General features: G+C 36.2%; 2 protein-coding genes across 2 annotated transcripts; one reads left to right on the top strand and one right to left on the bottom strand.

The window, feature by feature from the left end:
* Positions 1–8,728: 8,728 nt before the first annotated feature.
* On the bottom strand, positions 8,729–22,589 carry LOC132635255 (tobamovirus multiplication protein 2A). Its single transcript, XM_060351573.1, has 7 exons — positions 22,432–22,589; positions 21,731–22,050; positions 10,661–10,760; positions 10,231–10,311; positions 10,049–10,153; positions 9,736–9,954; positions 8,729–9,025 (listed from the first exon to the last, which is right to left on the bottom strand). The coding sequence occupies exons 2-7, from the start codon at positions 21,973–21,975 to the stop codon at positions 8,918–8,920; spliced, it is 858 nt and encodes a 285-aa protein (XP_060207556.1). The 5' UTR covers positions 21,976–22,050; positions 22,432–22,589; the 3' UTR covers positions 8,729–8,917.
* A 6,741-nt stretch (positions 22,590–29,330) lies between these two features.
* Positions 29,331–29,927, top strand: LOC132637165 (uncharacterized). The gene has a single exon (XM_060354302.1). It carries the CDS (start codon positions 29,331–29,333, stop codon positions 29,925–29,927), a length of 597 nt encoding a protein of 198 aa, XP_060210285.1.
* Positions 29,928–60,948: the final 31,021 nt, after the last annotated feature.

The raw sequence follows: 60,948 nt of genomic DNA, 5'->3' as shown, positions 1-60,948 counted from the left end.
AAGACCGACTGACTTCAGCCCCAGTCTTGACACTTCCAGAGGGATTGGAAGAATATGTTATTTATTGTGATGCTTCAGGCGTCGGGCTAAGCTGTGTATTGATGCAAAGTGGTAAGGTGATTGCGTATGCTTCTAGACAATTACGGAAACATGAGCAGAATTATCCTACCCATGACTTAGAATTGGCCGCGGTGGTCCATGCTTTAAAGATATGGAGACATTACTTATATGGTGTCCACGTGGATATTTATATAGATCATAAGAGTCTCCAGTACATCTTCAAGCAGAAAGAGTTGAATTTGCGGCAACGACGATGGCTAGAGTTGCTAAAAGACTATGATGTTGAAATCCTATACCACCCCGGAAAGGCAAATGTTGTGGCTGATGCTCTTAGCCGTAGGTCGATGGGAAGTCTAAGTGAGGTACGACCAGAAAAGAAAGAGATGGCCCGTGATCTTCAGCAGTTAGCTAGTCTAGGAGTCCGAGTGGTGGACTCAGGTAGCAGCGGAGCTACTATTCAGAATTCAGCAGTTTCATTGTTAGTAGCGGAAGTAAAAGAGCGACAATATGAGGATCCCATGCTAATGCAGTACAGAGATACACTCCCTCAGAAGGAGGGGTCATCATTTGACCTTTCGGAAGACGGAGTTCTCCGATGTCGAGGCAGGTTATGTGTTCCCGATGTGGCAGGTCTACGCCATCAGATTTTGAGAGAATCTCATTGTTCCCGTTACTCCGTTCACCCCGGAGCGACGAAAATGTATCATGATCTTAAGACTATATATTGGTGGAATGGGATGAAGAAAGACGTAGCAGAATTCGTAGCTCAGTGTCCTAATTGCCAACAAGTGAAGATAGAACACCAAAAGTCGGGTGGCTTATTGCAAGCTATAGAAATCCCAACTTGGAAGTGGGAAGTGATTAATATGGATTTCATTACAGGGTTACCCCGTTCTCGACGTAAATATGATTCTATATGGGTGATCGTGGATAGGCTCACAAAGTCAGCTCATTTCTTACCGGTCAGAACGACCTATATGGCAGAAGATTATGCCAAGCTTTATCTTAAAGAGATAGTGAGACTCCATGGCGTTCCGGTATCTATTATCTCCGATAGAGGAACTCAGTTTACAGCCAAGTTTTGGGGGTCTTTCCAAGAAGGTTTAGGGACCCAAGTGCGCCTAAGCACGACATTTCACCCACAGACCGATGGGCAAGCTGAACGTACTATTCAGACTCTTGAAGATATGTTACGGGCATGTATGATAGATTTTGGAGGAAATTGGGATGACCATTTGCCACTCATTGAGTTTGCTTACAATAACAGTTACCATTCTAGCATTCAAATGGCACCGTATGAAGCTCTATATGGGCAAAAGTGTAGATCCCCAATTGGGTGGTTTGAAATCGGAGAAGCCAAGTTGATAGGGCCAGATTTGGTCCAGCAAGCAATAGAGAAAGTCAAGCTTATACAAGATCGATTGTTAGCGGCTCAAAGTCGCCAAAAGTCCTATGCATATAATCGTCGAAGGGACTTAGAGTTCCAAGTTAAGGATTGGGTATTCTTGAAAGTGTCACCAATGAAAGGCGTTATGAGATTTGGCAAAAAGGGGAAGCTCAGTCCCCGGTATATCGGACCCTATGAGATTATACGCAAAATAGGCAAAGTGGCCTATGAGCTAGATCTACCTCCAGATTTGGAGTCAGTCCATCCAGTATTTCATGTCTCGATGCTTCGGAAGTGTGTTGGAGATCCTACGAGGATCGTCCCAGTGAATGATATTCAAGTGATAGAAAAGTTAACTTATGATGAAATGCCCATTGCCATATTAGATAGGCAAGCACGGAGGCTTAGAAACAAAGAAGTGGCCTCAATTAAAGTGCTGTGGAGAAATAACAATCGAGAGGAAATGACATGGGAAGCGGAAGAGAATATGCGATTCAAATACCCACATTTATTTCGGCCCTTGGAAGAGGTCCAAGATGAGACGTCAAAATCATAAAGTATGCATGTTTTCCCTTTTATACATTCAGGTCGTGTGTGGCCAAATTTCTAGTGTTGTTATATTATTGCCCTGTGAGGCACTGTTATTATGGGTTGTTGTGACAGGGTGGTAGTGCCACATTACAGAGGAAACTCTGGCGAAATTTTTATAGAATTCCCCAAGCCTTTAACATTCGAGGACGAATGTTCCTAAGGGGGGTAGAATGTTACACCTCGGAAAATTTCCCGTTGGTACGCAAGTAAATGAACTAATGATGTGTGCGAGGAGTGCGAGTGTATAATGTTTCATGGGAAATGTATGTAAAGGGATGTGGATGATTAGAATGAAAAGTCGAGAAATGAGAAAAATTGAAAGTTGACAAAACTGCCCAGTGGTCGTATAGTGCAAAATACGGACCGTAAAGTGCAATACGGTCCGTAAACTTGACGTCGTAAACTGGCATGTCCAACTTCAACTTTCTGCCAGCTGAGGAAATGGCTAAAATACGACCTGGTGGACGGACCGTAAAGTGATTTACGTCCCGTAAACCATGGTCGTAAATCACCATGCATGCAGGCCAAAGTTTCTGGTTCTGCTTAAGCTTAAAAACGACCACGAGGGACGGTCTGTAAACTGAAATACGGAGCGTAAACCTCCATGGACGACCACTGTTCACCCAGCACAGATTTTTCAATTCATTAAATATGAGGATCAAGACTTGTCTTATTTCATTTACAACATTACACCACTTCTCTCTAGAACTTCTCTCTACATTTATTTTATGAGTTTTCAAGGATTATAAGTCATCCATAACATTAAGACAAGTAAATCAAGGATAAGGGAATCATCAAGGATCATCCAAGTCAAGAAATCCAAATGGAGAAAAAACTAGGGTTTTGCTCAAAGAAGAGTATTATCAACCAAAGCTTGTTCCTACAACTTCTAAGGTAAGATTCATGATTTTTACAAGATTTTTGAGGTATTGGAGAATTAAAATACATGGATTGTAGAAAATGTGGTCAACTAGGTCATGAATGATGAATAGTGACATTTTGAGAAATAGTTTGAATTGAGTTATGAATGTTGTTGTGTTATGATATGAATGTGTTATAAATGGTATTAAGATCATGAACTAAACACTTTAGACGAATGGACGAAGATGGGTGTTATAATCATGAATGTGGGAGAATTAGAGGCAAATTGAGGAATTCTAGATAATGTGGATAATGTGAATGACTAATGGCCATTGTTATGATATTAATGAAGGTATAAACGCTAGCATTGGAAGGGAACGTGCAAGCATAGAATAGTTCGACGGAAAGGTATGTAAGGCTAACCCTTCTTTTATAAGGCATGGTTCTTGGCCAAATTCCTAAATTCCTCTATATGAGTATGTTGTCTCCACATGATTGGCATTCCGAGCTCATAAGCTCACGACCCTTGATATGTACTATGATTATACTATGTTCCTCGCTTGACGAGTAAGTCCATAATGTAGATGTAACGATAGTGATGAGGATAGAAATGATGATGAGAGTAAAATGAGATTAAAGATGCTTACGAGCTATGATATATGTATATGTGCCTATGAAGGGATATAATGATACCCCGAGCTTATAACACCGGGTAGGATATATATGTATATGATTATGTCTAAAGTATGTATACGATTACGTAACGCGCGCACACCTCTGCAGAGGGTACGGATAACCCTGATGCCTTGGTAGGGCCAGGTATGTATGACCTTGAGCCTTGGTTGGCCAAGTATGTATAAGACACCGATCCCATGAGGTCGGGTATGCTATGTAAATGCTATGTATATTAAATGACTATGTATATAATATGAATATGAATGTGAAAAGACTATGTATAGGAATACGAATAAGGACATGTATACGAATATGAGCACAAGTATGGTACGAGTATTATTATGGGATACGAACGACGGTGTATGCAAGTAAGCGACATGATGATGATATTACTGTCTCCCCTCCTATGCTATCTTCATATGATATTTATTATGCTTCTATATTGAGGTTGATCATGCTTTACATACTCAGTACATTCTTCGTATTGACGTCCTTTTGTTTGTGGACGCTGCGTCATGCCCGCAGGTGCGCAGGGAGACAGATTTGATCCTTAGCTGCTTATTCGGAGATTTCATAGAGAGCTCCATTTCCTTCGGAGCCATATCTTTTGGGTACTCAATCTTTTGTGTATATAATTATGGGCATAGCGGGGTCCTGTCCCGCTAATGTGATATGTTATACTCTTAGAGGCTCGTAGACGTGTGTGTGTGTGGGTAGATGTGTTTGGCCTTGTCGGCCTATGTTTTGTATATCATTTTGTCGGCCACGTTGGCCCATGTATATTGATGTGGCATGAATGTCTATGATGATATAAATGTGTGGTTGTCCATATGGGACTAGTTGACGAATTAATGGAAATGCATGTATGATTATGTGGTTCACCTAGATGTAAGCATAAGAGTAAGCTAAGAGGGTGCTCGGGTGGGGTAGCACCGGGTGCTCGTCGCGGCCCCGAGTCGGGTCGTGACAAATTTCTACTTGAATTTTCCTAGGTCTAAGGTTATTTTCCACACAAGCATTCTTAAAATCTCTAATTCTTCCCCTATTAGCATTACCAAAAAGAAACGCAACCGCGTCTCTAACTTTTTGAATAGAATCGTCAAAACGCGTAAGACCTTCTTTAACAATTAAGTTCAAAATGTGACAACTACATCTTACATGAAAAATATTTCTTAGCGGAGGGTTTAGTTCTCTTTTTAAAAGACCAATCGCCTTTGTATTATTAGAAGCATTATCTAAAGCAATACAAAGTGTTTTTCTATAAATGTTAAAAAATCTCATAATAGTAGACATTGAATCCGTTAAAAAAATTTCATCGTGACGACCTTTTCCTTCATCATATAAAAAAGATATAATTCTTTTTTGCATAACCCAGTTGTCATCAACTTAATGACATGTAATAGCAAAAAAGTCTAACTTGTTAAGACCAAGACCCAAATCAGCGGTAATAGAAACATTACAATTTAAAGAATTAAATACATGGCGCAAATAAAATATATATTTTTTATACAAATCTATAACATCCGCTCTACAAGTACTTCTAGGAATACTCTCAAATAACGGATTATAACAACGTTGAATGTAAGTAACAAACCCCAAACCCGAAGGAAAGGAAAATGGTAAACAATCATAAGCTACCATTTTAGCTATTTCTACATGCTCTTTTTTCTTGTCATACTTAAAATTTTTACAGGTTCATGGGTCTATCGTCATTTGAATACCCCCCACATTTGAACCCGTTTGCTCTCCCCAAACATCCATATGTTTCTTTCTCATATGACCATTTAGTGTACCCGTTCCACCATCCTTACTAGTTTCTTGCTTAAAAGTAAATATTTGTCCACATAGGGTACATTTAGCGGTTCCGGTTTCCCTATCCTTAGTCATAAATTTCCAAATTTTAGCGGTTGACTTACGAGTTCTAGGCGGTTTGTCTTGTGTATGTGATTGTGCAGGACATGTATCTCCTATGGGATTTTCGGGGGGTTGTGTTTCATCATTATCAATTTCATTAAAAGTATCGGTATAATGTTGTTGCATTGCCTCTTGACCTAAAAGTGGATTATTTCCACCAATATCAATACCTAAATTAGGTATTTCTTCCACAAATGTTTCCTCATTAAGCCCACGCCTAACAATACCACTACTACCGGCACCACGTCTAAATCTCTTCGCCATTATTAGATAGAATTAATTTAAATCACAGTCAAATAAATCACAAGAAAATGAATTGCAATAAATTAAATTGCTAGAATTAAATTGTGAAAAACAAAGATAGAGTTGGAACGAAGGTATCAAATTGCCGGACTAATTTCCAACAAAGTGAAGGCGGCTATACTTGCAAATCCACCAAAGCTACTTCGGATTGTTGCAAAATCACCAACTCTACCAACAATATTATAATTGCAAAATTAATAATTGAAACTATAATAAGACTTTATAATATTTATTTGAGAGAAATTTAAAGTGGCTAATTGTTGCAAAGTAACTATAATTGAGAGATTGAGATTTGAGAGAAAGAGAAGAGTGAATTGGTGTGGATTAAAATGGAAATGGAGAGGGGTTTATATAGGGTGGGGGATGAGTTAAAGTGTTAAAAAAAGTTTGGGGGGTTTTGGGAAGGGAAAAAAGTTGGGGACCGTTTGGCAACGGCCATTTTTGCAAATGGACCGTTGCCCAACGGTCCAATTTGGGCCCAAAGCTGCAACGACTACCAAGTAAAAAAAAAAAAATTAATTCCACCGGTTAACAGGTTCCGGTTTTACCGGTTTTAAAAAAATTAGAACCGGACCGGTACAAAATATACGGTTAACCGGTTCAACCGGTTCCGATTCCGGTTTAGCCGGTCCGATTACCGGTTTGAACCGGTTGACGGGCTTAATAGTAACTCTCCTAATATTGAATTCATGTCTTAAACTCTGTTTGAGAGTTCTCAATTATTAGAGAAGGAAAGCTACTCCAAGTACGGAATAAATATTAAAAAGGGAGCTGTGTTAAATTTAATTTAACTTTGTCCTCTCTCTCTTTTAGAGTTTTCGATAAATTTTACCCATGTCATTAGGAAAAGTCTTGTTTTTATCCTTAACCCCCTAACAGAACTCCAACCTTAGGATAATTTTAAACCATAGTCTAAAGTTGAGATATAAATTTGAATTTTTTTCTGGAAAAGTGTTGAAGACGTGTGTAGTCCACTCATTTCACGCTAGATCTCCGTTAATAGCAAAGATAAATACGAAACAATGTGATACCAATAATAATATGTCCGGATCAAAAGTCTAACATAGAGCAAAATTGAGCAACTTCAGATAATACAAGAGCAAAGTTAGACATTTTTCCTATTGCATATGGATGTTATAAAGTACTAGATATATACATTTTGTGCTACCTTTTTCCTTTTCGTTAAAGAAAAAAATAAAGAACGATATTCTTACTTGCTAACGCCAAGAAAAGGTCAAGAATCATCAGAGTTAACATCACATCACGAAATTTATTTGTCAATTACTACATCATTTTGTAATGATAGATGCAACGGTTCATCTTCAAGTTAATGTACCCTCCAATCAAACAAGAACAAGTCTCTCTCGATGCTGTTGAAGAAGTTCTTGAAGTAGACAGTTTTGATATGAAAATATGAAATAATATATGAATAATAATAATAATAATAATAATAATAATAATAATAATAATAATAATAATAATAATAATATCATGGTTATTTGGACGTGAATTCGAGTGACAACTGACAAGGTTTAAATTTTGATATGAGATTATTAATACAGAAATTTTGATATGAAAATATGAAATAATATATGAAATAATATAATAATAATAATAATAATAATAATAATAATAATATCATGGTTATTTGGACGTGAATTCGAGTGACAACTGACAAGGTTTAAATTTTGATATGAGATTATTAATACAGAAATATCCCTCCCTCTCAACCTGTCCTAAAGTTCCAACTGCACACCTAACAGTTAAGGGCTATTTTGTTTAAAAACTACACGCATTAGAGAAAATTTCGTGTATTACTTTTGGCCCTCCGTAATTTTAACCAAATTGTTGACTTTGCATGGAGAGAGCTTGGGCATGAGTGCATTTGTTTACTTTCAGGTACTCTGTACGAGACGACAGGATATATATACTATTAATTAATTTTCAATCGTGAATACACACTACAAGAAAAAGTATACTCCTATTTGGTAACAAATTATTTTTGTTGTCATAGATTGATTATTATTGCAAAAAATTATTTTGTTGCATAAATTTTTTCTAACTGCTGTTATTGCAACAACGTGCAACAACTTTCTTTTTTGTTGCCAAAAGTACTTTTTGCAACAATAATCAATACTATGGCAACAACATTAAATTCCTTGACAACAAAAATGTTCTTTGCCAACAATAAAACTAAGTTATTGTCAAATATTAAATTTTTTTTGTTGCCATTTCTATACTTTCTTGTAGTGACATATGTATAAGTTATTGAAACGGCAATCATTATTAGTATCAAACCAATAAATACAAGCTAAATCTTCTAAGTGATAACTAGGCCAAAGAAAAAACTTAAATTTAGTTAATTCTTTTTTCTCTTTATAAAGAGGTTCCTTTCATCCAATGATTAACTAGTTTTTTACATTGTTTTCGTTGCAAAATACAGTACTGAATTTGTAAAGACATTATCCCAATTCAAAGAAGTAAAGAGCTATTGTTATGCTAATGAGGAGCATTTCATAAGCAAAATGCACCAAGCATATCCCACCAAGAGAAGACTTAAGTCTGGGATACAATTCCAGAGTTTTCATTTCAAAATATATCTCGACAGAATATTGGTTACGACATACTTATTACTTCACCATAACGAGAGTTCACTTCTATTCCAATTTTGATTTGATGTACATGGTTGCATTATGCCATTTTCACTTTAATACTACAAACTTAAAAAGAATGATGACTGAAATTCAAATGTACACTAAAACACATCTTCCACTATATGACCATCCGAGGGCAACCGGAATATGATATTTTAGGCACTATCTAGAACATGGTAATATCCCAGATATAGACAACTACTTCCCCCAAGTTTTTCATCTTCTTTACATGATTCTATCAAGAACCACACACTGTCACTAATCATGTTAAGTCTTCAAAGAATGGACATGAAGAGTACTTATCCTTCAAAATGTACATAAGAAGTGAAGATCCCGAAAACTGTGTTTTGTACATAAGAAGACTCCACAAAGAGAAAAGGCTTACAAAAGACAACAAACACTTCACACCAGACTAAATTACACAGACGGGCACAATCATCAGTCCTCCCAAAATTACAAGAAAGACCCATCATCACATTATGGCGCAACCCTTCCTTTCCTCTTGCGGCTGTGCGGCAGTTTGCGGATGTCTATTCGACTCCGACGGGTTGTAAGTGAACTCCGATGTATCGAGCCCATACTGGGTTACAGCCATTCAAGAATTCAAGTCAGAAAAAAACTTAATAGCCAGTACTATCAAACGGGAAAGATGTTTCACCAGACTCCGAAAAATTTAAGTACACTTGCAAGCAGAAGTGGCAAAATTAGCCCATGAAAACATGACCCAGCCAACCCACCCATTTATTTGCTCAGCCCATCAAAAATTGGGCTGATATGTAGCTCAAATTGACCATGAGAGATCTTGTCAAAATATTTTCAAAAGAGATTTTTTTATTTGATATGTTATATATCGCCATAATAAAGAAGAGAAATAGTTTTATTAGGGACTAAAAAATTATAAACGAGATAAAAACCATACCAAAATGTACCACAAACCAACTGAAACAATAATCCCACATGCTGTCACAAGAAAGCTTTCATTTGAAAAACTGAAAAGGAAACTCAATCTTCTCGTACCTAAGAAAGTCATGAATGATGCAAAAAGGTCTTGCTGTGATCGGATTTTTTGAGAACTTAGCGAAAGAAAAGAAAAAACATCTCTGTGAAGTCTCGCAAAAAGGTCAAAAGAAATAGAGCACCACAAAAAAAGCACTAATTTTTAAAAAAAATCATCATGATGAGTACAAAGTAACTGAAAAGACACTGTAGTTAGTAACGAGCAGTCGACCAAGAAGTTAAACAACATGATCCACATCAACATGGAAGAAGAGCAATTAACAGAGAGCAAACCTTTTCCCTCATACGCATACTCCACGCATCATTTCTACTTGGACGATTATCAACGGCACCAGTAACAGGGACACCGGTTGCAGGAGCTGGTGGAGGCCTATTGTTGATCAGTGGCTGTCGAATTTGTTGTCTGGGACCACCTATGTACTCATCATCACTATCATAGTCTGCTGGTCTGTTTGCTGCCCTTACTACGAGGGCCAATAAGAATATAAGAGCCTGCAACTCATGTCAACACCGAAATTGAGAAATACTGAGAGAATACAAATGATTTTTGGGAACAAAAAATCATACATATCGTTCTTAACCTCACCTCCAAAATAACAGCACCAAGGGCAACCCACTTAATAATCTTCCAGTGGCCATCCAGAAAATCATAGATTGCATCAAAGTTACCCGTTTTGTCAGTTGGAATTTCCTGACAAAGACTTTCATCACTTTTCTGACAACAAATGTATAGTTTGAAAGTGAAGTCGTGAGTTAGAAAATACTTACCTCTCTCCAGCTTTTATCAAAGAATATAAACCCAGCAGCAGCTAGCTCTATCAAGATCACCAAGAAAATCAATGCAGAGTACTGTTTCTAGTTAAGGAGCCAAAAATATGCTTCGTAGAAGACTGAGAAGAGAAATCAGATGAAAACTCTAGTAACTTGGACAGTCTAAAAGTCCAAAACGCCTATTGGAAATAAGGGTTCAGGGGAGTGTAGTGCAACAAAGGTAAGAGGAGAAACTGCAAAGGCGATTAATAGGAAAACAAAATTGGAAGTTATTGAAGTAAGATTTCGAAAATCTTAAAGAAAATGTTCCTATTGATCATAACGTCTATCATTTCTACTTATTGCTGAAAGAAGTATATCGCCTCAAAAATATATTAGGTTTTCCACAAATAATAAATCATGAAGACTGAACAAATGATAAGGATACAAAACTCAGGCAGCAACCGTTCCTTGTTGCCGCTCCGATGCAACCACAACAAGATACAATTACAAGAACTGCTCCAATACCAATAAACAAATATATGAACCTGCAACATAACAAATAAGTCAAATTAGTTTTCTGGAGAACACGTTCAAATGCGACCAACTGAACATTGAGGGAAAATATATTTCTTATCCAAATATTGGATTGGCAGCAGAATACCAGATATGGGTCATCCCTCCCAGTAAAACTTTATCCAAGCAATAAAAGGAAGAATAATCTTGTCACTCTATAATCTTTATAAATCATGTACTCAAGTTCTGAGAATTCAAACCCACACAAAACTAAGCCATATTAAATGACAAAAAGGTTCTTGGTCTCTGTTTATAATGTAATAATGGACGCAAACAAACAGGTGCAGACCATATACAGTTCATTTTCTTAAATTGTACTTCCACGTTTCTTTCATTCTACACCTAGGAAACAGCCAATTCAACCTTTGCATATACTTTCTTCAAAAAAAATAAAAATGCAAGTTTTCAGGAAGAGAATGGCAACAGCACACAACAACAACAACAACAACAACAACAAGCCCAGTATAATCCCACTATGTGGGGTCTGGGGAGGGTAGAGTGTACGCAGACCTAACCCCCACCTTGAAAGGTAGGGCGGTTGTTTCCGAAAGACCCTCGGCTCAAGAGAGGAGAGAAAGAAAGACAAGACAAGACAAAAGGTTAGATATGATCAAGCGTATCGAAAACAATATGAAAGCAAGGAATAACAAAGCAAGAAAGTCATGGTAAAAGGAGAATTAACTGCTATAAATAACTATGAAAATGAAAACAATGAAGGTAAATAAGCCATTATAAACCAACAGATACTCGCAGAAACTCGCAGAAATGAAGAGACAAGAAACTATACAACAACATAACTACTCTCAAGGGAGGATAAACGCGACTACCTACTATCCTTCTACCCTAATATGAGTCCTCCATACCCTCATATCTAAGGTCATGTCCTCCGTAAGCAGGAAATGCGCCATGTCCTGTCTAATCACTTCCCCCCAATACTTCTTCGGCCTACCTCTACCTCTTCTGAAGCCGTCACTGGCCAACCTCTCGCACCTCCGCACTGGGGCATTTTCATCTCTCCGCATCACATGCCCAAACCATCTCAGCCTCGCTTAATGGCAACAGCACACAAGAGGTATAATACTATTGATAGGTTGTCAGAGTAGAAGCAGTGACAAATCCTGGTAACATTAAGAGGGCTACGGTGGATTTCTATAAGAACCTATATTCTGAAACAAAAACTTGGAGAGAAAAGGACCAAAATCATCCATAATGTTTGGGTTTGGATCAAAATCATACATATTCTTTCACATGGTGCACTAATAGTACATTATGTTTGCATAAGTGGTGCACTTTTAGTCACAATCCCAAATAAATTTGACGGAAAAGAACAAAAATGCCCCTGAACTTTTAGAAAAGGTATAAAAATACCCTTTATTCATCTATTTTGCTAAAACTACCCCTCAATTCAACTTTTTGGCTCATTTATTCCCCTTGACTAACGGACAACACTATTTTTTTAAAAAAAAAAATTAAATTAAATTGCACATGACATTTTATTACTGAAAAATTGATTTATTCTTTTAAAAAGAAATCTGAAACCTTGGAATTTTTTTAAATTTGGAAAACTTTTTTTTAACGAGTAAAACCTTGACTAACGGACAACACTAATTTTTTTTCTTTTCAAAATGTGAAAAATTGGATTTTTATAAAAATCTGAAAAAATTAAATTTTTTATGGAAAAACTGTGTTTAAAAAAAAATCAGAAAACTATCTTTTTTTAAATCTAGAAGAAAATTATGGAGTATTAGTTTTGCACATTTTACTTAAAAAAACAATCAGTTTTTCAGATTTAAAAATTGAATTTTCTAAAAAAAAAAATGGGGTTTCCACCCGATAAATTTTTTTTTCCAAACTTAAAAAAATTCCACATGTTTTAATGAAAATCCAATTCTGTTTTTTTTTTTTATATATATATATATATATATAAAAGGCTTACTACATTTGTTTTTTTAAAAGAAATGGATGTTGAAAAATTATTTTTCCTTATTCTACAAATAACGATTTTTCAGATTTCTTTTTAAAAGAATAAATCAATTTTTCAGTAATAAAATGTCATGTGCAATTTAATTTATTTTTTTAAAAAAAAAAAAATTAGTGTTGTCCGTTAGTCAAGGGGAATAAATGAGCCAAAAAGTTGAATTGAGGGGTAGTTTTAGCAAAATAGATGAATAAAGGGTATTTTTATACCTTTTCTAAAAGTTCAGGGGCATTTTTGTTCTTTTCCATCAAATTTATTTGGGATTGTGACTAAAAGTGCATCACTTATGCAAACATAATGTACTATTAGTGCACCATGTGAAAGAATATGTATGATTTTGATCCAAACCCAAACATTATGGATGATTTTGGTCCTTTTCTCAAAACTTGGAGGCCAAGTTTTGATTACATAGGTTGCCCAAAGATCTCTCAAGAAGAACAATCATGGTTACAAAGACCTTTTTCTGAAGCTGAAGTATTACAGATAAAGCAAAGTACTCTGCACAAGGCTCCAGGTCCCGATGGTTTTTCTATGGGTTTCTTTAAAACAGGTTGGGACACTATCAAAGAAGATATGATGCAGACTATCCATAACTTTCACCAAAAGGAATATTTTGAGAGATCCCTAAATGCCACTTTCATTGCTTTAATCCCAAAGAAGAATGGAGCTGAAGAGTTGAAGGATTAGAGACCTATAAGCCTAATAGGAGGAGTTTACAAAATCATCTCCAAACTCATTACAGAAAGGCTAAAAACTGTCATGGAGAAATTGGTCAATGATCATCAATTGGCTTCCATTAAAGGGAGGCAGATCCTAGATGCAGCCTTGCTAGCTAATGAGTTGGTAGATTCCAGGGCTAAACAAAACAGACCTGGCATCTTATGTAAATTTGATGTTGAAAAGGCTTTTGATCATGTTAAACTGGTCTTTTCTTCTGAAGATTTTAAGGGATATGGATTTGGAGGAAAATGGATAAACTGGATATCTTTTTGCATTTCAACCTCAAGGTTTTCAGTAATAATCAATGGAAGCCATGAAGGTTTCTTTCAGTCGAGTAGGGGGTTAAGACAAGGGGATCCTCTATCTCCTTTTCTCTTTTTACTAGCAATGGAGGGACTCAACCACATGTTAAGAACTGCCAACTCCAACACATGGATTAAGGGTTTTGGTTCCTTGAAAAATCCTGGCAACATTCTGGAGATTACCCACCTACTGTATGCTGATGACTCTTTAATTTTTTGTGATGCTGAAGTGATTCAAATAAGGCATCTCAGAGCCATTCTCACCATATTTGAAGCCCTCTCTGGCCTACACATAAATTGGAGTAAGAGTTGTCTCTATCGAGTTAATCAGGTTGTTGGGCTCACTACACTAGCTAGAAACCTAGGCTGTCAGTTGGGATCTCTACCAACTAGATACCTAGGAATGCCACTTGGTGCCAAGAGCAAATCTGTGGAGATTTGGAATGAGGTCATTGAAAGATGTGACAAAAAACTAGCAAGATGGAAAAGCCATTATTAGTCATTAGGGGGTAGATTAACTCTAATCAGTTCAGTACTTGATGCCCTTCCAACTTATATGATGGGTTTGTTTCCTATTCCTGTTGAGTGTGGAAGAAAAAATTGATAAGCTGAGAAGAGATTTTCTTTGGCAAGGCAACAACGACAGAAGAAGCAAGAACCTGGTGAAATGGGAGAAAGTAACTCTCAACAAGAAGCAAGGAGGTTTGGGCATTAGAAATCTCAGATTCCACTATCAGAGTCTGCTCCAAAAATGGTTATGGAGATTCAATTTTGAAGACAACACAATCTGGAGAAAGTTCATCTCCCAAAAGTATGGTATGACAAGGCAATGGACAACACAAGTAGTCACATCCCCTTATGGTACCCGCTTATGGAGAACAATCAGGAATCAATGGCCAACTTTTAATAAACACATATGCATCAAGGTTGGGAATGGTTAAAAAACTGATTTCTGGAATGATATTTGGACACGCCAAAGCCCCCTAAAGAACCACTTTCCTGAACTTTACTCACCAGTTTGTAACAACAAGCAAAGTTTAACCAGATATGGGAGCAACATGGATGGAACCTGATTTTTAAGATGGAACTTGATTTTTAGGAGAGCTCTAAATGACAGGGAAATTGATATAAAGTAGCAAACTTGCTACAGACTCTGGAAGCTTTCAAGATCACCCCCAAAATCACTGATAAGCCAAGTTGGAAGCTCAATAGCAAAGAAATTTTCACTGTTAAATCTGCGTACTGGAATCTGAATCATAATACCTTCATAACAGTGTTGGGGCCCTGGAAACTCACATGGAAAGTCAAGATTCCTCCCAAGGTCTCTTGTTTTACATGGCTTGTGGTTAGGAGAGCATGTTTAACACATGAGAAACTACAGAGAAGAGGTTTCCAGATTTGTTCTATATGCTCTTTATGTGGACTGGATGGGGAGACCAATGAACATTTATTCATTCATTGCACGACAACAACAAATCCGTGGAACATGTTCTTTTGTATCCTAGGTATCAGTTGGGTCATGCCCAAAACCACTTTTGATCAACTTAGTAACTGGAGGGAGATTGGGAAAAGACATGGAAGTGAAAACTGGTGGCAATTGATACCAGCCTGCATATGGTGGATAGTATGGGAAGAAAGAATAGTATGGGAAGAAAGAAACTCAAGAGTCTTTGAGAATACAAGCAATTCCATACACAAAACTAGGATGAAGTGCCTTAGTCTTTTCTATTTTTGGTGTAAGCACCATCTTTTGGGGGATGCAGGGGATTTGATAGACCTAACTGGCAAATTGTAATATCTGGACTGTTTCCTTTTGTCTCTTATATGAGCATGTAAGTACCCTTTTCAGCACTACCCAAGTGCTGCCTTTTGCAATACATACAAGATTGTTACCTTCCTCAAAAAAAAAAAAAAAAAAAAAAAGGCAAGTTTTCTCAAACTTATCAGCAGAAAGAGTAAAACAAAAATAATTGGTTATCATTTTTAAAAAATTGCAGCACAACTGACTAATCCATCCCCCCAGATAAGAAACATTTAAGCCGTCAATAATCTCAAAAGGGTCCCAGATATCTTCATTTCAAAAGATGAAAGTTGCGGAGATGAGGATGTTGCGATGGATGTGTGGGCATGCTAGGAGAGATAAGATTAGAAATGAAGATATCCGGGACAAGGTGGGAGTGGCCTCGGTGGAGGACAAGATGTGGAAAGCAAGGCTGAGATGGTTTAGGCATGTGAATAGAAGATAACACGGTTGCCCCAGTGTGAATGTGTGAAGAGGTTGGCTATGGACGGTTTCAGGAAAGGTCGAGGTAGACCGAAGAAGTATTGGGGAGAGATGATTAAACAGGACATCGCGCAGTTCTAGCTTAACGAGGACATAACCTTAGATAGGAGGGGTAGAAGGCTAGTAGGTAGTTGAGCGTTGTCACGCGAAATACTAGTAGTCGTAGTATTACTCTTGTAGTTTCTTGTCCTTTGATCTTTGCGATTATCTGATCTTTCTGGTACTTCGATTATCGTATTAATTTGCTCCTTTCTTTCTGGACTGTTCTACCATGACTTTCTCGCTTTCGTTATTCCTTGTTTTCATATTGTTTTTGATATGCTTGGCCCTATCTGACCTTTTGTCTTGTTTTCCTCTCTTGAGCCGAGGGTCTTCCGGAAACAGCAGCCCTACCTTTCAAGGTGGGGGTTAGGTCTGCGTACACTCTACCCTCTCCAGACCCCACATGGTGGGATTCTACTGGGCTAGTTGTTGTTGTTACTGTTCCTTTTTATCCGGACTGCTCTATCATGTTTTTATTAGTGTTTTGTCAAGGTTTATTTGCTCCCGTTATCTTCTTTTTCGTACTGCTTTGAATTGGTTGTCCTTGTGCCAAGAGTCTACCGGAAACCTCTCTACTTCCCAAGGTAGGGGTAAGGTCTGCGTTTCACTTTACCCTCCCTAGACCCCACTTTGTGGGATTTCACGGGGTATGTTGTTGTTGTTGTTGTTGTTAGTCATGACTAAATAAATACTTCCAACCAAAAAACTATGGAAGTATTAAATATAATAATTGTTCCTTATCCTTCTTATCCTTTTTAAAATATTAAAATTTTGACTTATGAAGTCGAAGGCAATTTTTCCTTTTTGTTAGGAACATAATTTAATCCAAACTAAGCTAAAATCAACAAAAACAATGTACACAGAATTGAAAATTCATTATATGACTTCTTCAACATAGTTCGGTTTATAGTTGCTCCTTAAATAAAGTACAACAGGGGCATGCTACTTCCTTGAGGAAAAAAGTCTCAATCATTTGCACAAAAACTAAATTTCCCAATACAAAACAAACCCCTACCCAATAACACCACCGAAATCTGAAAAGTGGAGAGAGGAGGGGGAGGGGGGTGGGGTAAGTATAACAAAGTCCTAAATTCCAAGTGACCGTTATTCCTGACATGAAGAGTAGAGTTTGAAGCTTATCAAGGGACGGCTATAAACCTTGCGTACTTAGTCAAGACACTGAAGATGGAGAGAGAAGTTTGCAGTTCATATTCCAGCGTGAATACCCCAACTCTGCCCACTTTAGATGTTAGAGATCTAAAATCCTTGAATACGAGAAGCACAGAAGCAGAGGAAATCTATTTCCTATTGGTATAAGGTAGAAAAAGGGATATCATCAAAGTGGCGTTTAAGAGAGTGTGGGCAGGTTTGGTTAGATTGGGACCATGACTAAAATGGTTAGGAGTGCATGTAAAGAGAGATGAGTTAATACGACACAATCGTAAACGTTAATGAAAATGTAGGACGGATCATTATAGTATGGGATGAAAGAAAGATGGAAATGTTGGATAATTGCTTCACGATTCAAGAATAGGAAGCAACATGAAGTGAGGTAAAGGAGAGATGTACAAGCTAGTGGGTGAGGGATCAAAGCGGAAGTTATAGAATGAACTCTCAAAATTTTTGTCCAGTTGAAGACTACTTTGGGAGATTCAATTTTTTTTTTTTTTTAACTCGACAGGGTTCCTAGGGAAAAAGATGGGGTGTGATTTTTTCTCTAGAGTAATGGAGGAGTTATCGAAGCTTTTATTGATAATCATAATTTTGAAGTGACTTGAATCTATTTGCTAAACACATGCATGTAACTACTCATTGTGCACAGTCACAATTGGATTACTTATTAGATCTTCTGTTGATTGGTAATAGGTTTGCATCGTCCAAATCAAGGGGTCGAAGTCAAGATCTAAACTAGATTAGACAGAATCTTAGTGGCCGTTTGGCCATGAATATACTTTACTTTTTTCTGGAGTTGAATTCTAGAATTTGAAAAAAAAAAAAAAAAAACTGTTTTCACTTTTTTCACTCCACATCACTCACAAAAATTCAAAAGCAACTTCAATTTGTATTCATGGCCAAACGCAACTCCAATTTCCAAATACCATTTTTAACTTTGAAACAAAAACTACTTTTTCAAATTTCTCAATTTTCATGGCCAAACTTGCTTCAGATCATTTGCCTATTCTATTAGAAACAGCAAAACTAAGAAGACTACAAGTACCTGTTAAATATGATAATATCAACCACTTTTTTGGCAAATAGGTGAGACAGTGGCGCAGTTACCAGGTTCAAGAAAATCTTTAGTTCAACCATGTAAAGAAACGAAGAAATGTAAAAGGGGTCGTAGCCAATGGAATCAGGACGTACCTGGAAGTGTAGAAAAGTCGAGATGTTAGTTTTTCTTTTTTATAGGTAAGTTGAGATGTCAGATTTGATGAACAGTTGGGGGACAGAAGGAAGGGAGGGGGTTGGAACTAGATGATCACTAAAAATGAGGAAATATGAAAGAGCTAACTTTAATGGCTATAGTACAAGAAATTAGTCGGAGACAAAAGTCTAGGGTATTACGGTTGAAGGAAGGGGATTGCGATACAAGTTCTCCTACTACAGGTTATAGTGAATAAAAGGAGAAACTTTGTAGAAAAATAGAAGTGGGATAATCAATCACAATGGAAGGAAATGGGTGGAAGACGCAATTATGAATTTCTGTACACAATTATCTGTTGTAGAGGCCTCGACTTGGCAAGTAAGAATTTAGCCAGACAACAGCGAAGATAGGAATGGTCCAGTGTTTGGACATGGTCTCGAAAAAGGAAGTGCGGTAAGCACTTGAGACTTATAGAGGAGATAAAGTAGAACCTAACAGCTTTACTTTACCCTTATTTTAACAGTGCTTGGACATGGTCAAGATCTTGTAGCGACGATTCAGGGTTTTCATGAGACTGAAATTTTTTGAGAGCACCACCTCCTCTCATATAGTAATCATACCAAGAAGGGTGGTGCAGAAAATACTAAGGACTACAAACATATTAGTCTAGTGGAAAGCATATATTAGATTATTGCAAAGATACTTTTTAATTTAGTAGATGACATAGTAACCTCCCAGAACATACTCCCTCTGTTTCGATTTATGGGAACCTATTTCCTTATTTGTCCGTGCCAAAAAGAATGACCTCTTTCTATATTTAGAAACAATTTACCTTTATGCAATGATTTATAGTCACACATATACTATGTGACTCATTTAACACCACAAGTTTAAAAGTCTTCTCTACTTTCTTAAATTCCGTGCCCAGTCAAATGGGTTCACATAAATTGAAACGGAGGGAGTAGTAAAAAGCAAGCAAATTTTAGACACAACACTTGTCTCATATAAGGGGTTGGACTCTAGAAGAAAGGAATGAGCTACAGGAATTTTGTGCAGGTTGGGCTTCGGAAATGCTTGCGATCACGTCAATTGGGATTTGTTGGAATTTGTAATGATACAAGATGTGTTCGGAAGGAAAAAAAGAAACTTTCTTTAAGAAAGAGAAAGTGAAAAGGGTTTTGTCTATCAACGGTGAAATTCTTAGTACTGATAAACGGGATTCCAACTGGTTTCTTTGACAGCTCTAAAGAGCTGACGGAAGGGATCCACTATCTCCCGCACTATTCATTTTGGCGAAAGCACAAAGAGATAACGGATGGAGCAAGCATGGAGGCATGGAAATTTGTTATACTTGCCATGAAGAAAGACAAAAAGGAAGTAATATGCACTTGTAGATCAATAAGGAGAAACAAATCCCATTGATACGCACAAAGTATAAAAAGAAACAAACCCAATGCTTAGAAATGGAGATCAACAATGGCATTTTCTCATAAAACAAAGTAAGAAGATATAGAGATCCTTACAGAAAGCAAGAGATGCTTCCCAAATTCAGTTCACGTTATTTCATCTAAATGAACCATACTCTCCTTTGTGGAAGAGAAATTTCTCAATTTTCGTAATCAGAAATGCAACTGATTTTATCTTTTAAGTCTCTAAGTTTTTTGCCCTTATCCTTTTTAACTGTGACATTCCTCTAAAAAACAATAGAAAAACTAGCTAACAAGTACACAACATTACCAATACAACTTCACAATCATCTCAAAGGCAACTTCTAGGGTAGCACGAAACAATCAAATAAGATAAACGTTGATGTGCCGTGAAATTACGGGATGTTCGATGCTAATTTCTTAAGCTTTTGTAACTCTTCAAGCACTTTTGTTGTTACTTTTTGTGTATTTATGTCGTTTTGTAGGATAAGATGCCCGGAGAGCATAACGGAGCAAAATGGAGCAAAATAGAGCAAAAATAGAACAAGCAGCACTTTCTGGCAGCACATGCTAGCAGCACTTGCTGCAGCATGTTGTGCATGCGAGCAGCACTTGCTGCACCATGTTGTGCATGCGAGCAGCACTTGCTGCACCATGTTGTGCATGCAGCATCTGCGAGCAGCACTTGCTGCACCATGTTGTGCATGCGAGCAGCATGTTGTGCATGCGAGCAGCATGTCGTGCATGCAGCATCTGCGAGTGGCACTTGCTGCAGCATGTTGTGCACGCAGGGCATTTTTGTCCACAATTTGTTCCCTTTTTTGAATGTTATAAATACTCTTTTAGGGTTTGTAAAACATTATCTTTGGCCATTTTCATACAAGCTTGGAGGCTAGAGTTTCATCTACACCATTGGAGGAGAACATTGGAGCACCTTAATGAGATATTTCTTAAACCTTTCTTCAATTCCTTGTTTTGTATTGAATATTTAAGTGTGTAGTATTTTCTTCTTTCACTTGAATCTTGTTTATGATATTATTCATTATCAAGTGTTGGATGAAACTCTTGTTATGCTTATGTATTGAATGATTTTTATTTCTAATGAAGTGGGTTTATTGTTTCTCTATTAACTCTTCAAGCTTTAATGTCCTTTAATGGTGTACAACATTATTCGTGCCTAACTACCCATACTTTGCTTGCAAAAGAAAGTAGAGGTTAGGAAAAGAGTTAATAGCAAAAATTTGAGTTATTAAACCCATCTAATAACTAGAGCTCGGAAGAGGATAGTTACTTGAGGTTAAATTGATTGTGCCTAATATCACACTCTAAGGCTTGGAAAAGCTTAGAGTGAAATTCATTGATTTGATTGGAAGACTTTAAATGAGATTTTAGAAATCATTATCTATTAACATAAACCCGCTCTTAGTTGTAAAATCATGAAATACATTGGATCGTTACTTGAGTGTAATTTCCTTTGTATCCAAACTTGTGGCCATTGATTATTTTACCTGCTTTCTAGTTAGTTTTATCTTTATTAGTTTTTAAATCAAAAACCAAATATTGAAAAAGTGTTTGTCTTAGCTTAGTTGGTGATAATTCTTTACTTGTTTAAATCGCCTAGTATATTGTTCCCTGTGGGATCGACCCCGACTCATAGTTGGATAAATTATATTGCGACGACCGTGTACACTTTCTCTTTGAGGAGTGGATTTGGACGTTATCAAACGTTAACGCGAACACAACATTACCAAATAGCAAATACGGTTTGCAATACAACTTCACAATCAAATTAAATAAGCAGTAATGCGAAAAGGGTATTCATACCAAGGTTTCGGAAGTTTATCAAAGATGTTTCCAGCCAACGATACAGCCATCAGCATAGGTCGACCGAACTCTAACACTTCAGACCTTGTAGGTGGCGCAACTGGGTAATCATCATCCCCGGAGGACGAATGATTTTTGTACTCAACAAATAAATAAATACCATACCCCACCATTGCCAAACCAACAAGGGTCAACAAGAAGTTCAAGAGCTTCAACAAACACTCCCAAAAACCTTTACACGCCATTTTCTACTGTTCCTTCACAAACCCTTTTAAAACAACAGCTCCTTTTGAAAGTTTTCAGCTATTTCATCAAATTCCCTAAAATACCAACATACACAAACCCACTCATCAATACTTCAGTTTATCCAAAAACACATAAAAATCTAAACTTTACACAAAAAAGACATAAAAAAACACTAATACATATGCATAATCATATTTAACAAAACATAAACCAGCTTTAAAGGGGCTATCAAGATAATTCAAACAGGGAATATTCATATTCAATTAAGATAAATATGAAATCTTGATTATTTATGGATCTGGGAAAACAATTAAAAGGGGTTAGAATTAACATGAAATTAAAACTCTTGGTGCAAGAATCTTGAAAATTTAATTACTATATACCAAAAATTGGGATCATCAATTAAGCTTATACAAAAAAGAAAATTTAGATAAATGGGTTGAAAAAATACTTACAAGAAAGGCAGAATAATGGAAGATTTGAGATCAGAAAGACTGGAAGGTTCGAAGATAGGTATATTTGGTTAGAGGAAAGGAAAAAGGAAAAAAAAAAGGCCAAGAAGGTTAGCTGGCTAAAATGGCTTATGCAAGGGCACTCCTTCCTTTTTGTTTTTTTTTTTTTAGGTAACGAGGATACTAATATTAATATTTGTAAAATAATTTATCAACAAGTGTTGTGATTCGTGTTAGAGTGATAAATACTCTCTCACCTTATTAACTAGATGTTTCGGTTTGAGTTGTAGATATAGAATAACTTTTGTTAGAAAATGTTTTATCTCTAATATGAATTTTTTCGGTGCAAATTTGAATTTAATCTGACTTCAATACATATATGTGTAAAACCCTTTTTTTTTTCATTTTACTTTTTTTATATTTGGGAGGAGAGTCTTGGAGCAATTGTAAAGTTGTCTTCGTGTAACTTATAGGTCACGTGTTCGAGCCGTGAAAGCATGGAAGCAGTCACTAATGTTTGCATCAAGGTAGACCTATCTACATCACGCCCCTTGGTACGATCCTTTCTCGGACCCTTATTATCCTTTTTTTTCCTCTTCTTTTTCTTGGGAGTGGGATATTTCGATTTCTTACGGAGATCAAAATTCATTTTTTGTCGTTTTGAATTTTAGATTTGAAAATTTTATTATAAAACGATCAAGATATCAAATGTATTCCTGACTTTTTTTTTGCTTCAAATTCAATACGATTTATATAAAACTCTTTATGGATCAGAATTTGTATTTTCTTTTTCAGATTATGAATTTGTTATATAAACAACATTACAAGAAAAGAAAGGCGAGGGAGATATTTGTCTTGCTAAATTAAAATTTAATAACTTTAGCATAAGATACAAAATATGATTGTTGGGAAAAAGATGACACAAAAAAAAATATTAAGTTGTGTTTTTTGATCCCAATAAATGTCACAAGTTGGTATTCTTGGATTTATATTATTTATTTGTTAAAGTTCTCGACTCTCTTTAACAGAGATGTGTAAATAGCTTAATCATAAGAGTATTTTTTTATTTAAACCATCTATAATTTTTTCTTAAACATCTAACTTAATAAACACTAGACGACTTGTCATAGTCGGGGGCGAAGGCACATAAGGCCAAGGGGTTCGAACCCCTTTGGCGGAAAATTACACTATTTATACATGATTAAAATTATTTTTTATGTACATATAGTAGATATTGACCCTTTTTTATGTGTTTACTTTTTTATATTTTGAAACTCATTATTACAAATTCTGGTTCCGCCACTAATCATAGTTAAGATGAATTTAAGAAAAAAAATGATAATAACTTTCTTTATAAACATCAAACACAGTTGAGACAAACTCAGGTTATTCAAATTTATTAATATTTGGAATGAGAGATAATATCATGTACTCTGATCAGTGCGTAACTAATCCCGAACAAAACCGAACCCACTATTCTTGGACAGGAATATTTTATTAGGCGTCGGTGAGTTGGCATTATTATTTGAAGGGAAAAGGGTCACGTATATCCTTTACTTTATTTATTAGTTAATTTTATTCTCCGTTAACGAAAGTGGTTAAATATACCCCTTCCGTAAATAAAGTGTACATTTATACTTTTAAGTGGACAAAAATCTCCAATTCAGCTAAGATTAACCATATAATTAAAAATATGCCTCAAAAGTTGACCCGAGCCGACCCAAAAAATATAATCATCCCCACCCAAATATACTCATCTACGCGTTCTAGAAACCTAATAAATCTTTCCTTCTCTTCAATTTTTCTCTTCCATTGCCCAAGTGGATGCATAATTTTCTTTCCCTCTCTTCAAGTTTTCTCTTCCATTTCTCACGACTTCTCGAATGGCTTTTAAGCATTCACCCAAATATACTCGTCTACCCTTTTTTCGAATGACTATATTACAGCAAATAAAAGATCATTGACTTTAAGCATTCACCCTTAAATAAATAAATAAATCATTGTCATCGACTTAATCCTTAGTTTATATTATTTTATTAGTACTAATAAACAAAACAATGAAATGTACTAGAACTTTATCCTTATCACCGTCCCATTGTTGTTGTTTTCTTTTGGCTCAACTCTGCCGTCCTTATCAGCATTTGCCTCTATATTACTTTACCAACTTAATACCAGAGGGAATGGGCTAATATTAGTCGTCCTCGGAGGGACGAAATTGGGATATTGCAAATGCGTGAAAATCATTTTCATTCCAAACTTTGCTATAAAAATCAAACTCCTCCTTCAATTATGAACAATGGACATTCTTCCTCCTTTATCCTATGCAATGTCTATTTTACCGTTGACATTTTCAATGCTCCATCTATATTAATACCTTTTTATATTATACAAAATTTATTTTTTTAACCTAGGTGTTTATAAATTTTTATTTAAATTCATACTATAAGTAGAATGATCTTTAAATGAATTTGTCACAAAATCTAATGTTACTTTTTATGATTGATATTTTAATATATGAAAAAGGGCCAAATTTACCCCTGTACTATTGAAAAAGGGTCAGATATATCCCTCGTTATACTTTGGATCTAAATATATCCCTGCCGTTATACTTTTGGCTCAAGTATATCCTTCCTCCGTTAAAGTTGTCCACCTTGGATATCCTATCCTACGTGGAGGTGACATTTGATGAGGTGGATGTCACGTGGCATTGCCGCCTCATCACCCTTAACACATTTTACTCCTTCCCTCTTCCACCACCAAAATTTCCACCCCCACCGTCATTACTGCCATATAGCTCTAGAAAAAGTTTTTTTGTTAGAAAAAGAAGTCGGCTATTTACATAAACAGCAAAGCGTTGTTCTGCGAGTTCTCACACACTCACATATTACATGTTATTTTTACATATATATGTATACGTAGATTTAAGTTTCACTTCTCTCTTATTCTCTATTATCAATATATAAACGAATTTTGGTTGTCGTTAATGGAATATTTTAAATTATAATTTAAAATTCATTTATAATATAAATGGATAATCTTTAAAAATTTGCTATAGAATATACCTCTATTTTTACTAATTTTTGGGTATTACCTGCATTGAAAGATATTTATAAAGTTATTATTACCTATTATTTTTACTTGTATAAATAGATATCAGAGTTTTGATTATTATTAATAAAAATAAAATCCTTTCTTCTCATTTATTTCATTATAGAACGACATTAAATTATATTCTCAACTAGTATATCTCACTTTTCTTTTTTTGTCTCGAAAGTAATATTTATTTTTTATAGGGAGTTTGTTACATAGATTAAAGAGAATAAAAAAATCATGATTTTAAAGAAGTAAAAGTAAAAAAAGACAAGTTGATAATGTAAGGGTAAAATAGAAATTTTAAAAAGTCAATTAGGATAAAGGGGGGAGAATGACTTTGTTTAAAGTAAGGAAAGGAGTTTGATTTTTAAAGTAAAATTAGGGTAAAAATGATTTTCACCCTATTACGAATAAGTGATTTCGATCTTTGATGTTACACGTGGCTGCTACAGCAGCAATTAGTTTTACTTTTTGGTCCTTTTCTAAATAGTGAATACTATAGTACTACTCCTACGTGGGTCCATTGTAATTAGTGTGCATTGTATTTTGTTCAAGGATTTCTTTTTGGCCTTTACGTACATTAGATTTCTTTCTCTGGTAAATTTTATATGGTGTTTTAAATATTTATATTTAATTCAGAATAAGTAATCTTTTTATATAATAAAGGAGTGACATGGATCTGGTGATGTGACATGCCTCATTGATCAGGAAATGTATTTATCTATTTTTTCAGTTTTTTAAATTTTTTTATTACATTTTAATACAACACTCTATCGATATTAATTTTTTTTTCCAAAAAATGGGTTGCCGAATCGTTGCCACTTTAACTTCTTCCTGAAAAGTTGTGAGATTAAGGGTCTGTTTGGAAAGCCACCTGGTAATTGGAATTGGTGTAATTACTACCCTAGTAATCAGTATTGTAATTATAATGACCTGTTTGTTTGTCATAATGTAATTACAGTATAATTACAAGTGTGTTGTTTGGTTGCACAAGTGTAATTACGCATTTATTTTAATTTAAAAATAAAACTTAACTATAAAAAATTTAAAATTAATATTTTAAAAATATGTGCCTTTATAAATGATAGTAAATTAGTTATTTAATAACACATTGTTTCTTGAAAATATGTTAATTAATAATCATATATTTGTAACTAATATTGTAAAAGTTAGTTGCTATATAATTTCAAATTAATAATATTTTTATTTTAATTGAGTATAAAACTTAAAAGCATACTTTTTTTGTGAGAACATCATGGGATTTGATGTTTGAAAAAAAAAAAAGAATACTTATAAATATAATGCCACAATATTATTCAAATGTTTAACAAAAATTCTATCAATTATAAGTTAAAAATAAACAACAAGCAATGTGAAATAACAAGTCAATAGTACTAAAGCGAATAAATTAAAGTCGAAAATATAACCTAAATTCAAAATCCAAAAGATTTTTTTTTAACATAATACTCTTATATGCCAAGATTGTTAATGAGTCATTCTTTCTAATATTAAGAGATGTAGTTTCAAAACTTAGAATAATAATACGATTATGCTAAATGAATAAAATAAAAAAATAAAAAATACGAGCAATTACATGGAACCACAAGAAGCAAAGGTTGGGAATGAGAAGAAAGGAAATGAAATATAAATAATATAAAAAGAAAAATATATTTTAAAAAAATAAAAATAATTAAGAAGTAAAAAATAAAAATAAATTAATTGATAGAAATAAAAAAAATTAGAACAGCAAAGAAATTAAAATAAAATAAAAAATAAATTAAATAATATAAATTAAAAATAAACTAAAAAAGAAAAGAAATAAAATAAAATAAAAAAGAAATAAACTAAAAAGTAACTCTGTAATTACAGGGTATAATTACACTCAATTCTCGGCCCCCCTTGAGAATTGGAGAGTGTAATTACACCCTGTCAATTACACCCAATTCCCACCTAACTGTGTAATTACCTGATCAAACAAACAGGTCAAACTGTGTAATTACACCCAATTACATCCAATTTCAATTACCTGGTGGCTTTCCAAACAGGCCCTAAAGATTATACAAAAGGTCCTAATTAAATCTCTTTGCCTCTTTGTTGCACATTAATTACTCTTCCAATTCCCAAAAAAAAAAAAAAAAAAAAAACTACCTCTATTGCTGAAACGTTTCCTTTAATTACTTTTGAATTAGTTTCCTCCTCTCCCTTCTTTTAACTTCTATTTTTCATACTCGTTAGACTGAGACATATGCATTTTTCCTTCTGTTACTCTCTACTAATTATTCTTTATCCTTCATTTGCTCACATTTTTATGTGATTGTCTGCATAGACAAGCAAAATACTTTCTCCGTTAATCTATCTTCAATTCTTCATTCTTGCATTTGTTGTATATATATATATACTTTGTATTGTATAGTAGAATAATTGTTGCACATATTCACAAACATATGCTAACATATACTTGGTTGCTTTTCAGGCTCTAAAGGCAGATCAAATCTATAGCTTGAAATTTGGACTCAAGAAAAAAGTAGATGAGATTATTTAAATTCGTGAGATAAAGATGCTCTGGATGTTTACCCGCAATATGAAGGTACATTTGATGATTATTAATTCCCAATTAAATATTTAAGACTTTGTCTTTTCGGTAATTCCACTTCTGGAATATTTCATATCATTTTAAACTTTTGCTTTTGATTCTTTTTAGGTATTGCAACTCCGGATATGTTTTTTTTCCTGAGCATGCTTTTTCTTCATTAACGTTGTAGTCCGTGACGGTGGCAAAATTCACCAAACGGGTTCAAAATATGTAGAAGTAACATGTAAAGATTACAAGATGATAAGCGGGAGTTAGGGGGTGAAGGAAAGAGGAACAAGAAAAAAGAGAAAAGAAAAGAAGTTACGTACATTTCTTTCTATGTTTTTCATCTAATTCGTCAAAACAAAGGAGATTCTCTTAGTGTCGGAGGAACTAGAGGGAGATAAAGAAGGAAAAACGGAAAGAGAAAGAAAAACAAATGGGGAAAAAAAGAAGAAATATTCCTCACTTTCTCTTTTTTTTTTTCTTCCTAATCTGCTAAAACTTATGAATTTGGGTCTTATTCTCTTTTTCATTTTCAAAGTTCCCCCGTTTTGCTTAATTAGCCAAAAACGGATGAGACTACAGAAGGTGAGATGGAGATGCTCTGGATATAAATTGCATAAATCTGTGCATTTAATTATCTGAGATATTATAGTTTACAAATATATTTAGAATTTGTTATAAAGAAAAATTAGAAGAAGAAAAAGGAGAGTTTATCTTAGTGGTGAAAAAGGTAACAAGTTAGGTAAGAGAAGAAAAGACGAGAGGAAAAAAGGAGATAAAACTAAAACAAGTTATGTACATTTTTTTTTTCATCTCATTTGTCAAAACTTAAGGAGACTTCCTAGTGATAGAGGAAATAGAGGGAGAGAAAGAAAAGAGAAAGAGAAATAAACCTGGGAAAAAAAGCTTAAAAATTACATACTTGTTATGAATTCATTGTATTCATTAATTGAAGAGGATGTCATTTAGATATATATATATGTATCTTATTAATACTCTCATAAAGAAATGTAACATTCGGTGGTTTCATATCCTATAAAAGAGATGTTTCTCATCCTTTTATGAACATAGAAGAAATAAATAATAAAGGTGTTCTCTCCCATATCTCATCTATATATCTTGTTTTATATTTTATTATTTGTTTTTAATTTACAACACGTTATCAGCACGAGGCTCTACCATCTAAAGAAATTTTCGAAGGCTAAGGTACTATTTTTCTTATCTCTATTTTATGGTTAACCTCACGAAACTTGAGTTTGTTGCTCTTGATATTTCGGGCAAGAATTACCTATCATGGGTGCTAGATGCTAAAATCCATCTGGATGCTATGGGTCTTGGAGACACCATTAAAGAAAAAAATAAAGCTTCCAACCAAGAAAATGCGAAGGCTTTGATATTCTTGCGTCATCACCTTGATGAGGCCCTGAAGATTGAATATCTTACTATTAAGGATCCACTTATTTTATGGAAAAACTTGAAAGAAAGGTATGACCACCTGAAGATGGTCTTCCTCCCAAAAGCACGACACATATGGATCAATCTAAGGCTAAAAGGTTTCAAGTCAATTACGAAGTACAATTCTGAGATGTTCAGAATTACTTCTATATTGACACTATGTGGAGAGATGATTAGTGATTTTGATAAGCTGGAAAAAACGTTCTCCACCTTTCATGCCTCGAATGTGCTCCTGCAGCAATATCGAGAGAAAGGTTTCACAAAGTACTGTGATTTGATTGCTCATCTTCTTGTGGCTGAACAAAACAATGATTTGCTGATGAAAATCATGACAATCGGCCTACTGTGCTGCACCATTCCCCGAAGTGAATGAGATGTACGCCCACTACTCTAGGCGTGGTAAAGGTCGTGGCCCCAGTCATGGTTGTGGTCGTGGTCATAGCCGTGGTCGTGATAATGGTTAAGGAAGAAATTATTCTCTTGGTGTTAATCATTCATCAAAGAAGAATCACTACCAGAGAGGAAAAAAGGATGATAGGCATGAAGTGCCAGAAACACGTGGCTCAGAAGATAAATGCTATCGATGTGGTGGAAGTGGACACTAGTCACGTACCTGTCGTACGGCGAAGAACTTGGTTGAGCTTTATCAGGCATCAATGAAAAGGAAAGAGAAAAATCCCGAATCTAATTTTATCTCTGGAAATCAAGCTGACATCACACACTTGGATGTAGCAGATTTCTTTGAGCACCCTGAAGGAACGATAGATCACTTGATTGGTGATGGATCTGTTGTTAGAGGTGATTGAGTAATTTTATTTTAATTTTTTCTAGTCGTAGTAACTAGAGAATAAATGATCATGTAACAATAGTCGTTTACATGAGTACTAGCTTTTCACAACAACAACAACAACCTAGTGAAATCCCATATCGTGGGGTCTGGGGAGGGTAGAGTGTACGTAGACCTTACTCCTACCAAGGTAGGACGGCTGTTTCCGAAAGACCCTTGGCTCAATAAAAGCATAAAAGAAGTCAGATAAGGTTAAGAGATCCAAAGCGATACGAAATGAAATAATGCAAGCGACACAGATAACACAGGATAATTAAAGCACAGGAAATAACAGATAATAGCAGAAATCTGAGCACAAGAAATTATATTGCGCTAATGCGACTACTAATAAGAACGGAAAACGAGACTATCTACTAGCCTTCTACCCTAGTTTGGGTCCTCCAAACCCTCCTATCTAAGGTCATGTCCTCGGTAAGTTGTAATTGCGCCATGTCGTGTCTAATTACTTCTCCCCAATACTTCTTCGGCCTACCCCTACCTCGTCTGAAACCATCCATGGCCAACCTCTCACACCTCCGCACTGGGGCATCTGTGTCTCTCCTTTTCACTTGCCCAAACCATCTCAATCTCGCTCCTCGCATCTTTTCTTCCACCGAGGCCACCCCCACCTTATCCCGAATATGCTCATTCATAATCCTGTCACTCCTGGTGTGTCCACACATCCATCTCAACATTCTCATCTCAGCAACTTTCATCTTTTGAACGTGAGAGATCTTAACTGGTCAACACTCCGCCCCATACAATATAGTCGGTCTAACCACCACTTTGTAAAACTTGCCCTTAAGTTTTGGTGGCACCTTCTTGTCACATAGCACTCCAGAAGCAAGCCTCCATTTCATCCACCCTGCCCCAATCCGATGTGTGACATCATCGTCAATCTCCCCGCTGTCTTGCATAATAGACCCAAGGTACTTGAAACTACTTTTCTTCTGGATGGCCTGGGTACCAAGCCTCACTTCCAAGCCAGCCTCTTGAGGTGCTTCACTGAACTTACACTCCAAGTACTTTGTCTTGATCCTACTCAGCTTAAACCCTTTAGGCTCCAAAGTATGTCTCCAACCCTCCAGCTTAGCATTAACTCCGCTACGAGTCTCGTCGATCAGGACTATGTCATCCGCAAAAAGCATACACCATGGCACCGAACCTTGAATTTGTTATGTCAATCCATCCATCACCAAGGCAAATAGAAACGGACTAGGAGCTGATCCTTGATGCAACCCCATCACAACTGGAAAGTGCTATGAGTCTCCTCCTACTGTCCTTACCCTGGTTTTGGCTCCCTCATACATGTCCTTGATTACCCTAATATACGCAACAGATACACTTTTAGCCTCCAAGCATTTCCATAGGATCTGTCTTGGGACTTTGTCATAAGCCTTTTCTAGGTCGATGAATACCATGTGTAAGTCCCCCTTCCTCTCCCTATACTGCTCCACCAATCTTCTCACAAGATGGATGGCTTCTGTAGTTGAGCATCCCGGCATGAATCCGAACTGGTTCTCTGAAATAGACACACCTCTCCTCACCCTCATCTGCACCACCCTTTCCCACACTTTCATAGTATGGCTTAGCAGCTTGATACCTCTATAGTTGTTGCAACTCTGGATATCTCCCTTATTCTTGTATAGAGGGATCATTACACTCGCCCTCCATTCTTCGGGCATCAATGCCGTCTTAAAGATGACATTAAACAACCTAGTCAGACACTCCAAACCTGCCGGGCCCGCGCTCTTCCAAAATTCCCCAGGAAGCTCGTCAGGTCCGGTCGCTCTTCCCCTGCGCATCCTACGAAGAGCACTCTTAACCTCGTCAACCTTAATACTCCTGCAATACCCAAAATCGTGACGCCTTCCTGTATGTTCTAAATCTCCCAACACAATGTCTCTGTCCCCTTCTTCATTCAAGAGTTTGTAGAAGTATGACTGCCATCTCCGTCTAATGTGAGTCTCCTCTACCAATACTTTGCCATGCTCGTCTTTGATGCACTTTACTTGATCCACATCACGTGCCTTTCTCTCCTTCGCCTTGGCTAGCCTGAACAATTTCTGGTCCCCTCATTTCTCTTCTAGTTCAGCATGCATGCGTTCAAAAGATGTCATTTTTGCCGTCGAAACCGCCAACTTCGCCTCCTTCCTCGCCATCTTATAAAGTTCTGTATTCGTCCACTTCTCCACCTCATCCTTGCTTTCTATCAACTTCGCATACGCCACCTTCTTTGCTTCCACCTTCCCTTGAACTTCTCCATTCCACCACCAGTCCCCTCGATGCTGACCACGACTACCTGTCGAGACCCCCAACACTTCCCTTGCTACCACCCTAATGCAACTAGCCGTCTTATCCCACATACTGGTCGCATCCCCACTACTATCCCAGGCCCCCATATCCTTCAATTTCTCTCTCATCTCCTGAGCACTCCAGAGTACTAGCTTTTCAATAGTCATATTATTAGGTACACCTCGGAAAAAATTTCGTTCATGCACAGTGAATAGACTGACGAAGAGTACGACTTATGCGATGTTTTGATAAGTAAGAAATAACGTTTGACGATCCTAATCGAAATTTTAAAGACATTGGAGGTGAGGGAAGAAAGTTGTCAAGGAAGGCAAGGCATACGTTGTATATCGGAAAGAATTATGAGTAACGAGTCAATGATGCTTTGGAGAAGAGTAATAACGTCCCTTAGATTGGTATTGAAATGTTAAACAAGTGGTAAGAAGGTTCCATAAGGATTGGAGATCAAACGAGTCGACGAGAACGAAATTGGAACAACTGGGCATTATACGGCCCAACATACTGGCCGTATAAATTATACTGGCCGTATGTTAGGCCGTATATTTAGCCAAGAGGGGAAAATTTCACTGGAACAAACATACGGCCATACATACGGCCCGTATAAAGATACTGACGGTATGTTAGTCCGTATATCCTTGACGGGTCAGATTTTTGTGTATTAATAAGGGACCCAAGTTCATTTCATTTCATTTCCCATTTCACTCCCCTTCTCTCTAGAACACTCTAGAATTCTATCCACTCTTCAACTACAAAAATCCAAGATAAATCCATGATCAATTACATCAAACCCACAAAATCAAGTGTATGAAACCTATCAAAGTTCATCTACACCAAGAAATCTCAAGGGAGGTGAGCTAGGGTTTTGGTGCAAGAAGAGAAGTTCCACTCAAGGCTTATTCTCCCATCATGTAAGGTGAGTTTTATGATCATTTCATGTTGATTAAGGTATTGGAAGGCTAAGACACTTGAATTGTAGAAAGATATAGAAAATGGGTCATGAATGTGTGATTAGTGGCATTGTTGAGTAGTAGTTTGGGGTGAATTACGAATATTGGTATGTTTTGATTATAAGTATGTTGTGAACGACATTTGGAACATGGAATAAGTATTATATGTGAAGAATGCAATAACGAATTATGATCATGGTTATGGAGAAATTGGAGTGAAATTACGAAATGTGGGTAATATAGATGAATGATGATTGTTGTTTGCGATATTGTGAATGTTGTTATGAATGTTTGGGAGTTGATATAGAATATGGAAAAAGTTGTATAAGCAAAGGAAATGCTGCCCAATTTTCTTTAGCTTTAGTAGGCACGTTTAAGTAATCGATTAGCTAATGTTCATGCGACTTCTCTTGAAGGTAGAAACGTGGGCATCGAAGGAAAACAAGCAAGCGATAGATTAGTTAAACGTAAAAGGTATGTGAGGCTAGTCCTTTATTTCTATGGCATGAATCCGATGGTATGATTTTTCCTTCTTCTCCATGAGTCTTCTATATCTCGGAAAACTAATAGCCTATGTTCATGAATAGCCATATGAGATGAGAGATATATTATGAGTTCAAAAATGATGATGATGAGTCAAGTATAAAGATTCTAGAGTTCATGATATGATGTTCCTGTAACGCTAATGATGTCATACATTGTATACACTCACCTTATATATTATTTCCTTCAAGGTGAGGCAGAGTACCATAAAGTTAATGATGTCAATTATTGTATACACTCACCTTATATACTATTTCCTTCAAGGTGAGGCAGAATACTTATAAATGTTCCATAACGGAATCGGGGGTTCACTACCTTAGGTCACCTCGATAGAGTATAGCTATCTTTGAGTAATTATACATGCATTATGATGAGTATATGTTAATGATATTACACCGTGCCTATATGGACGGGCAGACACACCACTGCAGTGGGCAGCTTGTTATACCCCATTTTAACCGGGTTGAAACGGAGTACAACATATTGGTGATTCCTATTTGTTTTATTTTTAGGAGTCGCCACCTAATTGATTTTAAGGTGAATTAGGGCACCTAATTACTAACTAAGGTAAAGCTAACTGAACCTCCGTTAATAGTCTGCTTAATCAGTATGATTCTAGGTAAGGGTTCTATATTATCCTAAAGGGAAGGGGTTAGGCATCCTTTAGAATCCGTTAACTACGGTTATCCGGCCAATCTTAGGTTAATTAATTGAGGTTTAAATTTAAGAAAATAACTTTGAGAAAAGAAAAAAAAAAAAAAGAAAAAGAAAGAAGAAGAAAAAAAATAACTTATATCTAACAAAGTTTAAAATATTATCATATGAATGATGCACTCTATACGGTGAAAATAAGTACTTAATGTTCAGAGTGATAATCCTAAATGATAGAAGCTACCCCTTTCTAATCCTATATGAATCATAGGCTCTCCACCTAATTTTAAAACACACACAATCCAAAACGCAGACAAATCGGCAATCATAAAATGGATGAAAGAAAAAGAATGATAAGAAAAAAAAGATTAAAATGCTACAGGCGGCCACTAACGAGTTTCGCCTGCCCGATGTGATCTAAGAATTGCGGCACGAGATGACTCTATGGATGGGTGTGCTGAGTCTCCTCTTGAGACTTTGTTTTGATAAAGTCCCAAATTAAGACTCTGTTTGCTCCGATGTGTACATGTAAAAGAAACGGGAAAAGAGATAAAGATTAGCATCCAATTGTGACAAAGCTATTATTGTTCTGAGAAAAGGTAACAAATTAATTAGTTCCTTCTTTACTTTAACCCAAGTATAGAAAACAACAAAAAGAAGCTAAAAACATGAGCGACATTATTTTCAAAGCGAACCACATAGAAGAACCACAAGCAAGAGCTAACTAATACCAGTAACTGAGAAACAACCGTGATAAGAAACTACCTATAACATGAACGCAAATAAACAGAAACAAGAATTTCAAAGCAAACCACATAGAAGAACAGGATTGTAAAATGAAAAGGAAGAAGGAAAATCACTTAAACAGATTCTGAAAGAAAAGGGGAAACTAATTAATTGAAAACACCACAGTGAGGGAAAGCTAAGGCGGAACCAAACTTGAAATTAACAAAATATTCATAACTAGTGACTCTGTTCCGTTGGCAAACCGCTAACATTTAGTTACGTTTGGCATGGTATGATTATTCTTGGATCATGAACAAAATTAGCTCAATGTTTAATCGAAATCCAGAGCCAGAAAAGGTAACGTATTGGTTATGCTTAGTTCTATCTCCGTTAAAAATAACAAGTTGTTGAGTTTTAACTAGTTGCTCTTAACATTGACCTTCACCATATACTAAGGGAGAAAACGCAAAGAAAACACAGTAAAACTTCATATTTTCATACAGTAGCAAGGAAAACTAATTTTTTTAGCTAGATAAAACAAACTTAAACTAATCTTATACGAAACAGACACATAGAGTTAAAAGTAGAAGAATTCTAAAATAAAGAAGGAAATTGCTGACACTACTAATCTAATCTACTTCTAATAAAGCTAATAAATCAACTAATCTCTAAACTAATATAAAATTATAATCGGCAGAATTAAAATAGAAATGCTAAGATAATGAGAGAATTACCTTCTTCGGGTGCAGCGAAGTGGGTACGGGGTTTCGATATCCGCTCGAACACTTTTAACACTCAATATCCAGAAGTAAACAAGACTGCTAAAATTAAAATTTTTGCTTAAGGGATTTTTAGCGACAAAACGAAAGCTTTCAATTTCTATGGAATTCAGGCTAAAGGACTCAATTTTTTAGGGGATTTTGTGCGGCTGAGAACTTAGTTCTTGGGGAATTTCATGAAAAAATCTCCAGGTTTTTTTTTGGGGGGGGGGGGGGTTTCACTAATCCGAAAAAATCCTCCCCTTAAACGGGCTTGAACAGGTACTTATAGGAGGTGGGAACTGCTAGGGTTTCGCTTGCAGCAAAGGGAGAGGGGAGCGGGGAACAGGATGTGGTGGAGAGGAGATGACGATGACGATGAAAGAGACAGGGAACAAGAGAGGATGGGGGATGGCAGCGAGCGTGGGGGGACAAGAGGGAGTGGAAGAGACAGAGGAGACAAGAGAAGATGGGGGAGATGAGGGAGAGAGAGAGAACAGCGAGCGGGGGGAGGCGGCGATAAAGAGGAAAAGGGAAAACAAAAGAAAAGGGGGAGGGGTTTAGGTTTAGGAAGGGAATGGGTCGGGTAATATTTTAGGCAATGGGCTGGTTGGGTAGAAAAAATATGGGTTGAGTTGAATTAAAATGTTGGGCTGGTCCGTTTGGGCCGGTGATTAAAATGTGGATTGGGCATTAAAATGGGCTGGGATGAATTAAAATGGCTGGTAAATTAAAATGTGGATTGGGCATTAAAATGGGCTGGGATGAATTAAAATGGCTGGTAAATTAAAATGTGGAATGGTTTTGTGAATTGATCCGAAAATAGTGTGAGTTGGTTGGGCTACTACATTTTAAATAAAAGACCTATTTAAATAACTTGTGTTAAAATATTACTCGATATAAAATACGCAATTATTAGTACTCAGATAATAAAAAATGACGTTGTAATAGCCGTGCAATAATATTTCGAAAATCCACAGTAAATAAAAATTATTATTTAATTAGGCGAAGATAAATGCGATGTGAGTGCGTAAACCGGTAAAATGTGCTAAATGATAGAAAATTGTGAATTATAATAATAGTAATAAATAATAATAATAATAATAAGTGATAAATGATAAATGATGATGAGGATAGCTAGTAACTGTAATAGAATAATGCAATGCCGATATTGATAAAAGGCTAATAATTATAGTAAAACATAATGTATATTTTTTTATTTCCAAAAATATTAGAAGCATAAATAGGTATTTCGGAGGAGAGGCGGGACAAAATTGGGTGTCAACAACTTGTCCCTCTTTGCCCGGTAATGATGAAAAGAGTTGGCGGGCAAAGACGTTGACTGGGTAGCCTATTTTGTCCTGGCTAGAGGAAACTTGAGAGGATTATGACCGAACTCCGGTCTCTGAGTTGCCTACATATCTCGGGTAGCACGAGAATCAGGTCGAGTGTAGTTCTGGGATGACTACGACACCTATGACCGACAAATCACGATTGGTGCGAATCTTTGCAAAAATATTGTCCCAGTGTCGAGTTATGATGACACTGGGTATTGTGATAGAACCCTGAAAATTGAGTGTGTTGGAACGCGAGTGGGATATTTGGAATTGGAGCCGAGTGTTCGAGGTAGATCTTTGACCCTTGTCGGGAAGTCTGCTTATCCTTCCCGACGTATTGCCCCAGTTCGCTGCCGAAGAAAAAGTTCCACGCTGCGCTAAAGCTCCTGCGAAACTTTAAACTAGATAAAAATGGTTAGTAAAAAATAAATATTGAAGTAAAGCGATGCAAGTGTGGTGCAATGCGGCTACGAGCGCACGCAGGGGCATTTGAAAATAATAATAAAACAAGGCAGGTGCGATGCGATGTCTTATGCAAAAAAATTTCAAAGGGCGGTGCGCAGCCCATGCGACATGAAAGGCGGTGCACAGCCTTATGCAGAAAATTTAAAGGGCGGTGCATGGCCCAGGCAGTATATGAAAGCGATGCAAAGGGCGGTGCGCAGCCTTATGCGGAAATTTAAAAGGGCAGTGCATGGCCCAGGCAATATATGAAAGCGATGCAAAGGGCGGTGCGCAGTCCATGCATCATATGAAAGGCGGTGCGCAGCCTTATGCGAAAATTTTAAAGGGCGGTGCATGGCCCAAGCAATATATGAAAGCGATGCAAAGGGCGGTGCGCAGCCCATGCATCATATGAAAGGCGGTGCACAGCCTTATGCAGAAATTTAAAAGGGCGGTGCATGGCCCAGGCAATATATGAAAGTGATGCAAAGGGCGGTGCGCAGCCCATGCCTCATATGAAAGGCGGTGCGCAGCCTTATGCGAAAAATTTAAAGGGCGGTGCATGGCCCAAGCAATATATGAAAGCGATGCAAAGGGCGGTGCGCAGCCCATGCATCATATGAAAGGCGGTGCACAGCCTTATGCAGAAATTTAAAAGGGCGGTGCATGGCCCAAGCAATATATGAAAGCGATGCAAAGGGCGGTGCGCAGCCCATGCCTCATATGAAAGGCGGTGCGCAGCCTTATGCGAAAATTTTAAAGGGCGGTGCGCAGCCCATGCATCATATGAAAGGCGGTGCACAGCCTTATGCAGAAATTTAAAAGAGCGGTGCATGGCCCAGGCAATATATGAAAGCGATGCAAAGGGCGGTGCGCAGCCCATGCCTCATATGAAAGGCGGTACACAGCCTTATGCAGAAATTTAAAAGGGCGGTTGAGCACGAAATGTCCTATTAAAGGCGGACTAGCCTAAAAAATGTTCAATTGAAGGCGAACAAGCCTATATGTTCAATTAAAGACGAACAAGCCTAAAATGTCCTATTAAAGGCGGACGAGCCTAAATGTCCTATTAAAGGCGAACGGGCCTAAAATGTCCTATTAAAGGCGGACGAGCCTAAAATGTCCTATTAAAGGCGGACGAGCCTAAATGTCCTATTAAAGGCGGACGGGCCTAAATGCGGTGCTTTTGCGAACAATGATGATGTGCCTTTGCAGGGCATTTGAAAGTAATAATGTAATGCAGGTGCGGTTGCTTTTGCAGTGCGGGGCATTTGAAAACAGTAGTGCAGTGCGGGGCATTTAAAGCAATAGTGCATGCGCATTGTATTTGAAAGCATTTATGCAAGGCATTTGAAAGCAATAGGAAATGTTTGTGCATCGACACGTTTGAAAAATCATTTGCAAGACTCAGGCATTAATTCGTTGCGAATCTCGTAAATTATTGATACTCGAGAGGCATAATTGTTATAAGCAAGATCAAACCGTTCGACGTGCAATCTTTGCAAGGCTGCGAACATTATATATTTCAGCCGAATTTGGAACTGTGACATATTGTGAAACAAAACGAGCGTCCTTTCTCCAAAGTCTTCCCTTTGCCTGATGACTTTGTTGGCCATATACTCCTTCCTGTTTCTCGATATCGCCCTTAAAATTTTGTCCCAGTTTCTGGCATAGGAGGACATTGAGTTTTACGATGACGCCCTTAAAATCTGCCCCAGTTTCTGGCATAGCGGAAGGTTGAGCTTTTACAAATGACGAAACCGAGCCTGACATAGGCTTATGCAGAACATCAAGAAGGCGGTGCTCAGCCTTTTGCGGAAATTACAAAGGGGCGGTGCACAGCCCATGCAACATATAAAAGGCGGTCAAGCCCAAAATGTCCTATTAAAGGCGGACGAGCCTAAAATGTCCTATTAAAGGCGGACGAGCCTAAAATGTCCTATTAAAGGCGGACGAGCCTAAATGTAGTGCTTGATTTATGTTTAATAAAATTAGTGTGGTGAGATGAGTTTGACGCAGTACGTAATTTGCAGCAGTAAATATTCATGATGTAGTGCCGAAGATTTGGGGACCTTCTACCCTGCCAAGATTTACATCTAAAACGTTCCTGCACTCAAAGAAAATTTGTGAGTTTCAAGTTTAATTAGTATTAAGTTGGCTTTGCCCTTTGCTTTATCTGAATCTTGCAATGGCCGACTTGATACTGTGCGATCTCCTTCAAGAATAGCTAAAATATGCCCCTGCGTTACTCAAAGAAAATTTGTTAGTGTAAAATAGCATGGTTGCCTTGCATTGAACACCAAAGCTTTGGCGTTGAACCTGCATTTCTCGTGGTGATGGCATTGCAACAATCTGGTGACGCTAATATATTGCTCGAGATTTCGATTCATGCTTTTTGTCGAATAATGATAGGCCATTTGCAAAGCTGCCCCAGTGTTGCTTCGTGGGAAAAATGGAATTTTCCACTATATTAAGACCGAACCCAACATGGGCGCCTACGTATCCCGCTACTAACAGGAATCAGGTCGAACGTAGTTCACGTTACAAAGCTTTAGCAAAAATTACAAGAAGGAAAGCTGATTACGAGGCAAGTTGGTGGAGAACGCTAGTGACGGTAGATCCTTTCAATCATCTTACTTAGTTCCACGCTTCCTTTTCAAATGTCTCGGTGCCAATTTTGATGGATCACCGGTAACAATAATTGCATTTGCAACTGGAGGGTCATCATTGTCTCACAATTTATTTTGTTGCACGCTTATCTTATCCTTTTCGATCATGTTTTGAATCTTATGCTTAAGTGCTGGGCAGTTTTCTGTGTCATGACCTGGAACATTAGAGTGGTAAGCACAACTCTTGGACCAATCAAAATCTGGCGGTAGGCTTTTAGGGATCCATCCTTTCTTTGGCTTCAGGAGTCCCTTGACTTTTATTCTCTCAAATATGCTGGTTAATGACTCTTCAAGAGGAGTAAAAGTGCGGAATTTTACGTGCTCTGACTGTCGTAAGCTATACTGTGCTTGATCGGGTTGATATTGGAAGCCTCGTTGGTGAAGAGATATATGATCACGCGAAACTTGATAGTTCTGTCGTGATTGCGGCTGATATGTAGACCTGACATCTGAGTCGGTTTCTCTCTTTTTGCCTTGCAAGTTGTTGAAGATTTCAGCTTGAAAAGTTGCTTGTACTGATGAAGGGTCAATGATTCTTCCTGCTCGAACGCCCGCTTCTACTTGCTTTCCAACTTGAATTAGATCAGAAAAGTCACGTAACCGCGCACATAACAACTTTTCATAATATTTGCCCTTTTGTATTTGGATGAAAGTTGAAATCAACTCATTCTCGGGCAATGTAGGGCGTATTTTTGAAGCTTCCAATCTCCATCGGATGGCGTATTCCTGAAAAGACTCATGTGACATTCTTTCTACCTCAAGCATATCATAAAGATTTGGACTAACCCCGATGTTAAACTTGAATTGTTCTACAAAGTCGCGGGCCATGTCCTCCCACGTGTACCATTTGCGAAAGTCTTGTTCTGTGTACCAATCTAATGCCAACCCTGATAGGCTCTGAATGAACAATTTCATTCGTATGGCTTCATTTTGTCCAATTCCCATTAATCTGCTACAATAGTCATTCAAGTGCGTAACAGGATTTCCTCTGCCATTGAAAGTGTTGAATTTTGGCACTTTGACTCCTGGCGGCAACTCAACATTTGGAAGCATGCACAAGCTTTCATATCTTAAACTTTGGACATTTCTTGCCCGCATCTCTTCTTCGACAATTCTCCTTAAATTGTGAAGCTCTCTATCCGAGTCATCCCAATTGATTGCATTCGTTTCATTTCTCAATCTCTTGTATTGGCATACCGCTACCTAATTTTGCTGGTTTTCTGTGAAGGGTGCTGCAAGTGCAGGCTTTTGGACATTAGGTATCAACGTGACTTGCAAAGCTTCTGGTTTAGTAGAGAATCTTGGTGGTATATATGTAGGAGCTGGGTGGGGAGAAATAGTGAAAGAAATGTTTTGGGTCGAGCTGGAAGCTGAACTTGTGTTAGGAAGAAGGCTGAAGGTATTTCCCAAATTGACCAACACGCTTCTTTGTACTACATTCTCCTCACTATCCTCATTTTGCGCTTGCACCAATCCCACACCAATATTGAATGATTCATATCTTTTTGCCATTGTATCTTGTCCTTAATGCAGATTCGCAGCCAACGCAATGTTCAATGCTAGGCAACCTCTAAAGGATTAAAACTTAACAAGTAGAAAATAAATTCAAATAATTCTCTTAGCATCAAGTAATCACAAATAAATTCAAGAGCGAGCATATTACAAATAAATTCCAGTAAATCACTTAGCAAGTAAGCAAGCGAATGACTTACAAAGTTTATAACACAAACATTAATAACACGTCCTAATATGCAGGGACCTCTTTATGCCAGAGGTAAGCCTAACGCCACATATTCAAGAATATGATAGAGGGATCCAAGCCATTTAATTGAGACACTTGAGTTTGGAAATAAAAGGCCAAGTTCCGTTGAAATAACAAAAGCGAGTACATTGATGAGACAGTAAACCAAAATACATCAAAGATGGTATAATGTAAGACAATCCTAAAACTTGGCTTAAATCTTTCGCACTTGATCATGCCGAAAGCACTTTTCCTTCGCAAGAATTTCAATCCGAAAGCACTTTGTTTTCTCCATTAATGCTCACTGGATTGGGAATTTGAATCGAAACGTCAATCGAACACGCAACACAACTTTCTGATTTGGAGCCAAATGTGCTACTATTACGCCACGAAACCTTATGGTGTCTTTATAGAATTGAAAGTATATATATATATATATATATATATATATATTTGGACGAAATCAGTATTTAGTTAGCAATGTGTCCCACTGAGGATAACCGAGTAAAGGGATTTTCTTCTAAGGGTGGTTGCTCCTCTCGGTTGTGCCAATGATTTTCTTTAGCTACTAAACCAGCAATTTTTTTTTCCCGGAAGCTATGAAGCTATATATCTTAGTGTGTGCGTGTGTTTTGGTCCGGAATGTTCATTTTCATGGTCTCTTTAAAGACGAGGATTACAATCACAAACAGTTCGATCGGACTTTTGACCGCGAAGCATATAAGAGTGAGAGTAGAAGCAACGATTCTGATGGAATTGGAAAATAACAGGAAAAGAAGGCTCGCAGCAAATGCTCTGAATAACAGCGAAGGTCCGGACATAAACGTAGGCTTTTTTTTTTTTTTTTCAGAATTAAGACCATATATGAAGCTCCTGAATTTTCTAATTTTGAGAAGGTTTATCATACGAAGATCAATCTATCTTGTTGCCTTCCTGCTATGCTGGTACATACATGCTTATATATATATATATATATATATATATATATATTCATTCTCCTTTTCTATGTAAATGAATTTGAAGTCTATTTTCAAGCATGCTAAAGAGTAATATCGTGAAATGTAGCTCTTTTTATACAAAAGTGCAATTCATTAACAAGCCTAACCATCTTTTTTTTTTCATCAGATGCAACATCTATTCTCTAAGGGAAGCGACTGAATTTCAGCAAATTGCAACAAGCTGCTTAGTAGCTAAGAACATAAAAAACGCAACAGCTAGGAGGTCTATAATACAGTGCAAATGTTTGGCCAGATACGCCAGGCATTTGCCTTAAAGAACTGGAACATTTCCTCCCAAAATGTAACAGAAAACTCAGCTCAAACATATAGCAAAAACTCAGCCTTTTATGCGTGGCAATTACAGGTCAAATACATGGCATCAGGGACTTTAAAATAACAGCAACAAACCAAGTAGCAGCCATTCTTGTAACATGACATCAGTCCATAAAAATAACAAATGGGGGAACTGCACTACTGTGGCAAGCCACAACTGCTATCACTGCTCATGGAGCGTCCAAGCTTGCGACATCCAGATGTCATATATTCTTGGTGTTTCACTACATTGGCCTCAGACCACACAAAGAAAGAAAGTGAGTGAAGAATGAGTATCGAGAAGTAAAGACATAGGCTGGATACTTACAAGAGATTATAAAGTGTTTCAACTGTTGAAGCATTACCACAACTTAGTCATCAAATAAACACTAAAGTTTAGATTTTAAGCGTGGCCGAGCACATACACACATACTTATTCAGATAACAGAATCTTAAGCAACAGGTTTAGTTATTGAAACTTTCTTGTCATTCAAAGTTGGGTCCTACTCTTAAATTAACCAATCAGCTCACAAACAAACACTTGAAGTTACAAACATTGTCCAAGAACCGGCACAAAAGAGAACATTAAATCTTTAAAAGGCAAAACCATTACATGAGTTAGGATTGTCCTGAGGTTAAACCAAACATCTCAGAATACATAATTTGCTGCAGAAATTTATACTAATTACTTGGGAGGATATGGGGCTGCTTAAACTTGGCATTCACAGTCAAATTTCCTTTACTCTATCATTAACTTGGTTCAATTCAAACAAACAGTAAGGGATCGGCAAAGACAACTTATACATATTCAAAGAGTTGAAAGAGATGATCATGCAGAGTTCCAAGTTAAAATCCTTTTCTTCATTCTCTTTTTATAGTGTTGTATTCCTACTTATTCCTTTTATCTTCTCCACGAAACTGAACAAATAGTTGAGCTTAATATCTGTGATCCATTCACATAAACATAGGGCTTATTTATAAAATGCACAGCAAACAACCTTCTCAAGCCATGAAACAGAATTGAACACAGAGCTACATTTCCCAAAGTTCAAATCACACACACCCATATTAGGACTGCAGGATGTACAGATACAATCTGTGTATCTTAAGCTAACAAAATGATTCTAATGATACACATATTGTACTTCTAATGCAAACACATCATCAATAGTATTCTACTCCATTTTTACCTAAGCTAATCCTAATTGAAGGAACCTAGGCAGAGGATTACAAACACATCTACCAACACTTTCCTCATGGAAAATCAACTTGTAAAATGACACGGCTACCTACAGCACCACAAAGACTCAGGATAGCATATTGAATTGAATTTCATACTCACAAAGTAAAGGATTTAATCATCTAAGCTTTCAGAACTAAAAGGACTCACATACTCAACACTCAGTCTAACAGCCCAGAAGAAACAACAAGAGGCAGTGTGTCTAAAGCCATACCAACATTTGAATCCCACACACATAAAACAGAGCTATCGAGAACTCAAGTATACAGCCAGATTAACAATGTTGATATTTAAAGCAATGGTTACTTTCAAAGAGAAAAGAGACTAATTCTGAGAACAGTTTCAAGATGGAGATATGAACTGCATCATTTTCATCAGGATATTGGCTTAAATTAAGCTACTCCCAGAGCAGCGATCAGCAATAAAAGCACCTTAAAACCGTTTGAGATTTGAAACTCCCCCAAGTCATGCATAGAAGAAAAGTATGAAGGATGAGTATTTGTGCATAGAGAAACTGTAACAAGATAATATCACATCTTGGTTTAAAATGTTTGAAGAAGGATCCTGGCAACAACTTCCATATTCGATGTTGTACAAGATCCGAAGGTTATCGAAGAGACTAAACCAAACCCAAACTTGCCTTAGCTTACAACCAACCAGATGACAATAGTAGCAGAGGAATCACTTAATAGAGATTTTTACACCTTTTTGAAACTGCGGCTTTTCATCCAAGAAACCAATAAATTAGCCTAAAGAGTTGCAACAATTCCCACCCTTATTTATGATACTAAGGAAACATCAATAGGCTAGAGGTTTAATATCTCAACAAGATAACCATTAGTTTATTCAAGGTGCAACACTTCAAACCTCAAATTATCCAAGATGCAACAACAAGCAGTCAAGTTTTCTCAGAAAATACAACTTATGTAAACAGTTTCAACCCCATATGTAGTAGGGTAATCAAGTGTAGTGATCTGTTCTGCTTGTTTTTTTGTATGACAAGAACAATAATTCTTAAGGGCAGGGATCAAAGGATAGGATGTGGCAGTAATTGATTAATAGCAGCACCAAGGCATTACACTGAAGCATAGCAGGGAATTTAACAACCAAACAACCTTTAAGAAGCAACCATATTTGACCTCAAAGATGTAGGGTTAACCTAATCAATTTGCAGCATAGCAGTAGCAGTTCAATCACTTTTTGGCCTCATTTACAATCAAGAGTTCATGCCAGGACATGGTAACAAATAGCCTTACAACGGATGATTCTTATACCTCACAATACCATTTCAAGGAGTGAAGCAGAGTGCTGAAAAGCAACCTCTTGACACAGCAGACAGTTTATGGACTTGCAACAAGAATCATGGTGTATTTATTCACATGAGTAGCAGTGATAGCAGAAACTTGCCTCTCAATAAGTCATGATAGCAATCAATATAAAGGACTAAAGGGATTAGCAAACTTATCTGATAGTACAACAAGCTCCAAGGAACTCTAGTATAGGCTCAATAAAATGCAGCAAAGCCCCAGATGTGCAGCAGCTTACGAGCAGTTGGGGATTTGCAAATTTCCAAAAGTCATGCAAAGAAAACAAAAGGGGGAAAGGAGAGTATCCAACAACAGTTTTCACAACAAACGATAGCCAAATGAAATAAAGATTCTTCTCTTAGTTTAATAAATATCACCACTTAATCTAGGTTTGAAAAAAAAAAAAACAGCTCAAGGAGACAAAGGATTCAAGTTTTAAGGCTTTTTAAAATAGTTTCATCAACACAATCTCATAACTTAATCAAGAGTTTACATGAATCGTCACATGCTAGTCCTTAAGGTAGATTTCTTATTGAAATGAGATACATGCTATTGAGAGGGCACATACTCAAACTTAATTGTTTGCAAAGCACATAATGAGATAACCTTGAAACATATCCTAACCTCAGAAGGCCAAAACAAAACCTAAACAACGATGAACTTTTTATGACTTCAAACACCTAAACTTGACTCAAAATATTAGCTGAGGGAGGGAACTCATGTAACAGATATTCGAGCTGCTTTGCCCTCAAAACTAGTAGGCTAAAATCTGAATCTAAATACAGCACACAAGTCATTGATATTCAGGAAACTTATAGTTCTCATGATATGCAATTAATTTAGTATGTTCATAATCAGTTTCTTTATAATATATCTCAACAAAAAGAGAAATAAGCTTCCAATAAGATTAGTGAATCCTTATCCAATGTGAAAGATCATTTACCATACACCAGATTTATGCTTAGCATGGTCAAGCCCTTAATTCATTTAAAGAAAATGTTTAATAATTGATGAAGCCTAGGATAGCCTCCTAATCATCTTGATTTAACTAAATCAATCTTTGGTTTCAAGTGAGAATACACAAACATGATATACATCAAATAATGATCCATTTTGTAAGCTAATTCTTAACTAAATAGCCAGACAACTTCAAAAGTCTAGACGTGGTGAACACTCAAAACTTCATAGATAGACACTTAAACTAAGGCACTCAAACGAAATGCAAACAGAATGAACAGACGTTTACTGGACTGAACAGCTGAACTAAGCATATATGCGACAAAAACTGACATAGACTGACTGACAAAGCCAATGAGCACACCAATTCGAGTCTAGTTTATACTAGACAGGTCTGTTACGATTGGAAAAAATGAACTAAACAATCCCTATCAGCTCAGTACTCATCTAGACAGATCAAATGTTTCAATTGTAACAGCTGAGTACTCATTAAGATATTGCTAATCTTCACAGCTTTAAAACTAAAGAAGCCTCGATACTATGTTGAATATTGTTTCAGACATATAAATCTAATCTAATCAAAAATATTTTAAACAAAGCACATAAAGAACACATAATGCAACATTATGGCAGAACTATCCTACAAAAAGAAATGATTCCCAAACTTGGCATGTCGTGGTTAGACTTGGATCCTTCTATCATTATCACGTTACATATAATATGCTTGTTGGTCGTTGGGTTATGAAACCCGTCGACAATTTGGTAGGTTTCCTAATTGTGGAGTCGATACCTAGGATCGACCCACCTAAGGTTTATGCATGCATGACTTAATAAAATTGGTGGCAAAGCTCTATCTTAAGTTTTCTAAGATTTGGTTTACTAGACACAAGGTTCCCGAGCGGACTACTCGAGTGAGAAGGCTACGCGGTCCCCGTTATTCGGGCACCCCGCGCATATGCCAACTCTCCTAAAATTTGGATTCTACGAAGAAATTTGCGGGTGCGCAAAACACACCTCGTGTGTACGTGTGATAGTGTGAGTTCTCCAGGAGTGGAGGAAATATGACCGGAATGCCAATTTAAGGAAAGCAGTAACATATTATTACATAGAAAATTTCACATAATAAAGCAATCACTTAAAAGAACATAAATGAAAAACAAATGAAGCAACAATAAAGGCAAAAATAAAGAAAAACAACCAAACATCCAACAAATTAATTATTAACCTAAGTTGTTATGGTCAAGAACCTAAAAATCCCCAGTGGAGTGGGCAGCTTGTTATACCCCATTTTAACCGGGTTGAAGCGGAGTACAACATATTGGTGATTCCTATTTGTTTTATTTTTAGGAGTCGTCACCTAATTGATTTTAAGGTGAATTAGGGCACCTAATTACTAACTAAGGTAAAGCTAACTGAACCTCCGTTAATAGTCTGCTTAATCAGTATGATTCTAGGTAAGGGTTCTATATTATCCTAAAGGGAAGGGGTTAGGCATCCTTTAGAATCCGTTAACTACGGTTATCCGGCCAATCTTAGGTTAATTAATTGAGGTTTAAATTTAAGAAAATAGCTTTGAGAAAAGAAAAAAAAAAGAAAAAGAAAGAAGAAAAAAAAAAGAACTTATATCTAACAAAGTTTAAAATATTATCATATGAATGATGCACTCTATACGGTGAAAATAAGTACTTAATGTTCAGAGTGATAATCCTAAATGATAGAAGCTACCCCTTTCTAATCCTATATGAATCATAGGCTCTCCACCTAATTTTAAAACACACACAATCCAAAACGCAGACAAATCGGCAATCATAAAATGGATGAAAGAAAAAGAATGATAAGAAAAAAAAGAATAAAATGCTACAGGCGACCTCTAACGAGTTTCGCCTGCCCGATGTGATCTAAGAATTGCGGCACGAGATGACTCTATGGATGGGTGTGCTGAGTCTCCTCTTGAGACTTTGTTTTGATAAAGTCCCAAATTAAGACTCCGTTTGCTCCGATGTGTACATGTAAAAGAAACGGGAAAAGAGATAAAGATTAGCATCCAACTGTGACAAAGCTATTATTGTTCTGAGAAAAGGTAACAGATTAATTAGTTCCTTCTTTACTTTAACCCAAGTATAGAAAACAACAAAAAGAAGCTAAAAACATGAGCGACATTATTTTCAAAGCGAACCACATAGAAGAACCACAAGCAAGAGCTAACTAATACCAGTAACTGAGAAACAACCGTGATAAGAAACTACCTATAACATGAACGCAAATAAACAGAAACAAGAATTTCAAAGCAAACCACATAGAAGAACAGGATTGTAAAATGAAAAGGAAGAAGAAAAATCACTTAAACAGATTCTGAAAGAAAAGGGGAAACTAATTAATTGAAAACACCACAGTGAGGGAAAGCTAAGGCGGAACCAAACTTGAAATTAACAAAATATTCATAACTAGTGACTCTGTTCCGTTGGCAAACCGCTAACATTTAGTTACGTTTGGCATGGTATGATTATTCTTGGATCATGAACAAAATTAGCTCAATGTTTAATCGAAATCCAGAGCCAGAAAAGGTAACGTATTGGTTATGCTTAGTTCTATCTCCGTTAAAAATAACAAGTTGTTGAGTTTTAACTAGTTGCTCTTAACATTGACCTTCACCATATACTAAGGGAGAAAACGCAAAGAAAACACAGTAAAACTTCATATTTTCATACAGTAGCAAGGAAAACTAATTTTTTTAGCTAGATAAAACAAACTTAAACTAATCTTATACGAAACAGACACATAGAGTTAAAAGTAAAAGAATTCTAAAATAAAGAAGGAAATTACTGACACTACTAATCTAATCTACTTCTAAAAAAGCTAATAAATCAACTAATCTCTAAACTAATATAAAATTATAATCGGCAGAATTAAAATAGAAATGCTAAGATAATGAGAGAATTACCTTCTTCGGGTGCAGCGAAGTGGGTACGGGGTTTCGATATCCGCTCGAACACTTTTAACACTCAATATCCAGAAGTAAACAAGACTGCTAAAATTAAAATTTTTGCTTAAGGGATTCTTAGCGACAAAACGAAAGCTTTCAATTTCTATGAAATTCAGGCTAAAGGACTCAATTTTTTAGGGGATTTTGTGCGGCTGAGAACTTAGTTCTTGGGGAATTTCATGAAAAAATCTCCAGGTTTTGGGGGGGGGGGGGGGGTTTCACTAATCCGAAAAAATCCTCCCCTTAAACGGGCTTGAACAGGTACTTATAGGAGGTGGGAACTGCTAGGGTTTCACTTGCAGCAAAGGGAGAGGGGAGCGGGGAACAGGATGTGGTGGAGAGGAGATGACGATGACGATGAAAGAGACAGGGAACAAGAGAGGATGGGGGATGGCAGCGAGCGTGGGGGGACAAGAGGGAGTGGAAGAGACAGAGGAGACAAGAGAAGATGGAGGAGATGAGGGAGAGAGAGAGAACAGCGAGCGGGGGGAGGCGGCGATGAAGAGGAAAAGGGAAAAAAAAAAAAAAGGGGGAGGGGTTTAGGTTTAGGAAGGGAATGGGTCGGGTAATATTTTAGGCAATGGGCTGGTTGGGTAGAAAAAATATGGGTTGAGTTGAATTAAAATGTTGGGCTGGGATGAATTAAAATGGCTGGTAAATTAAAATGTGGATTGGGCATTAAAATGGGCTGGGATGAATTAAAATGGCTGGTAAATTAAAATGTGGACTGGTTTTGTGAATTGATCCGAAAATAGTATGAGTTGGTTGGGCTACTACATTTTAAATAAAAGACCTATTTAAATAACTTGTGTTAAAATATTACTTGATATAAAATACGCAATTATTAGTACTCAGATAATAAAAAATGACGTTGTAATAGCCGTGCAATAATATTTCGAAAATCCACAGTAAATAAAAATTATTATTTAATTAGGCGAAGATAAATGCGATGTGAGTGCGAAAACCGGTAAAATGTGCTAAATGATAGAAAATTGTGAATTATAATAATAGTAATAAATAATAATAATAATAATAATAATAATAATAATAATAAGTGATAAATGATAAATGATGATGAGGATAGCTAGTAACTGTAATAGAATAATGCAATGCCGATATTGATAAAAGGCTAATAATTATAGTAAAACATAATGTATATTTTTTTATTTTCCAAAAATATTAGAAGCATAAATTGGTATTTCGGAGGAGAGGCGGGAAAAAATTGGGTGTCAACACAGCTTACACCCCGGACGCGGGAGGCCTGGACGCAAGTTAATTTTTATCACACCGTACCTATATGGGCGGGCAGCTTATACACTTATACATTTATGCATACATGATATGATGATGATTATGAAGTAAGCCAGCATACATTATTTCTTTTATAATTGACAGTCAGATACAGTTGCTCCTTATTTGATGCCTCATTTATCTCATTGACGTATTATTATCATTTATGCCTCTCATACTCAGTACAATGTTCGTACTGACGTCCGTTTTATTTGGACGCTGTGTTCATGCCCACAGGTAGACAGAGAGGTGATCTTGATCCAGACTCGTAGGAGTTAGTAGCTGATTTGAGAGCACTCCATTGTTCCGGAGGTGCCTTTTATTATTCTTTTGTGTACATATGTATATATAAAAGTATTTATGTTTCCAAATGAGAAATGATTTTCTTATGATTTGAGTATGAATTTGATAAAAGAGCGGTTAATGAGTATGATGAGTAGTAGAACGAGTGGTGCTCGGTGGTTGGCTCCGGGTACCCGTCACCGCCCCTAGTCGGGTCGTGACATTATTATAGTTAGTTATTAATGAAATTTATTAATTCTGTTTTGATTAGATAATGCTTGTTTTGGTGTTCTGTTTCTGAATATTCCGTTGAAAAAAGAAAAGAAAAAAAGGAGGGATCAGTGGTTAACTTCTTTATTATTTATAGTATGAACTAGAAAAGAGTAATTTTCATTGAAAGTGAGGAATTAGGTCCCATGTAATATTTGTGTTAAATTGTAATGCCGTAAACATTTGATTAGAAAAAAAAAATGAGTCATCATGTTCTGGTAGACTAAGAAAGGGACATGCATTTATTATCTGGAGTGTGAATTATTTATATTTTATTTACCAATAGTTAAGAATATGAGAATAGTTCTATTACATGATGAAAACTTTTCTAGGCAGAGGACCTATTTCTCATTACATCACGTCTCATGTCATTTTTGTTCTTTCAAATACTACTCTTGAATTATCATATGTCTAATATTATCTAACCCATTAAATGACTTATTTACTATGTGTGATTGATATTAATTCGACTTAACTGTTACTTGATCAGTCTGCAAATAGTTTTAATAAGGAAATTAATGGGTATCACTGAAATGTAACATTAAATTATTACATTTACCTTGTAAATTAGACAACATGCCTACGTGATTATTGATTTGGATCATTAAATTGAAACGTTATATTAGAGTAAAGTTTCAGTTGTGTATACAATATTATTGGTTTGTATTGGTTTTTATTGGAAGTACTAATATTTGCTAGAGTATTTATTTTACTTTGTGTATGTCATTCCATTTGAAGATATGGATAACTCTCAGAGTAAGCTTGTTATGAAGACATATGTTTGATTGATTCTGCTACTACACACACGATATTCAAAGACAAGAAATATTTTTCTCATTTACTTATGGGTAAGGCAAATGTTAATACCATTTCTGGTAGTACTAATTTGATTGAAGGCTCCAGAAGAGCCATCATAATTTTGCCTAAGGGAACAAAACTTATTATAAACGATGCTATGTTCTCTCCTAAGTCCCGAAGGAACTTATTAAGTTTTAAAGATATCCGTCAAAATGGATACCACATTAAAATAATGGATGAGATGAATCTTGAATATATTGGTATCACCAAGGATGTCTCTGGCCAGCAAGTTGTTACAGAAAAGTTTCCTGCTTTGTCTTCTGGCTTATATTGGACAAAAATTGATGTGATTGAGGCACACTCTGTCGTAAACCAGAAGGTTACTGACCCCAATACGTTTGTACTTTGGCATGATCGACTGGGACACCCTGGATCTATAATGATGAGACGAATTATAGAAAATTCAAATGGGCAACCATAAAAGAACCTGAAGATTCTTTTAAATAATGAATTTTCTTGTCCTTGTTGTTATCAAGGTGAGTTAATTATAAGGCCATCACCTATAAAGGTTGCGTTTGAATCCCCTGAATTTTTGGAACGTATACATGCTGATATTTGTGGACCTCTTCACCCACCTAGTGGATCATTTAGATATTTTATGGTCCTAATAGATGCTTCTTCTAGATGGTCTCATGTGTGCCTACTGTCATCTCGCAACCTGGCGTTTGCCAAATTATTGGCACAAATAATTCGATTACGGGCACAGTTTCCTGATAATCCGATAAAGTCTATCAGCCTTGATAATTGATAACGTCCAAATCCACTCCTCAAAGAGAAAGTGTACACGGTCGTATGCAATATAATTTACCCAACTATGAGTCGGGATCGATCCCACAGGGAACAATATATTAGGCGATTTAAACAAGTAAGGAATTATCACTAACTAAGCTAAGCCAAACACTTTTTCAATATTTGGTTTTTGATTTAAAAACTAACAAAGATAAAACTAACTAGAAAGCGGGTAAAAAGATCAATGGCCACAAGTTTGGATACAAAGGAAATTACAGTCAAGTAACGATCCAATGTATTTCATGATTTTACAACTAAGAGCAGGTTTATGTTAATAGGTAATGGTTTCTACAATTTTATTGAAAGTCTTCCAACCAAATCAATGAATTTCACTCTAAGCTTTTCCAAGCCTTAGAGTGTGATATTAGGCACAATCAATTTAACCTCAAGTAACTATCCTCTTCCGAGCTCAAGTTATTAGATGGGTTTAATGACCCAAATTCTTGTTAATTAATCTTTCCCAACCTAGATTTCCTCTTCCGAGCTCAATCAAAGTAAATGGGCGAGTCTTAGGGTTAGCTAATCCCTTAAGAAACATTAAAGAAAAAGATGAATTAAATCAACAAAGACCCACTTCAATAGCAATAAAAATCATTCAATACATAAGCAAAACAAGAGTTTCATCTAACACTTGATAATGAATAATATCATAAACAAGATTCAAGTAATGGAATAAAATACAACACCCTTAAATATGTAATACAAAGCAAAGAATTGAAGAAAGGGTTGAGAAATTTATCATTAACGAGCTCCAATCTTCTCCTCCAAAGGTGTGGTGTAAAACCCTAGCTCCAAAGCTTGTGTTGAATGGACAAAGATGAATATAATTGCTCCCATGTCTTCCTTTTGTAGTTCCCCACTTTTTCCAAGTCCAAAAATAACAAAATAAGCCCCAAGTTTTCAGATTTGCAAATCTGTTCCGTTTTTGCAAAACTGTCCACTTTTGACAGTTTTGCAAAACTGTGCAGTTTTTGTCCAATTTGGCCTCTTTTTGACTTTATTTTCGCTTGGTTTCTTCCGATCACTTCTAAATCACATAAACCTATAAAATGGAAGTAAAAGACATTAAATGCACTATTTTCTCAATCAAAACATAGCAACAATCTAAGATTAAAGAAGAAATAAGTTGGTAAAATACCAACTTATCAATAATGCTGCAGAGTTTTCATCCCAAGAATTTAATGATTATTGTTTATCAATTGGGATAAGAGTTGAACATCCTGTAGCTCATGTTCACACTTAAAATGGCCTTGCAAAGTCATTAGTTAAACGTCTGCAGTTGATTGCAAGACCATTACTTATGAAAATGAGGTTGCCCACGTCTGTTTGGGGTCACGCTATTTTGCATGCAGCAACACTTGTTCGTCTAAGACCGACAAATTATCATAAATTTTCTCCGTTGCAATTGGTTTTGGGTCAAGAACCTAATATATTCCATCTAAGAATTTTTGGATGTGCCATATATGTGCCTGTAGCACCACCACATCGCACCAAGATGGGTCCTCAAAGAATATTAGGAATATATGTTGGGCTTGAATCACCCTCCATTCTTCGCTACCTTGAACTATTAACAGAAGATTTGTTCACTGCTCGATTTGCGGATTTTCGGTTTGGTCAGACAATTTTCCAAAAATTAGGGGGAGAGAATAATGAAATAAAAAGGGAAATTTTGTGGAATAATCCAATCATTGTCTCATCTTGATCCACGTGCTTCTATTTGTGAGCAAGAAGTCCAAAAGATTATTCACTTGCAGAAAATAGCAAATCAAATGCCAGACGCATTTATAGATTTGAAAAGGATTACCAAATCATATATCCCTGCAGAGAATGTCCCAATTCGCATTGATATCCCTGTAGGACCATCTACTAGTGTCATAGCAAGTGAGTCCAAAGCACGCCTGAAGTGTGGTCGACCATTGGGCTCTAAGGATTGAAATCCTAGAAAAAAAAAATGGTTAAGATGGAACTACGAAAGAACCTCATAAAAAAATTCAAGATTTGAACAACACTGATATTCTTGAAGAAATCAATGAGCATGAGACTCAAGAAAATGAGGAAATATCAATTAATCCAATTGATGTTGAGACTAATTTGAATCGATTGGAAATAAATGTGGATTATGTCTTTGCTTATGACGTTGCAATAAGAAGTATGCAAGATAGTAAGGATCTTGAACCCCAATCTGTTAAAGAATGCCGAGAAAGAGGTGATTGGCCGAAATGGCAAGAGGTAATTCAATCAAAGTTAAACTCACTTACCAAACGGAAAGTTTTTGGACCTGTAGTCCAAACACCTAAGGGTATTAAACATGTTGGTTACAAATGGGTTTTTGTGCAAAAAAGAAACGAGAAAAATGAGATACAAAGATATAAGGCACGCCTTGTTGCACAAGGATTTTCATAAAAGCCTGGTGTCGATTATGAAGAGACGTACTCACCCGTTATGGATGCAATGACGTTACATTATCTCATTAGTTTCACTATCCATGAGAGACTTGAGATACATTTGATGGATGTGGTTACAACTTATCTCTATGGATCACTTGAAAATGAAATATACATGAAAATCCCTGAAGTATTCAAGATTCCTGAAGCATGTAGTTCAAAGACTCGAGAAATGTATTCAATCAGATTGCAAAGATCATTGTATGGTCTGAAGCAATTCGGACACATGTGGTATAACCGTCTTAGTGAGTATTTGTTGAAGGAAGACTATACAAATGATGCCGTTTGCCCATGTGTTTTTATAAAGAAAACAATATCGGAGTTGTTGACACCCAATTTTGTCCCGCCTCTCCCCCGAAATACCTATTAATACTTCTAGTGTTTTGAGAAATTAAAAAATATGCATTTAAATTTTACTATAATTATTAGACTTTTATTAACACCCACGTTTTATTATTCCGCTACAGTTATTATTATTGTTATTATTATTATTATTATTATTATTATTATTATTAATTACTAATCATTATTATTAGCGTTATTTTGTTATCAATTATTAATCATCATTATCATCGTTATTTTATTAATAATTATTATCATTGTTTTATCAATAATTGTTATTTATTATTATTATTATCATCATTATTATTTCTTATTATTATCATTATTATCTTATTATTACCACTATTATTGTTATTATTATTAATTTATTAACATTTTGCCACTATCAATAATTGTTATTTATTATTATTATTTTATTATTAATTATTATCATCTTTATTATTATTAATTATTATCATTTTTAATTATCAATATTTGTTATTACTATTATTATTATATCTATTATTATTTTTTATCACCATTATCATCAATATTATCATTATTACCATTATCATTATTGTTATTAGCAGTATTAATACCGTTATTTATTTGCTGCCATTATTTAGTATTATTCAAACTTGCATTTCTCAACGTTTCTACCAACTTCCGCATACGCATCGCATTTACTTCGCACATTTTAATGATAGCGTTTGTTATTAAATATTATTGCACGGTCATTTGCGACATCATGTAATTTTTACCCGGGTCTTTTTATAATTACATATTTCTATATTAGGTGATATTCTGGCACCCTTAGTACATCGTTAATCAAAATGCGTCTCTTATTCAAATTTAGAAGCCAAACTATTTCTTGCACTCAGTCCGTATTTTGATTTACCAAACCCCAAATCAAGGTCCGATTAATTCCTAAATATTTTGGGCTAGCCCATATTTTTTATCTCAATTTTTAGACCAGTCCATGTTTTTAATTCCCTGGCCCATTCTCTTAATACCCGGTCCAAAAATCAACCCAGTCCATAAATGAACCGGGTCCAACCCGCATCAGCTTCAACATAAGGGAAACCCTAGGGGTTTCCCTTCATTCTTTTTTTACTCCCTCCGCCGCTTCCTCCTTCTCCCTTTCCCGCCTCCCTCGCCGCCGCTCCCACTTCCCCCCTTTTTCTTCCTTCTTCTCCGCTCCCCACTCACCCTTGTCCCCCACTCTTCTCTCTCTCCCGCTCCTTCCCTTTTTCAAGCACAAAAACAAAAAAGCAAGGAGGCAAAAAAAATCTATAAAGAGGAACGACGAGGAGGAGAAGAGGACGGCAACGAACCAAAGCCCCCCAAAAAAGGGATACAGATCTTGAACCCCGAAATTTCCTGAAAAGAACAAGTTTTTTCCATTGGCGAAATCCCCTGAAAATAACGAATTTTCCGGTGGTGGAAATTCGCTGAAAATAGAGTTCTTTGAGCCGCACAAAAGTCCCAAAAATATTAAGCCTGCAGTTAGTTGTGATAATTCAAGATATCAAGTCAAAAACCCCAAAACAATTCTCGTTTTCGTCTGCTCTGTTTGTTGTTGTGAATCCGAGCCTCTCGAGCTCGGATTTGGGTAGTCTTCGAGGTAAATCTGAAACCCCGCACCCCATTTCGTTGCACCCAAAAGAGGTGATTCTCCTTTTCCTTTTGGTGCCTTTCAATTTATTTTAGGATTAATAGTTCTGTTGCAGTTCATTTTACTGATTCTATGTGATCTGTGTATATAGTCTAAATATATGTATATATGTTAGAATAGTTAGTCTGTGTTGAATCATATTCGTGTTTAGTTTTGATTTTAGTTTTAAAAAGAGTAAAGATTATATGAATCAATTTAACCAGTAATGGAAATTAGTTCATGCCGTGATTTTCCTTTTTCTTCGTATATCTTGCAGTTTCCAGGCATCTTTGTATGCCAAATTGAATATGAATTTAGTATGTGTATTAGGTGATGTTCGTCGAATGTTGTGGCCCCCTTTTTTTTTAGTGCCTTTCGTATGTCTTAGATATGTCGATGGGTTGAACTTTGCTGCTGTTCTATGCCCATCATTGTGTTTTTCTCTGTTAAGTTGTTGGCTACTATAATATGAGGGCAATACTATACTAAGGGAGCCGCTCAGTTTGAAGGAAACAGATGCTTTCATTTGATGAGAGTGTAGTGTTAAGCCTAGCTGGTGTCTGTTGCCTCCATATTTCGATACAAAATACTTTGTTGTTCTGTTTGTTCGCCTCTGTAAGCAATTAAATTAAATATAGAATTGGGCATCATAGGCTATAAAACTTGCAATTAGTTGGCTAATGTGAGGTTGTTTGTATTGATTAAAGCATGCAATATGGTAGCTCTTAACCCAGAAAAAGGCCTGTTATGCTACATGTGTATGAATCATTAAGTTATGCAACTTATGAACTAATAATATTACTAATAAGAAGTTTAGGTGCTGTTCCACCATATTGTGATTGTTGCTTTGCCTGAAACTCAAATTGTTGATCTTGTCACATATAAACACATGATTTAGTCCAGACCCATTCATGTAATCCTATTGTGACCCTCATGTAAGCTAACATACTTACTACCTTCATCTCATTCCTGAACATGGTCCTGCCTATATCTAATATGTGCAAAGATTCCAAAAGATGATTCTGAATTTATCCTGACCATTTGTTGCTTTGCCATTAACTTCTTGTTGTTACATGCATAGCTGTGATTCTGCTCAGTTTAGCTGAAATTGATGGCCTTTTGTGACTTGAGATTATTAAATCTACTTATGCCCTATCTTGCATAAGTACATATGTCATAGACTAACCTCTTGAAAATATCTGCCTAAATGACATGCCTGCTAGACTATACGTTGCATTATATTACCGTGAGTGTTTGAATTAACCTGAACCCCCCTAAGTGTGACCCTGCTCACCCCTTTCTTCTCCTTAGCTTTAAATGTTTCATGTTTGTTTCTTTGTCTTTACATCACTTCATCTGAACTCATTTTCAATGATCATCTACTCATCTGCATATGGTATAACCTCATTTGCATCATGATCTGGATGTAACTGGTTAACATATAGGTCCTTCTTCTTGCTTCATTGCATATGTTTGTTAAATGCCTTCTTATCTATTTTTGAATCCTTCATGCCATGCCATGCCATGCCTTGACTTAATTATCCTACTGATGCCTTGACAAAACTGCTGCTGTTGTTCTACAATCTGAGGAGATCTCTGCTATAGCTTTTAGCTGAGTCTTTTGCTGAAATTTTACTGCTGAAACTGTGGGATTCAACTGGGTGGTGGTTGTTGTTGTTTTTTTGTTTACTGCTGAAACTGTTGCATTTGAATTAACCATTTACTGCCTGCTGAATTAACCATTTGTTGCCTACTGAAAGCTTTCCAATATTGACCTTCTTTACATCCCTATGAATGTGTATACATAAAGTATGCTTTGAATATATATACACAATATATACATAATCTACTGATCTGTTTTAAGTTTACATTATAGATGTTTGGTCTTATTCGTTGATTATATACTAATCCTTTTCCTTTCGTTTTATGCATGACTGTCATATACGAGTCCGCGTGACTCGTTTTTCTCCTGCATTCGATGTTGGGCTAAAAGCCCAATGCAATCTTCTCGGATCATTTCCCATCAATTCTGTCCGCAACAAAGAAAAAATGGAAACGAAATTCCGGGCCAAAGCCCAATAGACAAGAACAGCCTCAGCAGTCTAAAAATAATTGGGCCAAACCCCAATAGCAATGGATCGCAGCAGTCCAAAGAATGGGCTGAACCCATTCAATTTTATTCATTCCTCTATTTTATTTCCTTTATGCATTTAATTTGTATTGCATGGCTAACATTTTGTTTTGTTAATTTAGATAAACCTTAGTGAAATTAGTGGGTTTAGTTTTAGCAATGGGTAGTTAGTTTAAGGAAGACTAAATTAATTCCATAAGTTTTCACTTTCTTCTTTTCATGTTAAAAATGTCTAATATTTATTTTTAGAATAATTGATTTGCAAAATGGCATGACTTTATATTTTAAGTAAAGGGAATCATATTTATCCTTACTATCAAACACATTTCAAAACGTCACTAACACGCGATATAAACTTAAATATGTTTTATAAATAACTTTTTTTAGTTTTGAGTTAATTACACATATGTTTGAAGTATAATTAATAAAGGACAAAGAAAGTTCACGTTAGCTATTTTTATGTTTTGTTTTTAAATTGCACAATCAATTAATACCTCATTATTGAGTTGTTTCAAATATTTATTGAAATATCGCATAAATTCGTATTTTCCTTTATTCATATGCAAATTATCATATTTTGCAAATCTTATTTTAGCATTATTA

This window comes from Lycium barbarum, chromosome 4 (assembly GCF_019175385.1).
Source record: "Lycium barbarum isolate Lr01 chromosome 4, ASM1917538v2, whole genome shotgun sequence".
Classification (NCBI taxonomy): Eukaryota; Viridiplantae; Streptophyta; class Magnoliopsida; order Solanales; family Solanaceae; genus Lycium; species Lycium barbarum.
This window is presented reverse-complemented; position numbering and strand designations above follow the sequence as displayed.

Coding starts and splice junctions, on each gene's coding strand:
- LOC132635255 (XM_060351573.1), bottom strand. CDS start 21,975: ATGGCGTGTAAAGGTTTTTGGGAGTGTTTGTTGAAGCTCTTGAACTTC. Junction 10,154..10,230: donor TTGATAAAAGCTGGAGAGAG/GTAAGTATTTTC, acceptor AGTCTTTGTCAG/GAAATTCCAACTGACAAAAC. Junction 9,955..10,048: donor TTGGTGCTGTTATTTTGGAG/GTGAGGTTAAGA, acceptor CATGAGTTGCAG/GCTCTTATATTCTTATTGGC.
- LOC132637165 (XM_060354302.1), top strand. CDS start 29,331: ATGGTTAACCTCACGAAACTTGAGTTTGTTGCTCTTGATATTTCGGGC.